At 47.4% G+C, this 72,089-nt stretch overlaps 1 protein-coding gene across 1 annotated transcript; it reads left to right on the top strand.

Annotated features, from left to right (window-relative positions):
* Positions 1–11,581: 11,581 nt before the first annotated feature.
* Positions 11,582–56,143, top strand: e2f4 (E2F transcription factor 4). Its single transcript, XM_078211133.1, has 10 exons — positions 11,582–12,009; positions 26,545–26,654; positions 29,083–29,244; positions 29,656–29,699; positions 30,144–30,208; positions 30,367–30,649; positions 35,453–35,656; positions 49,937–49,984; positions 54,158–54,202; positions 54,866–56,143. The coding sequence occupies exons 1-10, from the start codon at positions 11,893–11,895 to the stop codon at positions 54,979–54,981; spliced, it is 1,194 nt and encodes a 397-aa protein (XP_078067259.1). The 5' UTR covers positions 11,582–11,892; the 3' UTR covers positions 54,982–56,143.
* The last annotated feature ends 15,946 nt before the right edge of the window (positions 56,144–72,089 follow it).

Below are 72,089 nucleotides of genomic sequence, written 5' to 3'. Positions count from 1 at the left end.
AACCAAGGCTGTAATGAGGTCAGGAGCTGAGTGACCCTGGCGGAACCCAAACTGAGTGTCACTGAACAGACTATTGCTGAGTAAGTGCCACTTGATAGCGCTGTTGACAACACCTTCCATCACTTTACTGATGATCAAGAGTAGACTGATAGGGTTAGATTTGTCCTGCTTTTTGTGGGCAGGACATACCTAGGCAATTTTTCACATTGCTGGGTAGATATGAATGTTATAGCTGTTCTGGAACAACCTGGCTCGGTTCTGGAGCACAAGTCTTCAGTACAATTTCCAGAATATTATCAAGGCAAGAGCCTTTGCAATGTCCAGCGCTTTCAGCCTTTTCTTGATATCACGTGGAGTGAATCAAATTAGCTGAAGACTGGAATCTGTGATGCTGGGGACCTCTGGAGGAGGCCAAGATGTATCATCCACTCAGCACTTCTGACTGAAGATTTGTCCTGCTTTTTGTGTACAGGACATACCCGGGCAATTTTCCACATCGCTGGGTAGATGCCAGTGTTGTAGCTGTACTAGAACAGCTTGGCTAGGGGCGGGACTGATGAGCATAAGTCTTCCGTTCTACAGCCAGGATGATGTCAGGGTCCAAAGCCTTTGCTGTATCCAGTGCCTTCAGCTGTTTCTCGATATCACATGGAGTGAATCGAATTGACATCTGTGATGCTAGGGGGCCTCCGGAGGAGGCTGAGATGGATCATCCACTCGGCACTTCTGGCTGAAGATGTTTTGCAAATGCTTCGGCTTTGTATTTTACACTGGTGCGTGGGGCGATGTTGGTGGAGCCTCCTCCTGCAGTTAATTAATCTAGCACCACTATTCATGGCTAGTTGCAAAAGGACTGCAGAGCCTTGATCTGATCCATTAGTTGTGGAATCGCTTAGTTCTGTCTAAAGCATGCTATATCCTCTGTTTGACACCTCACTTTGAGGTCTGCCTGATGTTGCTCCTGACATGCCCTCCTGCACATTGCATTGAACCAGGGTTGATCCTCTGGTTTGGTGGTAATGGTAGAATGGGGGATATGCCGGGCTTGAGGTTACAGATTGTGGTTAAGTACAATTCTGCTCACAGCATCTCATGGATGCCCAGTCTTGAGTTGCTAGATCTGTTCTGAATGCATCGGTAAAAACAGTGTAAATTTATAAGGTGCCTTTAACACAATAAAATGTCCTAAGATGCTTCACAGAAACATTACAGACCAAACTTTGACACTGAATCACATAAGGAGATATTAAGGCAGGTGACTAAGAGCTTCCTCAAAGAGATAGATTTTATTGAGAATTTTAAAGAGGATAAAGGTTTAGAAGGAAATTCCAGGCAGCTGAAAATACCGCGACAAGTTGTTTATTTCATTTTTTCATGGGATGTGGACATCACTGGCTAGGCCAGCATTTATTGCCCATCCCTAATTGCCCTTGAGAAAGTGTTGGTGAGCCACCTTTTTGAACCACTGGAGTCCCTGTGACGTAGGCCCATCCATGCTGCTGTTAGGGAGTACCAGGATTTTGACCCACCGCCAATGAAGGAGTAGCGATATATTTCCAAGTCAGGTTGGTGTGTGACCAGGAGGAGAACGTGCAGGTGGTAGTGTCCCCATGTGTCTCCTGCCCTTGTCCTTCTCGGTGGTAGAGGTCACAGGTTTGGAAGATGCTGTTGAATGAACCTTGGTGATTGTGCAGTGCATCTTGCAGATGGCAGACATGGCTGCTACTGTACATTGGTGGTAGAGGGAGTGGATATTTAAGGTGATGGATGGGGTGCCAATCATGCTGGATGCTGTTGGCCTTCTTAAGTGTCATTATCCAGGCACGTAGAGAGTATTCCAACACACTCCTGTTTTGTGCCTTGAGGACAGGCTTTGGAGAGTCAGTAAGTGAGTTACTCACCACAGAATTCCCAGTCTTTGACCTGCGCTTGTAGCACAGCATTTGACTGGTCCAATTCAGTTTCTGGTCAAAGGTAACCCCCAGGATGTTGCTAGCGGGGGATTCAATGATGGTAGTGCCATTGTCACCGCAAGGGTAATGTCCTTGACCCAACCACATTCAACTGCTTCATCAATGACCTTGCTTTTATCATAAGGTCAGAAGTGGGGATGTTCGCTGATGACTGCACAATGTCCAGCACCAGTGACTACTCCTCAGATACTGTTCATGTAAATGCTACAAGACCTCCAAGCTTGGACTAACGTATGGCAAATAACATTCTTGCCACACAAGTGTCAAGCAATGACCATCTCCGACAACAAAGGATCTAATCATCACACCTTGACATTCAATGGCATTATCATTGCTGACTCTCCACTATTAACATCCTGGGATTACCGTTGACCAGAATGAACTGGAGTGGCCACGTAAATACTGTGGCTACCAGATCAGGTCAAAGGCTAGGAATCCTGTGGCGAGTAACTCGCATCCTGACTCCCAAAGCCTGTCCGCCATCTCCAAGGCAGAAGTCAGGAGTGTGATGGAATATTCTCCACTTGCCTGGATGGGTGTAGCTTCAACAACATTCAAGAAGCTTGACACCATCCAGGACAAAGCAGCACACTTGATAACTAACCCTTCCACAATCATCCAACCATCCATCAACAATGAACAGTAACAATGTGTACCATCTACAAGATGCACTGCAGGATCTCACTAAGGTTCATGAGCCAGATTTTCCAAACCCATGACCACTACCGTCTAGAAGGACAAGGATAGCAGATACCTGGGAACAGCACCACCTGGGGGTTCCCTTCCATGTCATTCACCATCCTGACATAGAAATATGTCCGCAATTCCTTCACTGTCGTTGGGTCAACATCAATGAGTCGAGCGCCATATCCTGTTCTTATGAGGGCATGCGGAACTTGGCTATCAGTCTCTGCTCAGCAACTCTGTGTTGTCGTGTGTCATGAAGGCCACCTTGGAGAACGCTTACCCGAAGATCAGAGGCTGAATGCCCGTGACCGCTGAAGTGCTCCCCAACAGGAAGAGAACACTCTTGCCTGGTGATTGTCGAGCAGTGTTCATTCATCCGTTGTCGTAGCGTCTGCATGGTCTCCCCAATGTACCATGCCTCGGGACATCCTTTCCTGCAGCGTATCAGATAGATAACGTTGGCCGAGTTGCAAGTGTATGTACCTTGTACATTAGAACAGGATATGGCCCTCATAAGAACAGGATATGGTGCTCGACTCATCGATCGACAGTTCCGACGCACCACAGTGAAAAACCGCACCGACATCCTCAGAAGACAAACACGGGACAGGGCGGACAGAGTACCCTTCGTTGTCCAGTACTTCCCCGGAGCGGAGAAGCTACGACATCTTCTCAGGAGCCTTCAACATGTCATTGATGAAGACGAACATCTCGCCAATGCCATCCCCACACCCTGACCTCTTGCCTTCAAACAACCACACAACCTCAAACAAACCATTGTCCGCAGCAAACTACCCAGCCTTCAGGAGAACAGTGACCACGACACCACACAACCCTGCCACAGCAACTTCTGCAAGACGTGCTGGATCATCGACATGGATGCCATCATCTCACGTGAGAACACCATCCACCAGGTACACGGTACATACTCTTGCAGCTCGGCCAACGTTGTCTACCTGATACGCTGCAGGAAAGGATGCCCTGAGGCATGGTACATTGGGGCGACCATGCAGACGCTATGACAATGGATGAATGAACACCGCTCAACAATCACCAGGCAAGAGTGTTCTCTTCCTGTTGGGGAGCACTTCAGCGGTCACGGGCATTCGGCCTCTGATCTTCGGGTAAGCGTTCTCCAAGGCGGCCTTCACGACACACGACAACGCAGAGTCGCTGAGCAGAGACTGAAAGCCAAGTTGCGCACACATGAGGACGGCCTCAACCGGGATCTTGGTTTCATGTCACACTATCTGTGACCCCTACGACTTGTCTGGGCTTGCAAAATCTCACTAATTGTCCCGGCTGGAGACAATACACATCTCTTTAACCTGTGCTTTACCCTCTCTCCACTCACATTGTCTGTACCTTTAAGACTTGATTACCTGTAAAGACTGGCATTCCAACCATTATTTTGTAAATTGAGTTTGTGTCTTTATATGCCCTGCTTGTGAACAGAACTCCCACTTACCTGATGAGGGGGCAGCGCTCCGAAAGCTAGTGGCTTGTGCTACCAAATAAACCTGTTGGACCTGGTGGACCTAGTGTTGTGAGACTTCTTACAATGTCAAGGTCAACAGGGATGAGAATTTTAAAATCGAGTTGCTGTTTAACCGTGTAGGTCAGTGAGCACGTGGATGGTGGGATATCAGGATTCGGTGCGAGTTTGGTCACAGGTAGAGTTTTTCGGGCAGGCTCTGGTAGACAGGGGGAGATGGTTCCCATAGCGGAAGGGTGAAGAACCAAAGTGATACTGATCAAAGGTGATTGGTAAACGAGCAAAAGGTGAAGCAAGAAAAAACTTTTTTAAGCATTGAGTGGTTAGGGTGTGAAATGCCCAGCCCGAGGGTGTGGTGGATCAGATCGAATCGAGTTTTTCAAACGGGAATTGGAGAATTATCTGAAGAGAAAAAAATTGCAAGGCTACGGGGCAAAGGCAGAAGAGTGGGACTGGGTGACTTATTCTTGCAGAGAGCCTGCATGAATACAGTGGGCTGAATGGCCTCTTTCTGCGCTGAACCCATTCTATGATTTTGCTTGATCTCTGCGATGGCACAAGACATACCCAGGGAACGGCAGTGAAGGAGTCTGACACATTGTCTGTCATGTATGATTCCGTGAGTATGACTATGCAAGACTGTTTCTTATGGCTCGTCTGTCAGGACAGTTCTCCCGAATTTGGCATAAGTCTCCAGATGTTAGTACGGAGGACTTTACAGTGTATTCTGTGCAAATGTACCAGCAAGTGCATGCTTGGCAATTACATTCTCAAGCTAATTGCCTTACTAAAGATGATGTGGAGTTGCCAGCGTTGGACTGGGGTAGGCACAGTAAGTGGTCTCACAACACCAGGTTAAAGTCCAACAGGTTTATTTGGTAGCACGAGCTTTCGGAGCGCTGCCCCTTCATCAGATGAGTGAAGAGTTCAGTTCACAAACAAGGCATATATAGACACAAACTCAATTACAAGATAATGGTTGGAATGCGAGTCTTAACAGATGCAGGCAATGTGAGTGGAGAAAGGGATAATCACAGGTTGAAGAGATGTGAATTGTCCCCAGCCAGGGCAGTTAGTGAGATTTTGCAAACCCAGGCAAGTTGTGGGGGTTACAGATAGTGTGACATGAACCCAAGATCCCAGTTGAGGCTGTCCTCATGTGTGCGGAACTTGGCTATCAGTTTCTGCTCAGCGATTCTGTGTTGTCATGTGTCGTGAAAGCCACCTTGGAGGACGCTTACCCGAAGATCAGAGGCTGAATGCCCTTGACTGCTGAAGTGTTCCCCGACAGGAAGGGAACACTCCTGCCTGGTGATTGTCGAGCAGTGTCCATTCATCCATTGTCATAGCATCTGCATGATCTCGCCAATGTACCATGCCTCGGGACATCCTTTCCTGCAGCGTATCAGGCAGACAATGTTGGCTGAGTCACAAGAGTATGTACCGTGTATCTGGTGGATGGTGTTTTCACGTGAGATGATGGCATCCGTGTCGATGATCCAGCATGTCTTGCAGAGGTTGCTGTGGCAGGGGGGTTTGTATGGTGTCGTGGTCACTGTTTTCCTGAAGGCTGGGTAGTTTGCTGCGTACAATGGTCTGTTTGAGGTTGCATGGTTGTTTGAACACAAATAGTGGGGGTTGTGGGGATGGCCTTGGCGAGATGTACGTCTTCATTGATGACATGTTGAAGATTCCAGAGAAGATGCCATAGCTTCTCTGCTCCGGGAAAGTACTGGACGGCAAAAGGTACTCTGTCCACTGTGTCCCATGTTTTTCTTCTGAGGAGGTCTGTGCAGTTTTTCACTGTGGCACGTCGGAGTTGTTGATCGATGAGTTGAGCTCTATATTCTGTTCTTATGAGGACGTCATTCAGCACCTGTAGGTGTCTGTTGTGTTCCTCCTCATCCGAGCAGATCCTGTGTATACGGAGGGCTTGTCCGTAGGGGATGGCTTCTTTACCGTGTTTAGGGTGGAAGCTGGAGAAGTGGAGCATCATGAGGTTATCCGTGGGCTTGCAATACAGTGAAGTGCTGAGGTGACCGTCCTCGATGGAGATGCGTGTGTCCAAGAATGTAACCGATTCTGGAGAGTAGTCCATGGTGAGTCTGATGGTGGGGTGGAACTTGTTGATGTCATCATGCAGTTGTTTCAGTGATTGTTCCCTCGTAAGGACAGGATATGGAGCTCAACTCATTGATCTATAGTTCCGACGCGCCACAGTGAAAAACCGCATAGTCCTCCTCAGAAGACAACACGGAACATGGCGGACAGAGTACCCTTTGTCATCCAATACTTCCCCGGAGCGGAGAAGCTCCGACATTTTCAAACAACCGCGCAACCTCAAACAGACCATTGTACGCAGCAAACTACCCAACCTTCAGAACAGTGACCACGATACTACACAACCCTGCCACAGCAACCTCTGCAAGACGTGCTGGATCATCAACACAGATGCCATCATCTCATGTGAGAACACCATCCACCAGGTACACGGTATATATTCTTGCGACTCGGCCAACGTTGTCTACCTGATACGCTGCAGGAAAGGATGTCCCGAGGCATGGTACATTGGCGAGACCATGCAGACGCTACGACAACGGATGAATGAACACCGCTTGACAATCACCAGGCAGGAGTGTTCCCTTCCTGTTGGGAAACACTTCAGCAGTCACGGGCATTCGGCCTCTGATCTTCAGGTAAGCGTTCTCCAAGATGGCCTTCACAACACACGACAACGCAGAATCGCTGAGCAGAAACTGATAGCCAAGTTCCGCACACATGAGGACAGCCTCATCCAGGATCTTGGGTTCATGTCACACTACCTGTAACCCCCACAACTTGCCTGGGCTTGCAAAAGCTCACTAACTGTACTGGCTGGAGACAATACACATCTCTTTAACCTGTGCTTAACCCTCTCTCCACTCACATTGTCTGCACCTGTAAAGACTTGATTACCTGTTAAAACTCGCATTCCAACCATTATCTTATAATTGAGTTTGTGTCTATATATGTTTGTGAACTGAACTCTTCACTCACCTGATGAAGGGGCAATGCTCCGAAAGCTCGTGCTACCAAATAAACTTGTTGGACTTTAACCTGGTGTTGTGAGACTACTTACTGTTACTAAAGATGATTATTGGCTGAATCTCCAAAAGAGTATAAATGGACACAGCTGGAACCGTTGGTATGGCAAACCCATAAGGAGTTGGTAAATTTACTGGACTGTGTGTAGAAAAAACTTGCTGAAGGTAAAAGACAAGCTGTATTATCCCTCCATCATATGCTAACATTTCACATTAACAAGCTGGGCAGTGTGCTTTGTGCCTGGTGCTTAGGACAACACCAGGTGATCCATCCAGTTTTATAACTATTCCTCTTTTTCAGAGTAGTTTTGATACGACTGAGTTGCTTGCTATTCTATTTCAGAGGGCAGTTTAAGAGTCAACCACATTGCTGTGGGTCTGGAATCACATATAGGCCAGACTGGGTAAGGACAGCAGATTTCCTTCCCTAAAGGACATTTGTGAACCAGATGGTTTTTACAACACTCTGGTAGTTTCACGGTCACATCAGTGAGGTGTGGATCAGCCACAGTGCAATTAAACTCACGTGTGCTTACCCATGTTGGTTGGGCGCATTGTCGGCTGCTTGATTTGCCCACTGGGACATGGAAGAATGTGTCACCAAGCAAATGCAGCCCTTTGCATCCCTGATCAGTTGATAAACCAGTATTAGAACCTGATCCGTTAATAGCTCTTGTAATGTTTCTTTTTTTTCTGACAATGAGCATGAATTTTTTTTCAGTGGCGGGGGGGCGGGGGGCAGTGGGAGGTTTGACTGGAATTTGGGGGTGTTGGTCACCTGTGCGTAGAACCACAGCAAATCCCTTTGATCTGCTGCCAAGAGAGGGCTCAAGTGAGGCTTGGAGTAAATGTTGACTTTTGGTGGATGTTCCTAAGCAGCTTACAGCAAACCACAATTCACACTGATAAATCCTGGACAAACTGGCTTTTCTGGATTTCACTTTTGCCTCCAAGTGAGCACAGAATGAGTCTTCTTTAGGCTAGGCTGTGAAGATCTTTCGTGGAACAAGAAAAAATATTGCCCCCTTCCATCGGTTTCCCATTGAGTTTCGTTCCACCAATCCATCCACAATTTACCACTTGATTGGCACAAACCTGACAATATTGCAAAAGTGGTGGGGAATTGGAGAAATGACCCATGGGCTCAATAGGGAGAACTGTACAGCTGAAACCACTGGGACAGAGTTTAACAGTTACATCCAACTGTACATTAGCATCAATGTGGCAATATACACTGGTGGGTCAGCCCCAGAAAATTACAGGATTGTTACGGTGTAGAAGGAGGCCATTTGGCCCACTGTGTCTGTACTGGCTCTCCAAATGTACATCATGACTTTATTCCTTTCCCCTGCTTTTTCCCTCTACTCCTGCTCATTGTTTCTATTCAAATAATCATCTTGAATGCCTCAACTGAACCTGCCTCCAGCTTACTTCCAGGCAGCTGGAGACGAACACACAGTTGACCAGGACTGGAACCTTAGCGTGGACAGTCGGTGTCGTAGGGTTGAAGGTGATTGCAGAGGTAGAGAGGATCAAAATCATGGCGGGATCTGAAGTTGGAAACAACACGTTTGACATTTGCAGTTAATAAGCTGAGAGGTGGGAAGCCAATAGGGATAACAGAAGGGGGATCAGTGAGTGAGATTCCTTTTTGCAATGTTAAGTTGCTGGTGGCAAAGTGTTAGATGAGTTAAGTGCTTATGGAGCTGGGAATTTTGGAGGCAGTGAAGCAAGGGTACCAGAGACAGTGGAAATGGAGGTGAGAAGGACATGAGCAAAGCTTTGGGCAGCAATGGGGAGGTAGGAGCAGAGATGAAGCATATTTTGAAGGTCGACATAATCAAGCTTGGATTAGATGTGGGATTTCTGGCTTGGTTGAGAATCAGCCAAGGACACCAAGTATACCATTGGGTTGAGTTTAAACCAATAATCTAATAGAAAATGGGATCAAGGATCTGGAACTGATGGTAGAATATGATGGTTTTGGGTTTTCCCAATACTAACCTCTAGAATTTCAGGCTCAACCATGACTTGATATCGGACCGATATTTGGACATCATGAGTGACAAGAAGTGGAACCAAGAATGATGATGGAGCAGGTTCATCAGCATAGATATGATGAAGAATAATGTGGCCAAGAGGCAGCATCTAAGTGAGGACTAAGGTGAAACCTTGGTTGGCTAAGTTAGGACTTGTGGCCGATGAGGAGCCAAGTGCCATCAAGTCGCACCACAGAAGAGAGGTAGCAGGAAAGCATGGTACAATCAGCCATGACATTTACCCCACATACAACCCAACCCGTTCTATGACAGGACTTGCAGCCACTGAGCACTTTGCCCCTCATGGCCCCAAGACCTACTCGTACTCACTTAGCATTTCCTGCGACAGCACATTAGCTTCATCTGTCGATATGTTCCAAGGTTCCAGCTTATTCCTCATCTAGATGCTGCCCTTGCCACTCCCAGTCACTGTTAACTGTAGAGAATAGATGCACACAACACTGATAGCCTTCACTTTGATGAGCAATCAGCAGCAGAAACTATTTTGGACTTTCGTGAAGGTTCATTTGGCTCATTGTGAAACAGACCAAGAGAGGCGGAGAAACACCCGAGTTCAATTCACCAATTTTCAGTGAGAGGGTGTTGCGTTGTAACAGGAAATGTTAAACCCAAGTCCCATGTTCCCTCTTAGGTGGGAATAAAGTACCTGAAGGCACCATCGAATACAAGCAGGGACGGCACCCTCTCTTTGTCCCTCAGTTATCATTTAAGAACAGATTATCTGTCCATTGTCACAGTGCTGTTTGTCGAAGCTTACTTTGTGAAAATTGGCTGCCACATCTTCAGAATTACAACACTGGCTACACCTCAAAAGTACTTCATAAAATGTAAGGTACTTTGGGGCCTACCTGGGTCACAAACTTGAGCAGCAGTCAATTGTTGAAGAGGCTGGGGGTTCATTCCCCAACAATTGGCTATAGCAGGGACAAGCAGGAGCAGATTTGTAAATGGTCCAAAAAGAGGAGGGAGGTGTTATTTTCTTCTGCTAGCACAGAAAAGGTTAAGTGGAGAATTAATAGAGGTGTTCCAAATGATGATGGGTTCCTAAAGAATAAATAAGGAAAAACTGTTTCCAGTCGCAAGAGGGTTGGTAAGCAGAGGGGACAGATTTAAGGTGATTGGCACAAGACGGAGGGTGGGGTAGATGAGCAGATATTTTCTTTTACACAATAAGTTGTTGGGATCTGGAATGTGCCGCCCAAAAGTTGGGATGGAAGCAGATTCAATAATAACTATCAAAAGAGAATAGAATAAATACTTGAGAAGGGCAGAGCTATGCAGAGCTGTGGTGTAAAACCAGGGGAGGGAGGTTGGCAGAGAGCCAGTACAAGCAGAACGGGCTGAATGGCCCTCCTCTGATCCTGCAAAAGACTCATGGATCACAGGGAAAAAGCTGTGGAGAGTACCTGAATAAAAAGAGAATGTGCGAAATATCTGGCGATACTCTGAAAAAGACATGAAGGTGGCTTTGGCCACTTTCAATCGTTGCCATTAGGTGCTATCCCTCTGTGACCCCAAGCTTCATACTTCACACATACAGAGGCTGTGCTAGATGTTAGTGTGAAAATTAATCAACACGCTTTCCCAACCTGTGCCCTCAAATTCCAATGAAACTTGGACTGAATTCACATGACTCTCATTAGCCACTGAGGTTGCAGCATGATGGGGGTTAGTGAAGAAAGACAGTCTGCCATGGTGTCCTCCTGTGTACTGACCTTAACCATGATTATTTGCGAATGATCCTGCCAGCTTTCTCAAGATATCAGTAGGATTCCCTAGCTGTTTGTCAGCTCCCTTCCATTTGTAATCTTGTTGTGTACCATTGTCTGGTAACGCTCCTGTACAGGGTGTTTAACTATGTTAAAAGATGTCACAGAAGTAGTTTTTTGTTGCATACCCTCCCCATCAAAAGAAACCTGTGCTTTCTGGATGGTTCCTAACCCTCATGCCTGCCTCATTACTCCATGTGCCTGTGCCCTCATTTATAAATGCTTCCAAAATGGTTTTCTCCAATATGCCAACATTGACAGATGCTCCCTAACCATCCTGCACTTCCTGGAACTTTCCTGTTTGTGATGCTCGCTGAGCCACACACATCTCCTAAAAACAGAAATTGCTGCAAATCTGCTGCATGTGGTTTGGGGGCAGCTCGGCATTCCAGCACATGCTTCCCTTTCCTTTATCTGTGGTGTGTTTTATTCAGTGTCATCCTTCCTGAGGGTTACATTTTTTTTTCGTTACAGTGTGGCCTCTTGGAGATGCTCCCTTAAAGTCGGTGCGTTTACTGCAGCGCCGCCTTTTAGCAGATGCTCCCTAAATCGGCCAGGCAAGTTTCCTGTTGGCTACGGGGTGAATTTCCCCCCTTTTGCAGACGCTCCCTAAGGCAGCAGCAGTGTACAGGAGAGAGATTGTGCGCCTTGTGTGGAACTGCCCTTTGCACACAGCCCCTTGGCCCGGCTCGGGCTGCTGTTTGCTCCCAGTTTCAAATCAGTCCCGGCGTGCTGCGCGCTGCTAACGGCTACGGACTGAGAGAGAGAAAGAGAAAATACAGATAGAGAGAGAGAATATACACAGAGAGAGAGAGAGGAGGAAAGATGGCCGAGTCTCTGCCGCAGACTCCAAGCAGACACGAGAAAAGCCTGGGGCTCCTCACCACCAAGTTCGTGTCCCTGCTGCAGGAGGCCAAGGACGGCGTGCTCGACCTGAAAGTGGTGAGAAATACACAAGGGGGAAGAAGAGGGGGCAAAAGAGGAGGAGGAGGAGGAGGGGGGGGAACAAAACTAGGGGCAGAGGAGGGGGGGGAACAAAACTAGGGGCAGAGGAGGGGGGGGAACAAAACTAGGGGCAGAGGAGGGGGTCAAATAGGGAGGAGAGAGATTGGGAAGGGGGGGTGTGGGGGGAGGTGTGGATTGAAGTCTCCACAGAGGAGGAGGAGGGGGGGTGGGGAGGCAGCGGAAAGGTGGCAGGAGTGAGGCAGAGACGGGCCGGCGTGGAGTTGCAGGAAGCACGAGGGAGGCGGTGGAACGCGGAGACACAAAAAGGATACAGTGGCCGCGTTCCAAACTGTCTCCGCGTTCCAAAGCTCTACCCCCGCCCCGCTGGGGGGGGAAAGAACTCGTGTCCCCCACCCCCTCCAGCAACTTCACTTCGTTCATCCAGATGAGCAGGATGAACTTACGCCCCCCTCCCCCCCGGCATGTGGCATGCCTGGGTTTTGAGCTACCTCCATGCATTCTGCCACCTCCATTCATTTTCTGTCTACTCTCTATCTCACTGAGCTAATGGAGTGGCTGTGACAGCCCAACATTTGGGGATGGGGTGCAGCTTGCTCCCTCCCTTCCCCAAATCAGGTGGGTTTGAACATTCATTCACCCATATATAAGATCCTGAGGGGTCTTGACAGGATGATGGGGGGGGGGGGGGGGGGTGCAGAGAGTGCTTTCTCTTGCCCTCGTACTGGGGGGCCACTGTTTTTTTTAAAAAAATAAGGGTTGCTCATTTAGCACAAGAGATGAGGTGAAACCTTTTCTCTGAGGGCAGTGAATTGCTGGAACTCTTCCTCAAAAGGCAGTGGAAGCAGAGTCTTTGAATATGTTTAAGGCAGAGCGAGATAGATTCTTGATTAACAAGGGGGTGAAAGGTTATCATGGTAGACGGGAGTGTGGAGTTGTTGATACAGTCAGATCAGTCATGATATTGAATGGCGGAACAGGCTCAAGGGGCCGAGTGGCCTACTCCTAATTCATATGCTTTTAACAAAAAAAATCTAAGGGTTATTAGGGCTGGCATGTTGAGCTTTAAGGGTTCCTTGTTCTCTTCTATACACCCCCCCCCCCCCCCCCCTCAAAAGCAGGAATTAAATATCCACATCTTCACTCGTCATGTCTGTTGGTTTTCCAATCAGCAAATGCTAAATATTTATGACACCTGTTGATTTTCAGGGCATTGTGGGCTGGCAGGAAGGAGAATTTTGGAAACTGAATCACCAGGAGAGGGTTTTGGGGAAAGTTAAAAGGTCCATTTGCAGTGGTGTCTGTCTCTTTACCTATAATTTGCGGGGGGGGGGGGGGGGGGGGGAGTGAATGTTATCTTTTACATGCGAGGACACTGGAGGAGAGAGGAACCTGACCCGCCAGTGTTAATCACGGTATAATTGTTTGTCACTGGATTCACTGCTGTCCCTCACATGGGGACATTGCTGAAATCCAGCAGGTCAGAACGGTTACTCACTCGGGCTAGGCAGGTAGTAGATCTTTACGTTGCTGCACAGTTTGACAGAGCCTGAAACAATCGCACACACTGTTACTCGGGTGGTGCGGTCGCTTGTTGCATTGTTCAGTGCCACACACAGTTTCCCAGAGGTCAGCGGTTCAAGCCTTGAGCTCTGCTGAGCCTACTGCATCTCAGACAAGACAGCAGTGTAGTCTCTGCTTCCATTACTGTTCCGGGTGTCCTGTGAGAAAGGGGACATGGATTTGGGGGGGAGCGGGGTTGGGTCCAGTTAAGACATCGTGCTTTAATGCGCTGCTCATGCAGTTGAATAGCTTGACTATTTTTCTGGGTCCCTGTGTAATGCTGCAGAGGGTAGCTTTCAGCCGGAGTTCAGGAGAAAGGTAGGAATTGTATCCTGCGTGGAACAGTCATTGTCTCTGCTGCATTCCCTTGCCAGCTATTTTGGGGATGTTAACCCATTAGGGCTTCATGATTGATTTAATCATCTGGATTTGACATTCTGATCTCGGTCCCACGTGCTCGTTAAGAAACTGTGACTGAGCCTGTCCAATGACATGCAGAAACTGTTGTCCTCTCCTTGGGGCCTGGTTGGTTGTTTTGCCTGTTTATAGGGGCGGCACGGTAGCACAGTGGTTAGCACTGCTGCTTCACAGCTCCAGGGACCTGGGTTCGATTCCTGGCTTGGGTCACTGTCTGTGTGGAGTTTGCACATTCTCATCGTGTCTGCGGGGGTTTCCTCCGGGTGCTCCAGTTTCCTCCCACAGTCCAAAGATGTGCGGATTAGTTTGATTAGCCATGCTAAAATTGCTCCTTAGTGTCCTAAGATGTGTAGGTTAGAGGGATTAGCGGGTAAATGTGTAGGGATATGGGGGTAGGGCCTGGGTGGGATTGTGGTCGGTGCAGACTCGATGGGCCGAATGGCCTGTTTCTGCACTGTAGGATTTCTATGATTTCTATAATATACAGCAGTATTTGAAAAGCTCCAATTCCCACACTGCTTATCCAGCTGAGGCAGCGGCCAGGGTGATGCTGTTAGCCTCACTACCCCAGGCTGAAGGGGATGAAGTAAGACATGAAGAATTATCCAGGCTTTCCCCTGCTAAGTTCCAGTATCGGCATTGAGCTATGCTGTGGTTTCCTCCCCTCCCAGTTCAATAGCCTGCCAGCGCTCCCTGCCCATTGGGGTTAATGGCTGGTGGAAGTCAGAATTGAGCAGGAGTTGGTGCAGCTCATGGTGTGATCTTTACGTAGCGGAGTGACAGTACGACATAGAGTGACACCACAATTCACGGCCAGAATGGAGCTGAATGGGTAATTCTCCTGTCAGTCACTCCTGGAGAACACACTGCTGTAAGTGACTGGGATTCATGTTACACACAATTACTCTTCTCCACTCACCGTATTCTGCTGGGTAAGATGCTCTTTCAAAGAGTCGGTGCAGACTCGATGGGCCGAATGGCCTCCTTCTGCTTTGTAAGGATTCTGTGTCTCCATCCTACTGGCTCAGTGGTGGCAGTAATCACTCTGAAACAATTGGGATCCCTTCTCTGGTTTCTGGGACAAAGCTCGAGTTGTTTGAAATGTCCAAAGTTTTCCTATTGCCCAGACGTGGCAAATGAGACTTCAGCTGTTATCTTGGGGTATTTTGTCATTGTGTGCTGGTTCTGGAGTGTCAGGGACAGTGCTAGTAGATGTGGCTCTGTGGTGCTTTCTGCTGAGTAGAGGGATGTTTACAGCGACATATCCCCAGCCTTCCGCAGTCCTGCCTCCCTGTCACCAGCGAGGGAGCTCTGTTCCATTCATGATGTCCCGTCAGGAAGTGAAAATGGCCCTGGCGGGTCAAAGGTGACGGAGTATTAAGGGGGTGTCATGGGTTCCTGGGGAGTGGAATAGCGAACTCTGTTCATGCCATCCTGTGCATTCCTTCACCTTTGACCCTCGGAACCCATTGTAACTCCTGTTAATGTTGTGAACACCCATAATTAAAGGTGAATTATCTGCCGTTTCGAATTTCTGTAATTGCTTCAGCACCAGCTTTCTTTCTACTTGCAGGGGTGGAATTTATTTGAATAAGCTGCTTACTGATGGCCAAGCTCCCTTGCGATATTCACTTCCATCCTGTGTGGCTCTCTGAGCCCTGAGCTGTGTACTGGGCAAAGGAGCACAGAAGTCTGGCCTGTTTCTCAGGCTTGTATCAGGGCAGCTCATTCTGCAATTGATAATTCCTTCAGTGTTTTCCTGATTTGGCCATTCTGCTCTGACTAATGTTTGGAATGAGGCTCAAAGTTTAAGAATAACATCCTCTGCCCCCACCCTTGACAGGAATGATGTGCGATTGCATGGCGGGGGAAGGGGGGGGGGGCGATGTGCGATTGCATGGCGGGGGAGGGGGGGGGCGGTATGCAGTCCAATTCTTCCAGAATTCTCCCCCCCACCTCAGATTGTTGATGAGACTTGCACAGACTCTTGTTATGTACTCCAGGCTGAGCCTGAGGCTCCCAGCCCTGTTTGAGAACACGGCCAGCTGGGTTAGTGTAGATGACTGGACACTGAGGCATGAGCCTGGACTGGTTTGATCAGCTTCCTTTCTCCTCTCCCAAGCCCGGGGTCACAACTATGTCCACAGCACCTTCCCCGTCCCTGATCAAACCGGCTGTGAGACTGATCGATTGTCAGTGATGCCCTCGAGGGAAGGAAAGCTGCCATGCTTACCCCTTCAAGCCTGAATGTGATACCAGTCCCATGGCAGATTACCCTCTGAAGTGACCATCAAAGCCGCACAGCCTTGCGATGTAAGCCTCTCCCCATGAGAACACTGTGGGACGGACTGCGACAGTTCAAGATGGTGGCTTTGCCTCCCCATTTGCAGGGCACCTCAGGGTGGCCAATAAGTGCCTGCCTGTGACACCCACGCCCTGAAAATGAACTGTAGAACGGTTACGGTACAGAGGCCATTCGGCCCATCACATCTGTGCCGGCTGGAAAAAAAGCTAGCCATCTCTTCCAATCCCAGCTTCCAGCACCTGGTCCGGAGCCCTGCAGGTTACAGTAGTGCAGGTGATGATCCAGGAACCTGTTAAATCAGTTGAGTATTTCAGCCTGCACCTCTAATCCAGGCAGCAAATTCCTAATCCCACCACCCTCCAGATTTCTCCTGTCCCCTCTAATCCTTCTAACAATCGTCTTGAATCTTTTTCCCCCGAGTAGCTGAGCTCTCCGCTAAGGGAAGGAAGTCTTTACTGTCTATCTGGGCCCCTAATTTAAATAGAATGAGCCAGGGGTTGGCAAACATTTGGCCTGGGAATATATTTTTTGTTGGTCATGTCATTGCCTGTTGCACGTTGTCCAGCCTGTGTTGGCTTTGGGCAGTCAGTTCATGGACAAGGCAGAGTGTAAGATGGCATTGAGGGGGCAGTGCAGAAGCCGTCAGCTGTTCCTGCATTTCACCATTTTGCGGGTTGATGTTCCCCTGCCAATTCTGAGCGCCTCGTTGGAGTACAGCTCACCCTGTCCTGCCAGACTTCCTCATCCCCCCCATCCCCGTTGGCTACACTTCACCCAGACACGCCGTTCATTCCGCGATCACTCACTGATGGGCCCGGGATTGGCTAACTCGGAGGGAGAAGTGTTGGGCTGCTCTCTGGCACAAGGCCTCAAGGAATTTGTCCAGTTTTAGTATTCATCAGGACACTGTGGCTCCCGCTGTCAGGAATGACTGAGATAGTCAGTGGGACCTATCTTCCTGTGCCTCCTGCCACTTTCAGCTTCCTACCCCAGAAAACTGCTCCCTGATTGACGCATTTAAACCAGCCAGGAAGTAACTTTTCCAATCCCCAGGGAGCCAATAAAGAACCATGTGCCGGGGCAAAGTGGGGTATTGGGGGTGCAGTGGATAACTGGCCAATGTTGGGTGCCACTGCTCCAGGGAATGCGCTGCTGAAGGATACATGCTGGCAGGATCCAGGATGGGCAGTGCTAAAGCTGCCTTGCTTTACCATACACAACCCAAACAGTCTGCCACACACTTGTTTGATTTCAGCTATCAGTTTAAAACACCATCATCTGACTATCCACCTAACTGAACCCATCTGAAGGAGCTCCCTGGGTTTTTGTGTGTTAGAGACTGGGGCCCCACTGTAACACAGCCCAAAGGGATGTCAGAACCAGTATCTCATACATTTCCGCCTTTCAGTCTGTGCAGCCCTCCAAAATAAATGAATAAACAGGTGCTGTCTAAAATCAACCAAAAAATGAAATGCTGTTATTCACTTTTGTTTTAAGTGGGGCAGCTGTGTAGTGTTTGTACAAATAATTTTTGGGGTCTAAGGTGGGCCCATGTTCTGCTGAGCTCTGTGTTCCAGTGGAGCATCTTCTAGCAGGGTATCAGCAGCAGAGTGCCTGTGACCTGCTCTCTGTCAAATAAACCAAACCCTGATGACTGTGTGACAGGACTTGGGTATGAACTGGACAAACCCTGGCCTTCAAAGCTTTGAGAATGTGACAGTGTTGTATTGGGCCCTGAGGTAGGGTAGGGTGGGGGGGGGGGGGGGGGGGGGGCGGTGGTAGTGGTAATGAGAGCCTTATAGGCAGGTTCCCTGGGCGGTAGAGGGGGGCTGGTGGCCAGGGGTTACGTGGTGAGGGTGGGGTTTGCTCGATAGGCAGATATCCTGGATTTGCAGGGCAAGTTGGATAGATAAGCAGGGACCCAGGAGGGCTGGGATGGGGAGAGTGAGGTAAGGTAAAGTCACCGTAGTCCCAGGGGACCCATAGGCTGCTCTCTCTCTCCCCTTTTGAGGGGGATAGCTGACTGGTGGTGATTTAACCTGAGGATCACCTCAGGCAAAGGGCAAGGTTGAGAATGCGGGGCCTTCATGAATATCCTCAGCCGGTACGGGAATTGAACCTGCGCTATTGGTGTCACTCTGCTCATGATCCAGCTGTCCAGCCAACTGAGCTAAACTGCTGGCAGGGCCGTAGTGAGTAACAGTGATCTAGTATTCAGATCTGGACAGTTCCTCAGACAACAGTGGCCAAATGGCCAGTACTGAGCCATGTCACTAGGGGGAATGGGAGTCAGGATAGTCTCTTGGTCTGTGCTGAGCAAGCTCATTGCAGATAGCTTCAGGATGGCCGTTGGGTGGGGGGAGTCCCATCCTGTCTTCCATATCCTGATAGTCCGATTGTTCACTGGCTGGTGCCTTGGTGGGTAAGGATGGAGGTGTGCAATGGGGTGAGGTTCCGAGGACAGAGAAGATGGACATTCCCCATTCTGACCTTTCATTGTCCTAGGTACCACCCCCTCCCCCAACAAGACAGGGTTTAAAATAACTCAGACCTGCCCATTTGTAATAGCCAATCAGTGACACCCCACACACTGCACGTTAGGCGAGGATTTGAGAGGGTGGTAATGCCTTGCATAGTCGCATAGCCTGGCTGCTCTTTGTTTGCGCGTGAATAGCCATTAGGCCCACAGTAGAGCTTTAGCTCGGCAGGAGCCAGCGCCACTGGGAATGGAGGGTCAGGGAGAGATGCAGACTGTCTGGGAGAAAGTGGGCGCTGGGGTGAGGGTGGGGCAGTAAGGTGATGTCCGCAGTACAGATTCACTGGATTTGGTAGAAATGTTACCTACGCAGGAGTGATATGGCCAACTTGCTTGGATGGTGCTGGGGAGGGCCCATGAATTCCGGACATTTGTATTCCAGTTGGGGGTGGAATCCACCCACCCCCTCCCCACAATGTGAACCCTCCCTGGACCTGGCACTGTGCTGTGTGGCCCTGTCAGCGTGTAGCTGGGTTTTTCATGCTGTAGTTGGTTCACTTGGGTGGAAGTCGGTGCAATATTTAGGTTCAGGGTTGGGAGGGGTCAGGTGTGCCAATTGAGGATTGTACCTGTGGCTGCAACAGCAAAACAAAGAAGCATCTCTGCCCACCTGGCACTGCCAGGCATCCAGTGAGGACTGGGATCCTGACTGAGGGAGTGCTTGGAGCTGTTGGCACTGAGGTCAACTGTTAGGACCCCTGATGCTCCCTCTGGGCGCGAATGTTGAGACTAACACATATCGAGTGGTTTCCTTCACTGGCATACACCAAACTTCCCGATGTCCGCAGAGAACACATCCGCCTCAAAAGCTGACAGCTAATGAAGCACCCACTGGCACAGGGCCTTCCTCCACCCTGCTGTCTGAAAAATATTAGAACACACTCCATACCCTGCACACTGCCGACAGCCCCACCTCTCGGTGGCATGCCCCCTGGTTGACTGCAAATGTCACCAACCGTAACCTGATAACCCCAGATTGGGCCAAGTCCCACAGCTTTCAACCTTCCATGGAAAATCTGAGCCATCCACAACCACTTGCAGACAGGTCAGGGAAGATGTGGCCAGCCTGGAACAGACCGTTACCCAAATACTGAACTACTGTCCTGAGCGATCGATTCCTGGTGGCACCACACTGGGCCAGCCTGAGCACTGAACTATAATAGCTTTCCTCGCCATTATATGCGTATTAGCCACACGCTTCCCCAGCCATTTTGAAACATGCGTATTAGCTATTTGCTCCACTGTTGCAGGCAGCTGCTGAAGCACATTATTGAAAAAAGGCTTTATTAAAACATGGAGTTCAAAAAGAAGGAAGCTAAGCGAGTGCTTTGTAGAACACCGGTCAGAGACTTCCAGCTGCAGTATTGTGGCCAGTTCTGGGTGCCACATGTTAGCAAGGATGTCAAGGCGTTGGCGAGGGTACAGAGGAGGAGGTTTACAGGAATGACACCAGGAATCGACTTCAACCCTGTGGAGAGACTGAAGTTGCTTTCCTTCAAGGAGGGAATCGTTCAAAATGATGAGGGGTTTTGAGGGAAAGACTGTTGCCACTGGCAGGAGGGTCAGGAACCAGAGAACACCAATTTAGGATAATTAATCGATAAACGAACCCGAGGAGAAATGAGAATTTTTATTTCCTTGCACTGAGTTACAATAGAAATGCGGACGCAGATTCAATGATAACTTGTGGAAGGGAACTGGATAATGTGTTTGAGGGGATTTGCAGGTCCAAGGGGAAAGAACGAGGCTAGCTTTGGAATGGGGCTGAATGGCCACCTTCAGCTGAAGGCTGACTCTGCAGCTTGGTCTGAAGCCGAAGCATGAGTGAGTAACAGTGGGGAATCCCAGTGACTCGGTGGTTGAGCTGGGAGTTTCTGTATGAAGTCGCGGGGGCAGGTTGTTATTGGAAATAGTGCTGTCTGCAGTGAGGAGAGGAAACCTTCTGAAGCCTGCCACACTTCTAAAAGTGAAGGAGGCAAGTGTTCCCTTTCTGGAGCAGAGAGTGGCTGCAGTATGTGGTACCGCATTGAACTGTGCAGAAGAATGATGGCCTTGCATTTATGTAGCACCCTTTATAGTCTCAAAGCACTTTACAGCCCATCTAGCACTTTTTGAGATATGGTCACTCAAGTGATACCAGGAACATGACAGCCAGTTAGTGCACAGCAAGCCCCCACGCAGAATCATAGATCCCTACAGTGCTGAAGGAGGCCGTTCGGCCCATCGAGTCTGCACTGACCACAATCCCACCCAAGCCCTATCCCCATAACCTCACGTAGTTACCCTAGCTAATCCCCCTAAACAGTTACTAAGGAGCAACTTATCATGGCCAATCCACCGAACCCGCACATCTTTGGACTGTGGGAGGAAACCGGAGCTCCCAGAGGAAACCCACACAGACACGGGGAGAATGTGCAAACTCCACACACTGACCAAGCCAGGAATCGAACCCAGGTCCCTGGTGCTGTGAGGAAGCAGTGCTAACCACTGTGCCACCGTGCCGCCCCACACACAGCAGGTGCGATTAAGGTGCTGTTTGCGGAATTAATATTGGCAAGGATCACTGGGCAATTTCCCCTACTCTTCGAAATAGACCCATGGGATCTTTCCCCAGCCACCCCAGAGGGCATCATGACCTCACTTTAAACCGTCAGCTAAAGCTTCTCCCTCTGACAGTGTAGCACTGCCTCAGCACTGGGCTGGAGTGCCAGTCTAGATTGAGGGTTCAAGTTCCCTCCTTAGAGCAGAGAAGGGAGGGGATTTTATAGCAGCATTCAAAATCATGAGAGGTCTGGACAGAGTAGACAGAGCAAAATTGTTTCTAGGGTTGAGAACCCGGGGTGGAGGGGGCACAGATTGATTGGTGACATGAGGAAACATTTTTTTACACAGTGAGTGTTAGGAATGTGGAATGCATCCGGTGTGATACAGGTAGATTCAATCCTGCCTTTCAGAAAAGAGTTGGATAAAATCCAGTTCCCCAGAGAGAAATACTAATACGGCTGTGGGAGAAAATGGCTGTGGTGCCACAGCAGACAGATTTGACTTGAGGAGGAAAGCAGAGATGGTCGTCTGGGGGATGCGGGGGACTGGGGTCGTCTGGGGGATGCGGGGGACCGGGGGTCATCTGGGGGATGCGGGGGTCGTCTGGGGGATGCGGGGGACCGGGGTCGTCTGGGGGATGCGGGGGACCGGGGTCGTCTGGGGGATGCGGGGGACCGGGGTCGTCTGGGGGATGCGGGGGACCGGGGTCGTCTGGGGGATGCGGGGGACCGGGGTCGTCTGGGAGATGCGGGGGACCGGGGTCGTCTGGGGGATGCGGGGGACCGGGGTCGTCTGGGGGATGCGGGGGACCGGGGTCGTCTGGGGGATGCGGGGGACCGGGGTCGTCTGGGGGATGCGGGGGACCGGGGTCGTCTGGGGGATGCGGGGGACCGGGGTCGTCTGGGGGATGCGGGGGACCGGGGTCGTCTGGGGGATGCGGGGGACCGGGGTCGTCTGGGGGATGCGGGGCACCGGGGTCGTCTGGGGGATGCGGGGCACCGGGGTCGTCTGGGGGATGCGGGGGACCGGGGGCGACGCGGGGGACCGGGGTCGTCTGGGGGAATTGGGATTGTCAGGGAGGTGTGGAGAATCAAGGCCAGGTTGCCCTGAGTTTTCCCACCTTCATCGCAGGGCCCACCCATCTCCGGATCTGATGGAGCTGCCCTGCCCCCCTCTCGAACTACCAGCTGTGCTGGCCTAGGCCTGCTGCCCTTTAGCCCCACATTGCCCTTTAGCCCCACATTGCCCTTTAGCCCCACATTGCCCTTTAGCCCCATATTGCCCTTTAGCCCCAGTCAGCCGGGGCCCACAGACACATCAGCTGAAGCTGGTGAAGGTGTCAGCCACTCATTGGACAATGACATTGAGCCGCCTCACAGTCATTTCAGTCCTTCAGTGTAGGACCCAGATGTGTCTGTCTAGGAGTTTCCCTAGTTGGGGGCAAGGCTGCCTGAACTGAGCAAGCTTTCTGCTTTTTATATCTGTGTTTTGCTTTTTCTGTCAGTTTTTAATACTTCTTTGAGCCTGTTTAATTTATTTTGGTGGGAGGGGGCAAGATTTGCGACAGGTATCCCCTTTCCACAGTATGACCCTATGGAACAGATAGAGCAAGGTAACAGTGTCCCAGTTGACTGGAGTGACTCTGTTTAGTCTGAGCTCACTGCCTCCCAGCACATGGTTCAGTTCAGGATGCACAAGTGTGACCTGACATCATTCCAAAAGATGTTTTCTGATTCAAGTCATGAAGTTTTACAGCACAAAAGGAGGCCCTTCAGCCCATCACATCTGTGCTGGCCACCGAAGAGTAGGGGAGATTTCCTGGAGACCCTCACCAATATTAATTCCCCAAACAACACCTCAGTCACACCTGTTGCGTGTGGGAGCTTGCTGTGCAGGAAATGGCTGCCATGTTGCCGGCATTCCTCAAGTGACCATATCTCAAAAAGTGCTAGATGGGTTGTAAAGTGCTTTGTGATATGCTGAGACCACAAAAGGCACTATATAAATGCAAGGCCATCATTCTTCTGCACCTGTCTGTTCTCATCCCATTTTCCCACAATTGATCCGAAGCCTTGCGTGCTCTGGCGTTTCAAATGTCGTGAGGGTTCCCGGCTCCACCCTTTCAGGCAGCGAATTCCAGATTCCCGCCGCTCTGGGTGGAAAAGCTTTTCCTCAACTCCCCTCGCAATCCATGCCTCCTGGTTATTGACCCCTGTACTAAGGGGAAAAGTTTCCCCTATCCGTAACCCTCATAATTTTGCATACCTCGATGAGGTGCCCGTTCAGCCTTCTCTACCCAGTTAGGGTCTTCATGCATAATTTGGGGAAAGGAATGCAGACATTCATACGACAACCTCCGGATATTCTGAAGTACCTCTCGGCCAATAAAACATAGAACCTAGAAGCAGGAAAAGGCCATTCGGTCCTTCACAAGCCTGTCTACAATTCATTATGATTATGGCTGATCACCAAATTCAGTATCTTGTTCCCCCTCTTCCTCCACCCACCCCATCTCTCCCCCTCCCCCCCCCCCCCCCCCCCATCCCTTGATCCCTTTAACCCCAAGAGCTACATCTAATTTCTTCTTAAAATCATAGAATCCCTACAGTGCAGAAGGAGACCATTCAGCCCATCAAATCTGCACCGACCACAATCCCACCTGGGCCCTATTCCCGTAACCCCACATATTTACCCTGCTAATTCCCCCTGACACTAGGGTCAATTTAGTCGAGCCATTCAACCTAACCCGCACATAATTGGACTGTGGGAGGAAACCAGAGCTCCCGGAGGAAACCCACAAAGCAGAAAACCAGAAATCAGACAACGTTTTGGCCTCAACTACTTTCTGTGGTAGTGAATTCCACACATTCCCACTCTCTGGGTGAAGAGATTTCTCCTCACCTCAGTTCCAAAAGGTTTATCCCTTACCCTCAAACTATGACCCCTAGTTCTGGACTCCCCCTACCATCAGGAACATTCTTTCTGAATCTACCCTGAAGGGTCATTGGAAAGTGTCCCAATCTCCCCAACACTGAACCTCCTTCACTTTGAGCACAGGGCAAAGGGGGTGAGCTGACCAAAGGTCAGGGGATGGGGAGGCGGGAGGGGCAAACAGCAGAATGGATCGCAAACCAGCCTGGAAATCCGAGTGCTTATTCAGTGTCCTGGGAAGTGGGAGGTAGTGTTCCACACGGATAACCGCTGCTCTTCAACTCTCCCGAAGTAACTTGGACTCTGGAATCGGCAGTACCTTTTCAAAGTTTGCTGGTGACACTAAATTGGAGGAGTGGGGTGTACTTAAAACAGAGAAGGACTGATAAAATAGAAGATGATTAAATATCTGCTGAATTTGCAAGAAAAAAAATGCGATATTGATAGGTGGCTCTTTTTTATTTATTCATGAGATGTGGGTGTTGCTGGCCGGGTCAGCATTTATTGCTAGTCCCTAATTGACCTTCAGTTTGTTGGGCCATTTTAGAGGGCATTTAAACGTCAACCACATTGCTGTGGCTCTGAGTCACTTCATAGAATCATAGAAACCCAACAGTACAGAAAGAGGCCATTCGGCCCATCGAGTCTGCACCGACCACAGTCCCACCCAGGCCCTACCCCCATATTCCTACATATTTTACCCGCTAATCCCTCTAACCTATGCATCTCAGGACACTAAGGGCAATTTCAGCATGGCCAATCAACCTAACCCGCACATCTTTGGACTGTGGGAGGAAACCGGAGCACCCGGAGGAAACCTACGCAGACACGAGGAGAATGTGCAAACTCCACACAGATAGTGACCCAAGCCGGGAATCGAACCCAGGTCCCTGGAGCTGTGAAGCAGCAGTGCTAACCACTGTGCTACCGTGCCGCCCAGACTTGTGGGCCAGACCAGATAAGAATGGCAGATTTCCTTCCCTGAACAACAGTAGTGAATCAGTTGGGCTTTTATGACAATCAATCGTGTTTTGTGGTCATTATTAGACTTTTAATTCCAGATTTCTTTTTTATTGAATTCAAATTTCACCATCTGCCATGGTGGGAATCGAACCCAGATCCCCAGAGCATCATCCTGGGTGTCTGGGTTACTAGTCCAGTGACAATACCACTACGCAACTGGTAGTAAGAATAGGAAAGCTGCATTCCTCTTGGAAAATGTGTCTGAATGGGGTAGGGGGACATTGGGAATCGGAGAGAATGTGCACACAAATCACTAAAAATAGCAAGACAGCTTAATCCAGTAAAAGGAATAAAGCACTGGAGTTCACTATTAGAGGGTCAGGCTGGAAAAGCTGAGACCTTATGTATACAACCTTGGTTCGGCCAAGGCATACCTGGAATCTCCTAATTTGAGTTAATGTAAAGGCACCGAAGAAAGTATGAAAGGAGATGTATTAGAACGATATCAGAATGGAGAGGATATACAGATCAGGAGACATTTAACAAACTGGGACTCTTTTCTCTGGAAAAAAGACGGAGGGCTGGGCCTATTCAAACTTGGTTTGTTAAGGTTGATATGGAGATTCATGGAGACCAGAATGAAGGGCTGCAATTGTAAGGTACTCGCTATAAATAATAATAAGGGGGAGCTTCTGGCCTAGTGGACATGGAGTCCAGAGTACTCGGTAACATGTATCCCAACCCAGCTGTGTTGGAAGGTAAATTTGATCTATAAATCTGGGATATCAAGTTAGTCACAGTAATAGTGGCCAGGACAACTATCATCGATTGTTATTAAAACCCATATGGTTCACTAATGCCCTTTGGAGAAAGAAATCTACTGTCCTTACCCAGTCTGGCCGACAAATGACTCCAGACCCACAGCAATGTGGTTGACTCTTAATTACCCAGAAATGGCCAAACAAGCCACTCAGTTCGAGGGCAGCGAGGAATGGGCAACCGTTGCCAGTGATACCCACGTTCCATAAAGAGAGAAAAAAGAAACCAGTAGGGAATTTGGGAAAAACTTCAGCGATTGGAATGTGGAACTTGATTGCTGAAGAAAATAGTATGGAGGGATAATGGAAAAGCTGATAAACGTGAGGGAGAGATGAATGGAGGGATTTGTTAACGGGCAAATGCCAGCATGGGGCAGTTGGGCTGAATGGCCTGTTTCTGTGCTGCACATTGGATGTAAATTCTGTTTTCTGTTCAGGCAGCAGATACTCTGGCTGTACGACAGAAGCGCCGGATTTATGACATCACCAATGTCCTGGAGGGAATCGGATTGATCGAGAAGAAATCGAAAAACAGCATTCAGTGGAAGTGAGTGCGTTTGAGAAACAGAGACAGAGCAAGCATTTAATAACACATCATTTCCTTGTCTTCCTCTTCCTCCCCAACCTTCTCCCACCCTCTCTCTCTCTCCTCCCCCTGCACTCCTTACCCCTCTGGCCTTGGGCCCTCTCCTTCCAGAGTGAGGCTCAGAGGCGATGAGGTGGGTGGAGCCCAGAGGAGGAAGGGTGGTGGAGCATATTGGGGGGGAGCAATGACGAGAGAGGGAGCGGGACCCGGGGAGCACAAGGGGAGCGGGGCCTCGGGTGGGAGAGAGTGGCACATATTTGTGTGGGCCCTGTTTATAGCAATGTGTGTGCGCAATCTTCATTCTCGTATTGAGATTGTTTATCTTGTGCTGAGTTAACATCTTGCAGTTTACACACAGCTGGGATTAGTGAGATGGGGTAGGGAAGGGGTTGGGGATTGAGCTGTGATTGTCGAGATCTGCTGCAGTGATTGTTCTGTTGTTTGATCTCCCAACCTTATCCCAGAGTGTGGTATCCCCGTTGCCAGGTTTAAAATGTAAGGGAGTCTTCCCAGGAGGGTGATCCACACGCGGTCAGCACAGGCCCTGGACTGCGCCACCCAGGCAGGTGCGGGAACTGAGGCCACCTCTGTCTAATCTGCACTCTGTTCATCTCCAGCATTGACATCCCCAATCAGCTGCTTTCCTCAGCAAGCCGGAATTTCAGGCTTTCCGAGCACAGCTTCCTATCAACATCTGAACCGTCAGGATAATTTGTCAGCTCAGTGTGGATTTCCTCTGGGATTAGCTGTGGAATGCTGGGTTTTATGGGGCTGCACTGCCCCCCCTGCTCCCCACCCTTTGATCCTCAGCCTCACTGCTCCCTTGGGTGTCTTACTCAATTTGGCATTGAACCGTGATTGTTTCCCCGGGACTGGAGCCACACTTTACTGCATAACTCTTAGTTTTTGTTCGGGAAGTAGGGGAAGGCGACTCTTCCAACAGCTGGCTGACTCCTCCAGCTGTTCAGGCAGAGCGAGGAGCACTCGACTCTCAACTTCTCCCTTTCTGGCATTTGGAGTGGGGGAAGATGTAGAGGTGACAGCCTTCACTCCAATTCAAAATCCTCAATTTCTGTCACAAACCAAGGGAACCCAGACCCTGTCAAGGATGAACTCTCTCTCTCCAACCCTCCATTTTCCTTTGGAGGTCCTCGACCATTTTAATTACCAATTTGTCACTAAACAGAATCTGAAAATGGAGGAATAATCCCCTGATAGGAACAGTAGGAGGCCATTTTGTCCCCATTCAGTGAGATCATGGCTGATCTAACCAGCTTTGCCCCCTTTTTATAAAATTTGCTCTTTCATAGGATGTGGGCTGGGCCAGCATTTGTTACCATCCCTAATTGCCCTCAAATTGAATGGCTTGGTCAACCTTTCAGAGGACAGTTAAGAGTCAACCACATTGCTGTGGGCCAGGAGTCATATGTAGGCCAGACCAGGTAAGGTCGGCAGATTTCCTTCACTAACTGACATTAGTGAACCAGATGAGTTTTTACGTCAATCAACAATGGCTTCATGGTCACCATTGCTGAGATCAGCTATATAATTCCAGATTTTATTCCATCAACTGCCGTGGTGGGATTTGAACCCACGTCTCCAGAGCCTGGGTCTATGGATTACTAGTCCAGTGACATTGCCGCTATACCACCACCTCCCCGTATATTCTTTGCTTTTTTAGATTAATAACAATCTTAACAATCTAAGATTAACTGACCTAGTATCAATTATGATTCATTGACGAGAATTTCAAACGTTGACCTGTGTGTGTGAAGCAATGTTTTGAAATTCACTCCTGGCAGGTCTGTTGCGAAAATTTACACCATGTCCCCTAATCTGAGACCAATGGAGACCATTTCTCTCCATCTATCACTTAATATTGTGACAAGGGAGCAGTGGCCAACTTTACCGGGATGGGGGGTGGCGGGGGGGCAGGTCACCACTCTCCATGGGTGCAATTAGATGGTGAATAGAAACATAGAAAACTACAGCACAAACCAGGCCCTTCAGCCCCACAAGTTGTGCCGAACATATCCCTACCTTTTAGGCCTACCTATAACCCTCCATCCTATTAAGTCCCATGTACTCATCCAGGAGTCTCTTGAGTACATGGGACTTAATAGAATGCTGACTGACTATTCGCCCTCAACGGGCATCACCATCGAGTTGGATTCTGGTCCTGTCGTTTAGATGCCCAGGCTCTGGTGGTTGATGGGATGCCATGATGGTGGCTGACTTTGTCAGGTTAAAATGATGCCCTCTCCCTTTGGGCCAAGCACAGAGGGAGTCCTCCATTATGTGTGTGTGTGTGCGCGTGAGCTCCGGTCTGTTTTGCAGGCTTGCACAGGCAGTAAATTGCACCTTTTTTTGTTTTTGTTATGGGTCACAGAGGAGTGGGGCCAGGATGTAACACGCGGGAGATTGCTGACAAGTTGATTGACCTGAAGGCAGAGATTGAGGATCTGGACCGACGGGAGCAGGAACTGGATCAGCAGAGAGTCTGGGTACAACAGAGCATTCAGAACGTGACAGACGATATTGAGAACAGCAGATATCCTTTGGCACTGCCTTCCTCCTCCCACTCCACCATCGCTCTTTGTCGTGACTAGGATGTATGGTCATCTTGAACTTCAGCATCCCATTGGACCAGCAGAGTCACTCAGTGACCGGAGTGCCTGAACCCAGTCTATTGGATCTGTTTGCTTTCATAGTGTGGACAGATTCAGTCAGAGTGGAGATGAGTTCTAGAAACTCAATATGCATATTCACAAAGCTGGACTATTGCCCTCCGAGTGCCCACTTGACTGACCGCGCTGCCACCACTGTCCATTCCCCCATTACCCCCTGCTGCCCACACCAACCCACTTTCTGCCCGCTCTGCTCCCCTCCCGCTGCTTGCTCATGCATGACTGAAGGGGCGGAAATGGGCTCTTGGTGTTGCCTCTCCTTAACTGTTCTTCACGTTAGCGTATGTGACGCACGAAGATATGTGTCGATGTTTTAAAGGTAAGGAATGCTTCTCCACATCTATTGGGAGTAATTCCCAGGATTGGATTGCAGGGGGGATTGGGATAGTCCTGGGCAGCAGGGAGAAAACTGGATATTAAATGGATACAACATGTGAGGGGGGGGGGGGGTATGAATGGGAGGGATAAGTCTGAACAGATGGTCACCGTGTGCAGTGCCCCCCAATAAGTCAGAGCCCCCACCCAGCCTGTGGCGCTGGCATTCTGCACGATGATGTGAGGCGCTGGGGGTCGGTGCTGCCAGTGGTTTCTGACTGCAGCTTCACACATCACAGGGCTGTCCAGGTCATGTGCCCTCGACGTCGGATCCTTCTGCTGTTCAACATAATTAACCCTTCTTGTTCCTTTCTGTCCTGCCCTCCCCCTCGCTCAGTAATGTCTCCATTTTCTCTTTCTCGTTATTGTCTTCTGTCCCGACGTGCAGGTGATACGCTGTTAGCGATCCAGGCTCCCTCGGGCACCCAGTTGGAGGTCCCTGTTCCAGAAGGGGTGAGTACTTGACAGGTTTCACACTCCTTCCTGGTTCCCTCCCCAGCCTCCTCTGCCCTTCTCTCCACTGTGCGTGTAATTTTTCCAAGTTTAAACATCCCCTCCCCACCACTCCCACCCTTTTCTGGCAGCATGCTCAGATACTCTTTGTGTTCTAGGGTCTAAATGGACAGAAGAAGTATCAGATTCACCTGAAAAGCACGACCGGCCCTATCAACGTTTTACTGGTAAACAAGGACACGTCATCCTCTTCCCCAGTGGTGGTGCCCGTGCCCCCACCCGAAGACCTGATCCAGTGCCCGCCCGCATTGCCCACTACCCCACAGAGGCCGGCGTTGGCCAGCCACCCGGAGGCCGAGCCCACGTCACCTGCCCAGTCAGCCTGTCCGTCCACTGCCTCACAGATACCTCCGCCCCAGCCCAGACCGACAACACCCACAGGTGAGAACTGCTCCGAGATGAACCCTCAACTTCAGGGTCAGGGGTCAAATGATAGAGGGGGAAAGGTGTGCCTTAATTCTGTGAACTGTGTGTGTGTGTGTGTGTCACACATGTACGTCCTCGTGTAGAACTGAATTAAGGACAATGAGTATCACCTGTGAACAAATGCAAAATATAGCAGCTGCTGGAAATCTGAACAAACATAGCGAGTCTCGCAGCATCTCAAACCAATATAGTATTTCACATCAGTGATCCTTCATTAGATGACACTCAAATCGAGTGTCCTGATTGTCCTGGATAGAGTATAAAAATAAGGAGGTATTGCTAAAAGTATACAAGACATTTCTTGGACCATATCTAGAATGCTGTGAACAGTTTCAGTCTCCTTATCTAAGGAAAGACATGCTGGCATTGGAGGCAGTCCAGAGAAGGTTCATTAGTTTGATCCCGATTTGGAGGGATTTTCTTATGGGGAGAGGTTGAGTAGGTTGGGCCTGTACTCATTGGAGTTTAGAAGAATGAGAGGTGACCTTATTGAGAGACACAGGATTCTCAGGGGGGTTTGACAGGGTAGATGCTGAGATGTTGTTTCCCCTTGTGGGAGAATCTAGGACCAGAGGGCATCATCTCAGAAAAAGAAGTCACCCGTTTAAAACAGAGATGAGGAGGAATTTTGAGGATAGTGAATCTGAAATTCTTTCCCACCGAGGGCTGTAGAAGCTGGGTCGCTAAGTACGTTCAAGGCTGAGATAGACAGATTTTTAATCAGTAAGGGAATCAAGGATTATGGGGATAAGGCGGGAAAGTGGAGTCGAGTATTATATCACATCAGATCAATCATGATCTCATTGAATGGCAGACCAGACTCAATGGGCCAAATGGCCTACTTTTGCTCCTACATCTTGTGGCCTTATGAATGGTGTCGAGCTCCTTGACTGTTGCTGGAGCTGCACTCATTCCATCACACTCCAGTCTTGTGGATGGTGGACAGGCTTTGGGGGGTTGGGAGGTGGGTTACTTGCCACACAATTCCTCAGCTCCTGAAGAAGAGTCATACAGACTCAAGACATTAACTCTGTTTCTCTCTTCACAGATGCTAGCAGACCTGCTGCAATTATCCAGCATTTTCTGTTTTTCTATCAGATTTCCAGCCTCCGCAGTATTTTGCTTTCATCCCAGCCTCTGACCTACTTTAGTGTTTCTGTCTGGAACTGCTCCACCTCTTCTCTCTCGCAAATAACCTTACATTTTGAGTGCTTTGATTTTTCATTTCACTTGGACTCATAAGAACAGGAGTAGGCCATTTGGCCCCTGAATCCTGCTGTTCCATTTAACAAGATTGTGGCTGATCTGATCTTGGTCTGAGCTCCACTTTCTTGCCTGCCCCAGGATTGACTCCCATCTAGTTCAAGAATCTGAGTAACTCGGCCTTGAAGACATTCAATGAGCCAGCCTCCACTGCTCGCTGGGGATTAACTACACTCGGAGAAGAAATTCCTCTTCAACTTCGTCTTAAATGACAGCCCCCCACCCCCCCCCATTTTCAAACTGCTCCCTAAAACTAGGTTCCCCCACAAGCAGAAACATCCTCTCAGCATCTACCCTGTCAAGCTCTCAAAATATTTGTTTCCTTAAGACCCTCTTTCATATCTTCTAAACCCAAGTGACTGGAGGAACAGCCTGCTCGATTTTCCCTTACAAGCCAACCCCTTCATCCCAGGAATCAGCCTCATGAACCTTCTCTGAATTACTTCCAATGCAAGTATCTTCTTCCTTAAGTAAGGAGATCAACATTGTACACAGTACTGCAGCCACCATATTGCCAATGGTCATGCAGTTGTGGCAAGCCTTCCCCAAATTCTACTTGCCTGCCTAATTACCTGCTGTACCTGCATGCTAACGTTTTGTGATTCGTGTACAAGGACACCCAGATCACTCTGTACCACAGCATTCTGCAATCTCTCTCCATTTAAATAATAATCTGCTTTTCTATTCTTCCTGCCCAAGTGGACAACCTCCTGTTTTCCCACACTTAACATATCTCTATCTCTTTGCAAACTCTTTGTATCCTCCTCGCGACTTGCTTCCCTACCTCTCCTTGTATCATTAGAAAATTAGCTACAGTAAACTCTGTTCCTTCATCCACGTCATTAATGTAGATTGTAAATAGTTGATGCCCCAGCACTGATCCCTGTGCTGAGAATGACTGCCTTACCTGTTAGTTCTCTATTCATATAAACATATTATCCCAATAACATGAGTTCTTGTGTCACAATCTTTTTGTGGCACATAATCACATGTGTTTTGGAAATCCAAATATACAGCATCTACCTGTTCTCCTTTACCCACCCTGCCAGTTACATCCTTAACAAAAATTCTGTTGTAAATTTGTCAAATACAATTTCCCTTGCACCAAGCCAATTTGAATCTGCCTGTATTATGATTTTCCCCAGACCTAGGATGCATCTAATTATGTCCAGGGAACTTGCCAGCCTCTAGTGCCATTAGTTTTCTATTATGATACTAATCGTTTGAAGTTCCTCGAATTTCTGCCATTCTTGTGATGATGCTCTTTGTGTCGTCTGTTGTGAAGACGGATACAAAAAATTAGTTCAAATCATCTGCCATTTTCTTGTTTCCCATTACGGATTCCCTAGTCACATCCCCTACAAGACCAACACTCACTTTAGCTGCGCTCTTCCTTTTTCTATACTTGTAAAAGCTCTTACTGTCTTTATTTTTCTTGCTATTTACTCTCCTAACTTCTCGTTCTTTATATTTTATTTAGTCATCCTTTCCTGGTTTCAAAAATTTCCCAATCTTCTGGCCCATCTTCACACATTGTACATCATTTCTTTCAATTTGATACCATCCTTTACTTCCTCAGTTAGCTATTGATGGTGTATGCTCCTTGTAGAGTTTTTCTTTCTCTGGAATATATCTTTGTTGAGAGCTTAAAATATTTCCTTAAATGTCTCCCACTGCATCTCTAACTGTTTTACCTTTTAGCCTATTTTCCCGGTCCACTGTAGCTAACTCTGTCTTCATACCTTTGTAATTGCCTTAAATTTACAACACTAGTTTCTCACCCTTGATCTGAATCTGAAATTCTACCATGCTATGATCACACTTGTCTACAGAATCATTTACTATAAGATCTTTAACTAATCTTGTCTCCTTGCATGTTACCCTGGTTGGTTCCAGAACGTGGTGTTCTAAGGAAATGTTTCAGCTATGAGTTGTGAACTCCTACTCAAGGACACCTCTTCAAATTTGACTCATCCAATCTAAAGGAAGATTAAAATCTCCCACAATTATTGCAGTCCCTTTCTTGCAAGTCCCCATTATTTCTCTTCTACTCTGTCCTACAGTTTAGCTACTGTCAGGGAGTCTATAAACCACTTTCACCAATGACTTATTTCCACTCAAACTGATTCAACATCTTGGTGTGCTGAGCCAAGATCCTTTCTCACTACTGATTTCATCCTTTATTAACAAAGCTGCCCCATCTCCTTTTCTTCCTATCTTTCTGGAATTTCAAATATTTTGTAATCGCTATCATTATCGTACTCATTCACTTCACTTTGTGGAATCAATGCATCTATCTTTTTCGGAAGGCTGCATACATTCAGATTAAGAGCCTTTATTTCTGTCTTTTTCCCAAAACTGGCGGAATTTGCTGGTGCCTGCTAATGCCTTTATGCTCTGCTCTTTCCTGTCACACTAGTTATCATGACTATTGACTTGTCCTTCTTGTTAGTTTACAAAATCTCTGCTCTGATTAATCCTACATGCCGCACCCCCTCCCCTCCTCCCCCCACAACTTTCCCACTATTGAGTTTAAAACCCTCTCTACAGCCCCAGTTATACAATTTGCAAGGACTTCAGTTCCAGCATGGTTCAGGTGAAGACAGCCCGCCAGGATACCACCTTTGCCCAGTACTAGTGCCAGTGCCTCTTGATTCGAAACCCATTTCACGATCACCAATCTGAGCTGTGCATTCACCTCTCTGATCTTATTTACTCTGAGCCAATTTGCCCATAGCTCAGGTAGTAATTCAGAGATTTTTACGTTTGTGGTTCTGCTTTCTAATTTAGTCCCCAACTGCCCAGACTCCATCAACATAGCCTCTTTATTAGTCCGACCTATGTCGTTGGTGCCCATCTGGACCACAACTAATGGATTCTTCCCCCTCCCTCCCACTCCCAGCATCCTCCCCAGTCCCGAGGAGAAGTCTTTATTTCGGTTTTGCCTTATTGCTTCCTCTTGTCATGTAGACTATCCAAAGTTGGTTCTCCCTTGTCCTCAGCCTGTTGATAGCTGGATTGTCCTTGGTCTAACTTGTGACCTCCTTGTGTCTCGCTCATGTACTCTTGCTTACATGCACCTGCTGCGTTTCAGGACCCTCGCCATTCTCCCCTCTCTGAATATCTGCAGAGGAGATAACCTGACTTCTGCACACCTCGTGCTGCCGCTGTTGTATACTCTTAACACATCAGCATTGTCACAGGAAGCACTGTGTACCATGTGCCACTGTGTCTTTGCTACTCAGGAAAGAACATTTTGAGAAAATAATTAAAATGTAAACCGAATAGGAGGCCGAGTTGTCAATGTTGTGTGTCAAATGAAGACAGGAGCTGACCTCCCTTTGAACACGTATGACCTATATTTAGCTGGTAGTTGGTTCTGTAACGGGAGGTTGGCTGTACGGAAGGCGCCTCGGGCAAGAACTGCTGTGCTTGGAAAGATTGGTTTGACACAACTTCTAATGCTGCTCATTTCTACCCTTTCCTCTTCCTCAGTGCCAAGTGCGTCAGTGCAAGACCCCCACAGCAACACCAGCAATGTCTTAAGCCTGGAGCCCCTCAACCTGGTGCCAACGCCCGCCAGTCAGTCGGTAACCATGGACACACAGCCGCTGGAATCCTCGGCCTCATTGGACAGCAGCACGTCTTTGTCCAACCCCACTACCTCCTTTGTACCAATCAAATCCGAACCTTCAGTTGGTGAGTAGATTTTCCTGCTATCTGGGCATGTCTAGTTTATGAACCATGAAAATGTTACAAAGATGATACGAAGATAGATGGATGGGGAGGTTGTGATGAGGATATTGTGATTCTGCAGCGAGATATAAATCAATTGGGTGACTGGGCAAAATCCTGACAAATGGAGTTTAATGTGGGGAAGTGTGAGGTCATGCACTTTGATAGCAAGAATCAAAAGGCAGATTATCTAGATGGAGAGAGACTGCAGGTGAGTGAAGTACAGAGGGATCTAGGTGTTCTAGTGCATGAATCACAAAAAGCTAGCAGGTAAGTCCAATAAGTAGTTAAAAGGCAAACAGCATTTTGGCCTTTGTTGCAAAGGGGTTGTAGTTTAAAAATAGGGACATTTTGTTGCAATTGTACAGGGTGTTAGTGAGGCCTCAGCTGAAATACTATGTACAGTTTTTGTCCCCTTACCTTAAAAAGGATATGGTAACATTGGAGGCAGTCCAAAGGAGATTTACCAGGCTAATTCCTGGGATGAGATGTTTATCCTATCAAGAGAGACTAAATAGTCCGGGTCTGGATTCTTTGGAGTTTAGAAGAGTGAGAGGGTGACCTTATTCAAACATGTAAGATCCTGAGGGGGCTTGACAGGGTGGATGGTGAGATGTTTTCACTAGTGGGAGAGTTTCGAACAAGGGGACATAGCTACAAGATAAAAGGCTGGTCATTTAAAACTGAGGTGCGTAAAAATTTCTTCTCGCAGAGGCTGGTGAATCCCTGGAATTCTCTGCCCCAAAGGGTGGAGACTGGATCATTAGAAATATTTATAGTGGGACTGGATAAATACTTGATAGATCGCGGAATAGAGGGCTATGGGGAAATGGCCCAGAAAAGGAGCTGAGGCTGGCATCAATCAGCCATGGTCGTACTGAATGGTGGGGCAGGTTTGAAGGGCCTGGTGATCCACTCCTGCTTCTATTTCTTGTGTTACGGTGCACAACACCATAAAAAAAAAATTCCCATTCACAAAACATCCATCAACTCTTAGCCTTTGTTTCCTGCTGCTGAGCCAATTGATGACCCAACCTGCCACCTCTCCCTGTATCCCATGAGATCTCACTTTTCAGACCAATCTGCCATGTGGGACCTTGTCAAATGCCAAACTGAAATCCATGTGGACAACATCCACTACACTACCCTCATCAATCCTCCTTGTTATTCGTGAAGGGCAAGTCGTGCCTCACAAATTTGATAGAATTTTTTGAGGAGGTAACTAAGTGTGTTGATGAAGGTAGGGCAGTTGATGTCATATACATGGATTTTAGTAAGGCGTTTGATAAGGTCCCCCATGGTCGGCTTATGATGAAAGTGAGGAGGTGTGGGATAGAGGGAAAGTTGGCCGATTGGATAGGTAACTGGCTGTCTGACCGAAGACAGAGGGTGGTGGTCGATGGAAAATTTTCGGATTGGAGGCAGGTTGCTAGCGGTGTGCCGCAGGGATCAGTGCTTGGTCCTCTGCTCTTTGTGATTTTTATTAATGACTTAGAGGAGGGGGCTGAAGGGTGGATCAGTAAATTTGCTGATGACACCAAGATTGGTGGAGTAGTGGATGAGGTGGAGGGGTGTTGTAGGCTGCAAAGAGACATAGATAGGATGCAAAGCTGGGCTGAAAAATGGCAAATGGAGTTTAACCCTGATAAATGTGAGGTGATTCATTTTGGTAGGACAAATTTAAATGTGGATTACAGGGTCAAAGGTAGGGTTCTGAAGACTGTGGAGGAACAGAGAGATCTTGGGGTCCATATCCACAGATCTCTAAAGGTTGCCAGTCAAGTGGATAGAGCTGTGAAGAAGGCCTATAGTGTGTTAGCTTTTATTAACAGGGGGTTGGAGTTTAAGAGCCGTGGGGTTATGCTGCAACTGTACAGGACCTTGGTGAGACCACATTTGGAATATTGTGTGCAGTTCTGGTCACCTCACTATAAGAAGGATGTGGAAGCGCTGGAAAGAGTGCAGAGGAGATTTACCAGGATGCTGCCTGGTTTGGAGGGTAGGTCATATGAGGAAAGGTTGAGGGAGCTAGGGCTGTTCTCTCTGGAGCGGAGGAGGCTGAGGGGAGACTTAATAGAGGTGTATAAAATGATGAAGGGGATAGATAGAGTGAACGTTCAAAGACTATTTCCTCGGGTGGATGGAGCTATTACAAGGGGGCATAACTATAGGGTTCGTGGTGGGAGATACAGGACGGATATCAGAGGTAGGTTCTTTACGCAGAGAGTGGTTGGGGTGTGGAATGGACTGCCTGCAGTGATAGTGGAGTCAGACACTTTAGAAACATTTAAGCGGTTATTGGATAGGCACATGGAGCACACCAGGATGATAGGGAGTGGGATAACTTGATCTTGGTTTCAGATAAAGCTCGGCACAACATCGTGGGCCGAAGGGCCTGTTCTGTGCTGTACTGTTCTATGTTCTATGTTATTCCTCGCAAAATTCTATTCAGTTAGTTTGACACGATCTTCCTGTAACAAAACCATGCTGGCTATCCCTGATCAATCCGTGCCTTTCTAAGTGAAAGTTCATCCTGTCTCAAAATTGTTTCCAATTATTTGCCCACCATCAAATTCAAACTGACCAAACTACAGTTTTCTGGTCTGTCCCTCACACTCTCTTTAGAACTTATGCGTTTGAGGTAAGTTAGAATTGGGGTTAATGGTGTTGTCACCTCGCATCTGTGGCTATCTTTACCACAATTCCACAAGTTTCTGCCCCTCCCATGGTACCAGAACATAGAACATTACAGCGCAGTACAGGCCATTCGGCCCTCGATGTTGCGCCGACCTGTGAAACCAATCTAAAGCCTATCTAACCTACACTATTCCAATATCATCCATATGTTTATCCAATGACCATTTAAATGCCCTTAATGTTGGCGAGTCCACTACTGCTGCAGGCAGGGCATTCCATGCCCTTACTACTCTGAGTAAAGACCCTACCTCTGACATCTGTCCTATATCTATCACCCCTCAATTTAAAGCTATGTCCCCTCGTGCTAGCCATCACCATCCGAGGAAAAAGGCTCTCACTGTCCACCCTATCTAATCCTCTGATCATCTTATATGCCTCTATTAAGTCACCTCTTAACCTTCTTCTCTCTAACGAAAACAGCCTCAAGTTCCTCAGCCTTTCCTCATAAGACCTTCCCACCATACCAGGCAACATCCTGGTAAATCTCCTCTGCACCCTTTCCAATGCTTCCACATCCTTCCTATAATGAGGTGACCAGAACTGTACGCAATACTCCAAGTGCGGCCGCACCAGAGTTTTGTACAGCTGCAACATGACCTCATGGCTCCGAAACTCATTCCCTCTACCAATAAAAGCTAACATACCGTACGCCTTCTTAACAACCCTATCAACCTGGGTGCCAACTTTCAGGGATCTATGCACATGGACACCCAGATCTCTCTGCTCATCCACACTACCAAGTATCTTACCATTAGCCCAGTACTCTGTATTCCTTTTACTTCTTCCAAAGTGAATCACCTCACACTTTTCCGCATTAAACTCCATTTGCCACCTCTCAGCCCAGCTCTGCAGCTTATCTATGTCCCTCTGTAACCTGCAACATCCTTCCGCACGATCCACAACTCCACCGACTTTAGTGTGATCCGCAAATTTACTAACCCATCCTTCTACGCCCTCATCCAGGTCATTTATAAAAATGACAAACAGCAGTGGCCATGTACACAGCTCTTGAAGTTACAAATAACATACTGTGTGACTGACAAAGGGAAACTTTCCCTTGTCCTTCATGACCTTTGACACGGTAACCAGATCATCCTCCTCCAGTCTGTCTGTACTGTTGTCCAGCTGGGTCGGACTGCTCTCACTTGGTTCCACTGTTATCTCTCAGGTGGGTTTTCACAGTAACTTCATTGCAGTGTTAATGTAACCTTACTTGTGACACTAATAAATAAACGTTAAACTTGCAGTGGTTCCTCTTCCTGCTCCTGCACCCTTTCCTCTGGAGTTCCCCAGGGATCTGTCCTTGGAGATGGGGCAGGGCAGCTGCTGTTTTTCATCTGCATCCTACGCCATGGCAACATTGTCTACCTTGACGACAGCAGCACCTGTCTCGAATCCTCCACTGTCTCAAGGTTGTCAGGTTCCTTTGACACCCAGACTGGATGAACAGAAACTTCCTCCCAACTAAACAGTGGGAAGGCCACAGCCACTTTTCTCAGTTCTCAACATATATCCTTCTCTTATTCCATCCCTTTCTACAGTCACATTGTCTGTCTCACCTTGTACAACACTCGACTCCTGCAATATCTAGTCTCCAGTATCCCAACTCAGTTCTACCTTCCCATCTTCCACCCTCCATAAAGCTTGTCCAAATTTCTGCCACCCATATCCCAACTCACCAACCCCATACATCCATCACTCCTGGGCTCACTGAACTACATGGACTCCCAGCCAGGCAATTTTACAACTTCTCATCCCTTCAATTCATTCACATCTCTCTTCTTTTCTCTCCCCTCCTCCCCCATCCCCAAATTGGTCACCATGCCTTCTACTGCCTGACCCTAAGCTCTGAAGTACCTTCCCTGCACCTCTCTCTACTTCTCTATCTCGTTTTCCTTCTTTCTTAAGACACTCCTTAAAATTAACCAAGCCTTTAGTCATCTGACCTGACAACTTGGTTGATAAGCAGCAAGTAACATTTGTGCGACACAAGTGCCGGCAATGACCATCTCCAACAACAGAGTCTAGTCATCTCCCTTTGAAATTCAAAGGCATTATCATCACTGAATTCACCCACTATCCACATCCTAGTGTTACCATTGACCAGAAACTGAACTGGACCAGCCACATAAATACTGTGGCTACAAGAGCAGGTCAGAGGCTAGAAATTGTGCAACGAGTGACTCCTGACTCTCCACTTGCCTGGATGAGTGCAGCTGCAACAACACTTAAGAAGCTCAACACCATCCAGGACAAAGTAGTCCACTTGATTGGCAACCCATCCACAAACATTCAATCCCTCCACTACCAATGCATAGTAGTAGCAGTGTGTACCATCTACAAGATGCACTGTTGCAACTCAGCATGAGTCCTTTGAAAGTACTTTCCAAACCCACAACCTTTAACCATCTAGGACAAGACCAGCAGACACAAGGGAACATCACAACCTGGGGGTTCCCACCAGGTCACTTATCATCCTGACTTGGAAATATCCAAATTTCTTCATTGTCACTGGGTCAAAATCCTGGAACCCCCCCACCCATTAGCAGCTCCATGGGTGAACCTACACCACAGGCATTTCAGTGGTTCAAGGATTCAGCTCACCACCACCTTCATAAGGGAAATTAGGGATGGGCAGTAAATGCCCCGCCAGCGATGCCCACATCCCATGAAATAATTTTAAAAGTACCTCCTTGCATGGCTCAATGCAAAAGTCTTGTTACTCATAATACTCCGTGAAACCCATGGGATGTTTCACGATGTTAAAAGTGCTATATGAATGCGAGTTGTTGTTGTTGTTGTTGAATACACGTAGGAATTGGGCAGATTGGTGGCAAATGAAATTACTTCCAGTCGGGATGAATGTAAACACAGTAAGAAGTCTCACAACACCAGGTTAAAGTCCAACAGGTTTATTTGGTAGCACAAGCCATTAGCTTTCGGAGCGCTGCCCCTTCATCACCTGATGAGGGACCACTAACTTAAAGGGATGGAAAATAATGTGTGCAAGAGATGTAGGGGACTTGGTGAAGCAAAGCAAATGTTGAGATGCATTAACAGGTGAATATTGAACCCAAAATAAGGAGTGAATATGTAAATTGTCTGTGTTCCTAGTGGGAAAGAGAATGTTGAGGTGATGTGACTGCGGGTTTTAGAATTCTTTTAGAGGGTTAAAAGGGTGAAATAGTGTTGGCCTTTACCTGCTTTTTGACCTTGTCCTTGAGCAGTGGTAGGCCCAAAAGGCAGCCTATGCCTGAAGGGAAGTAAATTTGGGGCTATTGTGCAATATTTCCCTGAGTGAGTGGTTAACGTATGGAGCTGACTGCCGAGTGTGATGGTGAAAATGGATTAATTTATTCAAAAGCAAATTAGTTAGATGTCTTTAGACTGCACCGCATGATGTGTCGTTAGAGGCCTTCTGTGTGGATGGTGCAACATATCCGGGTGATTTTTAACCAGTGGATTATACCACTAGGGTTTTCCTCCTCTGATGTTGTTGTATGAGGCATCTTGGGGATGGGAGAAGGTGGACAAGATGGAGTTGGTCTTTTCTTGCCGAACCATTCCCATGTTCGATCTGAGAATGTTGACCGACCAGTTTGAACAAATGAGACTCTCGGGTCTCGCCCAGGTGTTGGTTTTGTTTCTCCTTTCCTTTATTTGTTCGTTCTCCTAGTACCCACAGCAGTCCAGTGGCTTCACTGGCCCCAGACGTTGCCCCTTTGCACTCACAACAACTTAAACCAGATTGGCAGAGGGTGGGAACCTGAGGGTAAATTCAGAGCAGGGAATGGGAGATGGAGAATGAATGAGTGACTGAAAGACAAGCAGCATAGGTTTAAAAAGTGTATAGCATTGGAATTTAGCAGTGTTAGAGGGTATTTATTATTATTGTCACAAGTAGGCTTACATTAACACCGCAAAGAAGTTACTGTGAAAATCCCTTAGTCGCCACACTCCGGTGCCTGTTCGGGTACACTGAGGGAGAATTTAGCATGGCCAATGCACCTGATCAGCACATCTTTCCGACTGTGGGAGGAAACCCACGCAGACACAAGGAGAACGTGCAGACTCCGCACGGACAGTGACCCAAGCGGGGAATTGAACCCGGGTCCCTGGTGCATGAGGCAGCAGTGTTAACCACTGTGCTGCCCTTGTGTGTAGGTATTATGGGTATGTAGATAAATGCAAGAAACATAGTAAAGCCGTTGGGCTGAGAGCACAGAAAGACCCGAGGCAGCATGATATCATTGCCAGAATGGAAACTTTGTTTAGGGAGAGGTAAAAATGATAGCTCAACATCCCTGGATATAGAGTTTCCAGACAGGGTTAGGAGGGGAATGATAAAGGTGGAGGTGTTGTATTATTCATTAAAGCGATGAGGAGGGGTGATACATAAAATGAAGCATCAAATGAGGCCATATGATTGAGCTCAGAAATAACAAACAGAGACAGCAACACTGCTAGGACTGTACTCTCGACTCCCAAATAGTGGAAGGGAGTTAGAAGAGGAAATATGTAGGCATATTTCTGTGTGCAAAAACAATAGGACACTAATTGTTGAGGACTCCAACTACGAACAGTGTGAAGGGCTCAAAATTCTTGAACTGCTTTCAAGAGAACTTTTTTAGCCAACACGGAACCAGCCCAACAAGAGATTTCTAGGGAGCAATTCTAGGTTTCTGTCAGGAAATGAAGCTGGGCAAGTGGATGAAATAGCAGTGGGGGCCATTTTGGAAATGGTGACCATAATATAGTTAAATTTAGCATCGTTACGAAAAAGGGCAAATTGTGGGGGAGACAGATTTTACAAAGCTGAGAGGCGAACTGGTGAAAATTGACGAGGTTCAGCTGCCAGAAAGGAAAAGAATATCATATCTGTGGGAGGCATTCAAAAGCGAGATTCCATTGCAGGTGTGTCCACGCAAATACTGCCAAATCCATGGGCGGCACGGTGCCTCACAGCACTAGGGACCCTGGGTTCGATTCCCGGTTCGGGTCACTGTCTGTATGGAGTTTGCATGTTCTCCCCGTGTCTGTGTGGGTTTCCTCCGGATGCTCTGGTTTCCTCCCACATTCTGAAAGACGTGCTAGTTAGGTGCATTGACCCAAACAGGCGCCGGAGTGTGGCGACGAGGGGAATTTCACAGTAACTTCATTGCAGTGTTAATGTAAGCCTTACTTGTGACTAATAAATAAATGTTTTAAAACTCTAGAGCCCCTGGTTATCCAGAAAGACAGTAAGAGTTTTAACAACACCAGGTTAAAGTCCAACAGGTTTATTTGGTAGCAAATACCATTAGCCTTCGGAGCGCTGCTCCTTCGTCAGATGGAGTGGAAATCCACTCCATCTAATGAAGGGGCAGCGCTCCGAAAGCTAATGGTATTTGCTACCAAATAAACCTGTTGGACTTTAACATGGTGTTGTTAAACTTCTTACTGTGTTTACCCCAGTCCAACACCGGCATCTCCACATCATGACTATCCAGAAACATACAGAATAAGATAAAGCAGAAAAAGACAGTTTATGACAGTACAAAGTGCTTAATACTGCAGAAAGCCTAGAGCAGTATAGAATGTGCAGAGGTGAAGTAAAAAGGAAATTAGGAAAGCAGAGAGAGGATTTGAAAAAACATTTCAAGTAAAATCAAAGATGTTTTACCAGTACATTAAGAGCAAGAGAATAACTAAGGAAAAGGGTATGGCCTATCAGAGATACAGTAAGACATCTCTCAGCACCAGGTTTATTTGGTAGCACAAGCCACTAGCTTTTGGAGCGCTGCTCCTTCATCGGGTAAGTAGGAGTTCTGTTCACAAACAGGGCATATAAAGACACAAACTCAATTTACAAAATAATGGTTGGAATGCGAGTCTTTACAGGTAATCAAGTCTTAAAGGTACAGACAATGTGAGCGGAGAGAGGGTTAAGCACAGGTTAAAGAGATGTGTATTGTCTCCAGCCAGGACGGTTAGTGAGATTTTGCAAGCCCAGGCACGTCGTGGGGGTTACAGATAGTGTGACATGAACCCAAGATCCCGGTTGAGGCCGTCCTCATGTATGCGCAACTTGGCTATCAGTCTCTGCTCAGCGACTCTGCGCTGTCGTGTGTCGTGAAAGCCACCTTGGAGAACGCTTACCCGAAGATCAGAGGCCAAATGCCAGTGACCGCTGAAGTGTTCCCCAACAGGAAGAGAACACTCCTGCCTGGTGATTGTCGAGCAGTGTTCATTCATCCGTTGTCGTAGCGTCTGCATGGTCTCCCCAATGTACCATGCCTCGGGACATCCTTTCCTGCAGCGTATCAGGTAGACAACGTTGGCCGAGTTGCAAGAGTATGTACCGTGTATCTGGTGGATGGTGTTCTCACGTGAGATGATGGCATCCGTTTCGATGATCCGGCACGTCTTGCAGAGGTTGCTGTGACAGGGTTGTGTGGTGTCGTGGTCACTGTTCCCCTGAAGGCTGGGTAGTTTGCTGCGGACAATGGTCCATTTTGAGGTTGTGCGGTTGTTTGAAGGCAAGAAGTGGGGATGGCCTTGGCGAGATGTTCGTCTTCATCAATGACATGTTGAAGGCTCCGGAGAAGATGTCGTAGTTTCTCCGCTCCGGGGAAGTACTGGACGATGAAGGATACTCTGTCCGCCGTGTCCCGTGTTTGTCTTCTGAGGAGGTCGGTGCAGATTTTCGCTGTGGAGCGTCGGAACGGTCGATCGATGAGTCTAGCGCTATATCCTGTTCTTATGAGGGCATCTTTCAACATCTGGGGGTATCTGTTGCGATCCTCCTCATCTGAGCAGACCCTGTGTATATGGAGGGCTTGTCCATAGGGGATGGCTTCTTTAATGTGTTTAGGGTGAAAGCTGGAGAAGTGGAGCATCGTGAGGTTATCCATGAGCTTGTGGTACAGTGAAGTGCTGAGGTGACCATCCTCGATGGAGATGCGTGTGTCCAACAATGCACCCGATTCCGGAGAGTAGTCCGTGGTGAGTCTGATGGTGGGATGGAACTTGTTGAAGAACTGGTTGTTGAAGGTGAAGACATTGTGGTCCAGGGTGAAGCAGATGAGTTGTAAAATTGCATCTGGAGATTGGCAGTTGTCGGCGTTGAGTACTGCGGCAGTTGCAGCAATGCCATCATCGTGGAGGATGCTGGTGTAGAGTGCCAAGACATCCATTGTGACGAGGAGTGCTCCTGGTTCAACTGCTCCATGTGTGCTGAGTTTCTGTCAGAAGTCCGTAGTGTTGCGACAAAAGCTGGGGGTTCTCTGTAAAATGGGTTTCAGGATGCCCTCGACATAGCCGGAGAGGTTCTCGCACAGGGTCCCATTGCCCGATACTGTTCTTCATCCAGACTCACGGAACAGCCATAGGGACCAAATTCGCACCTCAATATGCCAACATCTTCATGCACAGGTTCAAACAAGATCTCTTCACCACACAGGACCTTCAACCGATGCTATACACTACATACATCGATGACATTTTCTTCCTTTGGATTCATGGTGAACAATCACTGAAACAACTCTATGATGACATCAACAACTTCCATCCCACCATCAGACTCACCATGGACTACTCTCCGGAATCGGTTGCATTCTTGGACACGCGCATCTCCATTAAGGACGGTCACCTCAGCACTTCACTGTACCGCAAGCCCACGGATAACCTCACGATGCTCCACTTCTCCAGATTCCACCCTAAACGCATTAAAGAAGCCATCCCCTACGGACAAGCCCTCCGTATACACAGGATCTGCTCAGATGAGGAGGATCGCAACAGACACCTCCAGATGCTGAAAGATGCCCTCATAAGAACAGGATATGGCGCTCGACTCATCGATCAACAGTTCCGACGCGCCACAGCGAAAAACCGCACCGACTCAGAAGACAAACACGGGACACGGCGGACAGAGTACCCTTCGTCGTCCAGTACTTCCCCGGAGCGGTTGATTCAGAAGATGTGGGTGGGGCTCTTAATGAGTACTTTGTCTCTGTCTTCAAGGAGAGAAATGATTCAGATATTCTAGTTAAAGAGGAGGAGTGTGAAACATTAGATACAGTAAGCACAACGAAAGAGGAAGTACTGGAGAGACTAACATCCTTGAAGGTAGATCTATCACCAGGGCCTGATGGATTGTATCCCAGATTGGGGAAGGAAGCGAGGGAGGAAATAGCGAATGCTCTGAGGGTAGTGCAGTGGATGTTGTCTACATGGATTTCAGGTCGGCATTTGACAAGGTCCCACATGGCAGACTAGTCTGAAAAGTGAGATCTCATGGGAAACATGGAAAAGTTGCAGCCTGGATCCAAAATTGGCTCAGTGCCAGGAAACAAAGGGTAATAGTTAATGGATGTTTTGTGAATGGGATATGGTTTCTAGTGGTGTTCCACAGGGTTTAGTTTTGGGGCCCTTGTTACTTGTTGTATATATTAATGATTTGGAATTAAATGTGGGAGATGTGATTGGGAAATTTGCAGTTGACACAAAAATTGGCCGTGTAGCTGATAGTGAAGAGGATAGCTGTCGACTCCAGAATGAGAGCAATGGTTTGGCTGAATGAGTGGAGAGGTGTCAAATGGGATTCAATCTATAAAAGTGTGAGAGAATGCATTTGGGAAGGGCAAACAAAGCAAGAGACTACTCAACAAATGAAAAGATATTGAGAGGAGTTGAAGAGGTGAGAGACCTTGGAGTGCATTTCCACAAGCCCTTGAAGGTAGCAGGACAGGTGGACAAGGTGATAAAGAGAGCGCATGGAATGCTTTCCTTTATTGGGTGACATAATGAATACAAAAACAGGAATGTAATGATGGAAATGTATTAAATGCTGATTAGACCAGAGCTGGAACTTTGTGTACAGTTCTGGGCACCACATTACAGGAAGAACATCATTGTCCTTGAGAGAGTGCAGAGGAGATTTACAAGAATGTTGCCAGGACTCGAAAATTGCAGCTATGAAGAGAGATTAGGTAGACTCGGATTGTTTCCCTTAAAACAGAGGAGGCAAAGGGGTGACCTAACTGAGGTGTACAAAATTTATGAGGGGCCGAGACAGGAAAGATTAGTTTCCCCTAGCTGACTGGATAGTTACCAAGGGGCATAGGTTTCAGGATTTGGTGGAAGGATTAGAGAGGACGTAGAATAGAATCCTACAGTGCAAAAGGAGGTCATTCAACCCATCGAGTTTGCACCAACCACAATCCCACTCAGGCCCTATTCCCATAACCCCACAGATTTACCCTGCTAATCCCCCTGACACTAAGGGGCAATTTAGCATGGCCAATTAACCTAACCCGCACGCACATCTTTGGACTGTGGGAGGAAACCGGAGCACCCGGAGGAAACCCACGCAGACACGAGGAGAATGTGCAAACTCCACACAGACAGTGACCCCAGGCCGGAATTGAATCTGGGTCCCTGGCGTTGTGAGGCAGCAACACTAAACACTGTGCCACCCATGAGGAGCATGAGGAAAAACCTTTCATCCAGAGGCTAGAATTCACTGCCTAAGCTGGTGGTCGAAGCTGCAACACTCAATTCATTTAAATTGTGCCTGGATCTGCATCTGAAGTTCTGTAACCTGCAAGGCTATGGGCCAGGTGCTGAAAAATGGGATTAAAATGAGCAGCTAGTTTCTTTTTTCACTTTTTTTGGTCAGTGCTGAATGGCCTCTTTCTGTGCTGTAACCTTTTGATGGTTCTAATTGCCATGTTAACTGGTCCTCTCCCTGTTGCTGTGGGTGTCGTTTACTGTCCTCTGGCTGGTTGGCTGCGGAGAACTCCTTGGTTTTTCTGTTGGTGTCACGTGAGGGGGGGGCAATCCCCTTGGCGGACTATATGGGGCATCATTCAGGATATGTTGGTAGACCAACCTGGTATGGAGGGGAGATGGGATAGCACAGCGGAGGCCTTACTAGCTGGCAGTGCCTGGGTCGAAGGTCACAGTGTGGTAGGCTAACTCGGACTGTATTCCTATGCAGTCCGTCTTGATCCCTGTGTTGGACTGTTTGCTTGGCTCCCCTGTCCAAGTGGGTGGGTTGGGCCTTGTTGCTGAGGCTTATCATAGCTTGACAGAGCATCAGCAGTCCACACCTTAGAGAGGCCTAGATTGGGTTTCTGAGGAAGTAAGCCTCCTTGTTTCTCAGTAATGGTGATTATCTGAGGGCTCCCAGGAGAACTGCAACCAACACTATTTATCACTGCTTCTCAGGATGTAGATATTGTTGGCAAAGCTGGCATTTGTTGCCCATCCCTAATTACCCTTGAACCGAGTGGCTTGCTTGACAAGTTCAGAGGGCAGTTAAGAGTCAATCACATGTGTCTGGAGTCACATGTAGGCCAGACTGGGTAAGGACGGCAGATTTCCTTCCCTAAAGCACATTACTGAACCAGATGGGTTTTTAACATCAATCGATAGTTTCATGTTAGTTGATATTAGAAACATGGTAGTTTCAACATTACTGAGATTAGTTTTCAGTTCCAGGTTCTTTTATTAATTGAATTTAAATTCCAGCAGCTGCCATGGGGAGTTACTGTGATGTGTCTTGAATCTGTATCCTCGGAGCCTGGATTACTATCGTAGTGATATTACCACTACGCCACCATGCTCCCAACGTAGTTTTGGAAGCAGGAGTGTGTGTTATCCTGATTGGAGTGTCATTGAGCAGCAGGGCTATTTACCCTCGAGTAACCTGTACAGATGGCCTGTCACAGAACTGCTAGACCTCCCATTCAAGAGCTCGGCAGATCTGCCGAGAGCTACGAAGGAGAGGGATCGATCTTCCCCTCTGGGGATTGCTAGATTATTGAGCTGCATTCACCCTGTCAGCTTTCTGCTGCTTTGGCCTGGCCTGGTGTGAGTGAAGTGAGAGGGTGCTGGCCCCCTCACCATGTTCCACAGTGTGTGTGTGAGGGAATCTTTCTGGATTTGATTTATTATTGTCTCACATATTGGGTGGGATACAGTGAAAAGTATTGTTTCCTGCGTGCTATACAGACAAAGCACACTGTACATAGAGAAGGAAAGGAGAAGGTGCAGAATGTAGTGTTTCAGTCATAACTAAGGTGTAAAGATCAACTTAATGCAAGGTAGGTCCATTCAAAAGTCTGATGGGAGCAGAAACGAAGCTGTTCTTGAGTCGGTTCATTCTTAGGACTTGAACTCTGAGCAGCATGGCCGACTAAATCACACACAGGAAGGAGTCATCGCATTTAAACATGGATGGGGAGTTGAGATGGGGAAGAAACTACGCAAGGGTATTGTTTAAATTGGTGACCTTTTCCCCAGTCTCCTCCAGTGCTCTGGCCGTCAGACCCACATATCAACCAAAGCTGCAGGAGAAAAATCCCCCCTCCCCGAGCACTGGCCCTCACCAATTCCCCCCCCCACCCCACCGCTTCACCCTGGTTCCCGCCGCCTCTTACCTGCCACCCCCCCCCCCCCCAGCCTCTCCCTCGATATTTTCCCTCCTTGGTCTCTCTCACCCTCCCCTTGCTCTCTCGCACCTTCCCCTTGCTCTCTCTCACTGTTGTGGTTTTCCATTCACAGATTTGCAATTCCCGAAGGAGCTGACAGAGATGTTTGATCCCACGAAAGGTAGGTGTGACTGAATGGCAGCTTATCCTCTGAGTGAGGCTTCACCTTTTCTGCACTGATCAGGATGCGATCAACCCTGCTGCTCCGGGGAATGCTCCTGAAGGCGTTTATTCCTCGCTGGGGCAATGTTTCCTGAGCACAAGATGCCCCTCGCCTGAGCGCCCATTCATTACCTCTGTCTCAGAGTGATTGGGGTATGTGGGAGATTGGTCCATGTTAGGTTAGTGACGCGCGCAGCAGGGACTGAGGCACAATGAGTGGGGTTAACTACCAAAAAACTGATGAGGGCATTTAAATTCCAGAGAACAGCTTCTTCAGCACAGACAGGGCACTGTCGCCATGGGGAGGGTCTCGCTCTGTACAGCATTGATTTAAAACCCCTTTTGTCCAACCTCCCATCATCTTTCTTTCTCTCTCTCAGCCTCAAGAGATTTCAGTGAGTTGTCGCCCTCTGCTGCTCGGCTACACAACTGCGACTTGAGCAGTGTGACCCATGAACCTTGGCTCTGTTGAGTGGGGAAATCTTGTAGGCCTTTCGAAGTCATGCAGCCAGAAAATTAACCCCACCACCTCATCTCTTGACTGTCTCTTCAGCTCTCTTCAGTTGGTCTCTTCCCAACCCCACTTTGCGAAGGACTATTTCCAAGCCACTATTCAGAACTCAAGCTGTCTGGCCCAGACTTTCTGCCCCTCCTGGCCTGTTGACCATTTCCACCTGAAAGCCTGGCTGTGGTTGAATTCTATTCCAGTCGGTATTCCTGTTCCAAGGAGAAGTGTCCATAGGACCCTAGCACCAGAGGCCTCTGGGAGAACTAGAACAAAACATGGTGTCTGCAATCATGTGACCAGTCGCAATAGAACATAGAAAAGCTACAGCACAAACAGGCCTTTCGGCCCACAAGCTGCGCCAAACAATTTCCTTACCTCCTAGGCTCATCTATAACCCTCTATCTTACTAACCTCCATGAACCTATCCAAAAGTCTCTTAAAAGACTCAATCGAATCCGCTTCCACCACCACTACCGGCAGCCGATTCCACGCACCCACCACCCTCTGAGTGAAAAACTTACCCCTAACATCTCCTCTACACCTACTCCCCAGCACCCTAAACCTGTGGCCTCTTGTGACAACCATTTCAGCCCTGGGTAAAAGCCTCTGAGAATCCACTCTATCAATACCTCTCAACGTCTTATACACCTCTATCAAGTCACCTCTCATCCTTCGCCTCTCCAAGGAGAATAGACCTAGCTCTCTCAACCTATCGTCATAAGGCATACCACTTAATCCCAGCAACATCCTCGTAAATCTCCTCTGCACCCGTTCTATGGCTTCCACATCCTTTCTGTAATGACATGCTCCGTCTTCTCAGTCCACTGCAAGTCTGCACTGCAACTACCAAGATCCTTTTCCATTGTGAATACTGAAGCAAAAGTATTCAGTGCATTATCGTGAGATCCAAGTCGGGAATAAATTGGGCACTCGCATCAAGCATGTTGTCTTCCTACAGTTGGCCTTCACCCTGGAGTGTTCTCTAAATCTGGGGAATGGATCCACTGCCTCTGAGGGGGGCCTATTCATTCTTGCCCCACTGAGCCACATGAAACTCAGCATTGCAGAGTCCCAGCACACTGGAACATGGAGTCATTGCCAATACTTGGGGGCACTTCAGAACACATCTCATTCTCAGCCAGAGGTTATACTCTTTCTTTCTTCGATGTCGTCTTTCTTGTCAATGGTTGCCTAGTTACCTTGTTTGTGGGATCTTGCTGTGTACACATTGGCTCTTGTGTTTCCTGCGCCGCAGCGGTGACTGTGCTTCCAGAGTAGTTGCATTAGCTTATGAAGTGGGTTAGGGTGATCTGAGGTTATGGAAGATACTATATAAATGCAGAGCCTTCCATTACCCTGGTGAGTTAACAACTTGCAGTACAACATTCCTAACTGCCACTCGAGGGAACCTTCCTCGACGCCAAGGGAACAAGCTTCAAGTTTTTGTCATCTTCACGCCCTCCCAGAGATTGATGTGATTGCTCTATGATCGCCAGCCAGGCACAACTCTGACCCCATCTCCTCCATCGGACTCTCTGTGCACTGTCCCTCAAGATAGTAGTGGGCGGCTGCATTAGTGTCGCAGTTCCCTGGGTTGGAGTCAGCCATCTTGGATTAACGGTTCATCCAAGAAACAAAATTTTAAAAACACAACTGGTTCTGGTTATCATCAAAACTTGTATTCTCCCCCACCCCCCCCCCCCCCCCCCCAACTCTCAATGGACTGGATCAATGGAGTCTCAGTGTCTCCTTCCATTGGCTGTCAGCATATGACCTCATCAAGTGGAAGAATCCATTTTGAGATAATGGGAAGGTGAGGGGGCAACATAAAACTTGGTCAGATTTAAGATGAGCGGAGTGGTTTTTTGCTGACCACATAATTGAGGGATTTTGTGGCACAGGGTTGGGTTTCAGGAGCAGTGGGTTGAGTGGATTCTTTGCTGCCGTCGAGTGTTGCTATACCGGATATAATCTGGAGTGAAAGCTGGGCGAAACCTCCTGCACCGTTGTGACCCTCCTATTTGCCATGCCAGCCATTCCCACGGCCTCTTGAAGTGAAAATTGATGAGTTTAAGTCACGTATAGCCTGGGATTCTTGTATAACCGTATTAACCCCATCAGTAAGAGGTGGAACAGGTGAGCCCTTCACCAGGCATGTCTGGGCTGGCTGCAAGTAGGGGTGAAAGGTCACTGGATAAGCCAGCTCTTCCCCAATCAGAAAATCTCTGGCTGTCCATCTAACTGCTGTTTTCTTTGAAGGTTCACGCTCTCCAGCTGTTGTGTTTCGCCTCATGGCTCCTGCTTTGTTTTCTTTCTTGGTCTGGTAACGCGCCTTTGCATGCAGTGGGTTTAGTAACTGCCAAGTCGAAGCTGGAAAGTCCCCACAGCTAAACTGGGATTGAGTTTGGGTGTGTGTTTTTTCCTGTCCTGTCTTTAACCTGCTGCTGCTCAGTCTCTGGGGCTTCCAGCTGCCCCATTTCAAACTGGCCCCTCTCCTTTCCATTGTTCGTGCATGTCTCGAACTCCCCCAACGCACCCTCGGCCTTTCCTGTTGCCTTCAAACCTTTGAGGTGCGCGGGGATTTCGGTTGAATGATTGCAACGCTGCTTATTTGTCTAAAACACCTCTCACGGTCTTGGGACCTGTGCAAACATTTTGCAGTCAATGTGATACTTCTGAAGTGAAGTCACTGTTGCAATGAAAGAAATGTGACAACTAGTTTCCACACAGGAAGCTTCCACCAACAGTAATATGATGACCAGATCATCTGCTGAGGGATGACTATTAGCCTTTAAAATGACGCTAGGGGATCTTTTACGGGCCACCATGCAGGGCAGATGGGGCCTTGTTTTAATATCTCATCTGACAGTGCAGTCTTCCCTCAGCACTGAGTGCAAGGGCCAGTCTTGAACATATGCATATGTCTCTGGAGTGGACTTGAACCCACAACCTCCTGACACAGATGTCTTAGCGACTGAGACCAGGTTGCCCTTCAAGGAGTCGATGTCCTTTGGGAGTGGGGAAGAATCTTTACACTCTAGTTCAGAGGAAAAGAGCTGACTGTGACTATCGCAGCAAGAATTTGATATAGAAATGCTTGGAAAACCTTTTCTCGTCATTCATTTGTGGGCCGAACTGAGTGGTTTGCTCGGCCATTTTAGGTGGTAGTTAAGAGTGAACCACATTGCTGGGAGTCTGGAGTCACATCTAGGCCAAACAGGGTAAGAATGGCAGATTTCTTTCCCTAGAGGACATTAGTGAACCTGATGGGTTTTTACAGCAATCGATAATGGTTTTGTGGTCACTGAGACTGACTTTTAATCACAAGTTGTTTTTTTTTAATTAATTTAAATGCCACCGGCTGCCATGGTGGAATTTGAACCTGTGCCTCCCAGCCCCAGAGAATTGACCTGGGCCTCTGCGTGTCCATGCCCGTGCCCCTCTTTTCTCCCCTCACCCCTCCGCCGATGAGCTCCATCTCACACTGTAGATGCAGGAGCAGCTTGAGCTCTGGAATAAATGTAGTAGGAATCTGACATTGGATCTGGGGAGATGTGTTTTGGTGAATAAATGGAATTGGAACTCCTGAAAAGCGATAGCACATTCCTTGTTTCTGTTTTTCAGAATGTATGGATTCTGACCTTATCAATGAACTGATGTCTTCAGAAGGTGAGTCTGTCACTGAGGTGGGAAGGAGGGTGGGGAGATTTATTGTCTGAATTTATTCATTCATGGGAATGTGGGCTTCACCGGCAAGGTCATTTGCCATCCCTAATTGCCCTGATTATCTTGCTTCAGGAGGTAGTTGAATCAACCACATTGCTTATGGGGTCTGGGATCACATGTAGGCCAGACTCGGTAAGGATGGCAGGTTTCTTTCCCTTGAGAGCATTAGTAAACCAGGTGGGATTTTAGCCATGGTCACCAGGCTAGCTTCCAATTCCAGATTTTAGGAATCGAATTTCCTGTCGTGATGGGATTTGAACCCGTGTATCCTCTGGATTATAAGCCTATAACATTGGCAGTATGCCATTGTCTCCCCTGGATTCCTCTCTGGAGGTAAAGTCCAGGAGGGATGGTTGAATTGGAACATTTTGGAGGGAGGTGAAGATACCCTATGAAGGAAGGTTGGTTTGGGCTATTTTGGAGAGCGGGGAGGGGAATATCCTCTGAGGGAAGGTTGGATCAGACCATTGTGTGGGGCAGCTGGACAGACCTGTCTACATGCCCCACCCTTCCTGAGAGTCATTATCAGTGAGGCCTGACCTTGGGTATCACTTTGGCAACCATGTCCTTTGGTATTCATTCGTCTCTCTCCCGTTTCCCTTACAGTTTTCGCTCCTCTGCTACGGCTGTCTCCGCCACCAGGAGACCACGATTATTACTTCAACCTCGATGACAGCGAAGGCGTTTGTGACCTGTTTGATGTGCCCATACTTAACCTTTGACCTCTCACCGGACTTTGCCACCTGGCAGCTGTGTATCGAACTTTCAAAAACTTTTTTTTTAGCAAAACTGAAAAAGAAAAAAATAATTTTTTTAAAACAAAAAAGGAAATGACGTCTTTTGCAAATTCTAAGTGAATCTCCCTGGAGTGAGATGAACTCTTGACGTGACTGAGACAGAATAGGTGAAGAAATTAATGGAAGACGATGGTTGTCAATGGAAGGAACCGGAATGATGGGCGGTTTCTGAGTTGCTGTTGTTTTTTTTTTAAGTTTGCTTACTCCGAGAGGTTGATGGGAGTTCTCTTCAATCAACGGTCAAGCACAACTCTGGCTCCATCTCCTTCATCGGACCACCTGAAAATGATGGCAGGCAGCCGCACTGGTGTTCCAGTTGCCTGGGTTGAAGTCAGCCATTTTGGATGAATAGTTCATCCAAGAAGTCACATGCACAAATTTTTAAAACCCCCCAAAACTGCCTTCCATTTATTATCAAGACTTGTGTTTCACTATCCCCTCCACTCTCAATGGATTGTGCCACTGACCTCAGCAATTGCATCTCGATATCTCCTCCATTGGCTATTCAACTTATGACCTCATCAAATGGAGTAGTCCATTTTTTGGCAGTGGGCATTATGAAACTTGGTCAATTTTAACGTTGCGATGAGGATTTTTTCCTTTGCTTTCCATATTTTTTTTAAAAATCCAGATTTCAACACTTTCTCTCCAACTGGTTATTTTAAAAACTGATTTCCTCCTAAACGTTGACAGCCGCCCTTGGATTTATGATACTTTTGGGTGTGTGCTTCTTTCCTTGTTGTTTGGGGACTGTTCTCAGTCTGATTTCCCCATAGCTTCTCCTCGTCCAACACAGCAGCGCAAAGTCAAACCCTGCTCTGGTTACCTGAGCAGCACGTATAAAAATGGTGAAGAATAACACACTCAAACCTGGAATGGTTGATGGGCCAAATGGCCACCCCCTGTCTGGTAACCATTTGATGATTTGCTTCCTCTGCCTGCTGCTCTGTAAAAATCTATGCTCTTTCAAGTGGTGTGGGGGGTTTGGAAATCCCATCTGCACAGACCCAAAAGCTCTCCATTGCAAAGGGCACAATCTTTTCGTGTGGATCTTGGGATTCCATTGTCATTAAAGAGTTTGTTTGCTAGTTTTTTCTTTAAGAAGTTTTCTCCTGGTTCACTGCACACCACGGGAGAACGTTTCCCCACTATTTGAGTGACCTTCGCATCTTGAATGTGAGCTTGTGGCACTGTTTTAAGTGTTTCTAACTCATTCCCCCTCTTTCCCCCCCCCCCCCCCCCCCCCATTTGCTCATTGCCATGTCTCCTGTTGGGTGACTCTTGCTGTATAATACTCCCACAAAACAGGACATAGAGTCAAAGGTCGCACCCATGATTGGTTGACATGGCAGTCTGCTTTCCCTAGTTGATGTCTTCCAATTTGCTCATTGGTGGGGGAGGGGAGCTGTAAAAAAAATAACGGCCCAAGTCACTGGGGTGAGGCCTACAAAGCAAACAATGTTAAAATGGCTCCTCGTAAACACAAACACTGGGTTCCCACACTGCACACGTTAAGTCAAGAGCTAAAGTTCAAACTCTATAGTTTAAAAGAAAATACTTCTGAGTCTCAACCATTGATCTGTTGCATTTGTCTTGGAGTTGCCAATGTTCTGTAACTCCATAGAGATTTGCATCAGGGGTTAGAGAGAAGCTTTTGAGGAAAGGAAGGTGGAGGTCGAGCTGGTGACCATGGAGGCTTTTACTGGGGCCTACCTCATGACGGGCCTGGGGAGGCAAACAGCGACTCTTCGAACCTAGCTGGCTGCCATTGTTAAGACGTGTTTCACCACAAAGATAGCACACTTAACAGATCCTAGCACACTCATAGCTGCATGTACAGAGGAGTTGAGGGAATTGGAAAAAATCAATTGTGTCTGTAATGTTACATGGTGGGATATTTAAACAGCTTTTCACTGCCCAGCCTGTGGGATGTTGTTCCCCTCACCCACATTATACTTTTTTTTTTTGCTTTTCCTTCCTCGATGAGATTTAATCGAAATGTTGATCAAGCTGCAGTGTTGACAGCTTTTTGTATGTTTTCCCAGGATGTGGGCGTCGCTGACTACGCAAGCATTTATTGCCCATTCTTAATTGCCCTTGAGAAGGTGGTAGTGAGCTGCCTCTTTGAACCACTGCAGTCTGTGTGATGTAGGTACACCCACAGTGCTGTTAGGGAAGGAATGCCAGGGAATTGACCCAGTGCCATAAGAAACAGCGATGTAGTTCTAAGTCAGGATGGTGAGTGACTTGGAGGGGAACTTCCAGCTGATGGTGTTCCCGCGTGCCCTGCTGTCCTTGTCCTTCTAGATGGTAGCGGTCGTGGGTTTGGAAGGTGCTGTTGAAGGAGCCTTGACTAGTCACTGCAGTGTATCTTGTAGATGGTGTACACAGCTGCCACTGCGTCACTGGTGGAGGGAGTGGATGTTTGACGTTGACCCCAGTCACACTGCACTTGTAAATAACAATTGTTGCCTTAAAGGGAAATGCACCCTCAGAAACAGGATTTAGCTGCAGACAGAGTTGAAGGGCCATGCCCTTGGTTCATTTGGTCAGATCATCTGTTGCTATGGTGCATGGGTCACGACTGGGGTTTGTTGTGTTTGACAGGTCCAGCTCCTTGCACTCGGTGCCTGGTTACCCTCAGCGTCCAACGTCATTGACTTCTTTACCCATCAGTGGCAGTCAGTGTCCAATTGGGTAGATGTTTGGCTAAGGGAGTTAGTTTGATGGAAGGATGCTTGCTCATGTGTTTTCTCTGCCTTTGTATCTTCCTCTCTGTCTCACCATCTCTCTGTCTCTCTTGGTAGCATTTTCTCTCTCTCTCTCTCCCACCCCATCCCCCCATCAGAATCACAGCTCCTTCAATGAACCACTTGTTTCTCTGGTCACAAACCATCTGTACATGATGTTTGTGCTTTAATCAAGCATATTGATCTAGTTAGCATCAGTGGCTTGTAGTTTGTGTTCAAGTCTCAGCCTGGAATCTTGTTGGTGATGAAGAGTCACTTTGGGCCCTCCATTCGCCTCATGTTCCTCCCGTGCCCCTTTTGTCCTTTCGGAAGGAGGCCACTTGGCCCATCATCCCTGAACTAAATCTTCGCACGATCCAATAAATGAGTTCCATTCCCCTGGACTTATGGCCCCAGAATGGTTCCCTTTCGAGTATATCTCCGGTTCCCTTTTGATTGAATCTGCTTCCACCATCCGCGCAAGCAGTCTTCCAGATCACAATTGAATAAAAAATAAATCCCCTTCACCTCCTTGGTCCATTATGTTAAATCTGGGCCCTCAAGTTGCCAGCGCTCCTGCACATTTTTCTCTCTCATCTATCAAAATCTCTCCTCGTTTTGAATACTTAATGCAACCTCCCTTACCCTCCCCTCTATAGTTATTGTTTTCTCCACATAATTGGAGTCTCTCATCCCTGGTATCAGTCTAATAAATCTGTGCACCCTCTCCTAATCTTGACCTCTACTGGAACTTGGACACGATACCCCAACCTGGGGCCCTAATCCACTCGCTCGGCATTAGTTGGACATTGCACATCACCTCGACTGGTTTTTAAGCTCCTTCCCGGAGACACTCACCTTCTCCCCCCCCCCACTGCTGATAACTGACATCCACCCAAGTTGTGAATGCTCCTTGGATGTGGAGCGACTCTTTGAACCTGTCCCTGGCATCCCTGGGTGAGACCATGAGACTAATCTCCATGTCTCTTGTCACAGCCTAGCTTCCTCTCTGCACCCTCGCTGTGAAAAATCTTGCCGCACACACTCCTGCAGTTCCCTCTTTCCCAATTATTGGGCAGCTTACTCCTCTCAATAAATCCTTCCTCTTCCTCCGAACTAATCATTACCTTCATCTACCTCGGTCCTTGCAATATTTAGAATCTTGCTGCTTCCCTGTGCCTGGGGCTTGTCCTACCCCCTTGGTTAGGTTTTATTTTACGTGTTGTCGAGGTGCAATGGTATTATTGTCCAGTTTATTCCCTGTGATTAACTCTCTAATCTGAAGTTTGAACTAAGCATAGATCAATCCTGTCGACAATCTGCAATGATTCCAAGCGGCTCCCCAGATGTCACACCTGGATGTCTGCTTGTTTTAAAAATAGATCTTTCAAGTATCACATCATGGAGACTGCACTGCCAGGGTGGGGGGATGACTACAAATCAGAATAGTAACCCAAGACTCGGTTTGAGGAAATGCTGTTTATATCTGGAATGCTGTTGAATCCAGGCTGACTGTTCAGAATTGTTGCTGTTATATTGGTTGGGAAAGGGGTGCCTACTACTTATAGTCCCTCCTCCCACTCATCCTATTTCTAATCCGCCTTTCAGGGCAAGAGGATAATGAGCCTCATAGTGTGTGAGATTTGTGTTAGTTTTAATTTAATGATGTTTTCAAAGGGATGGAGGGGGCGGGGGGTGAATCCTGCTTCATTTGTGGGACTGTTAGAGACCTAACAGTGAAGACCTCAAAGGGAGGTTGATTTGACAGATGGCTGCATTGCATTTGTGAATGTAAAAGGCTTTGCGTTGTGTCATTCCAGCCCAGAGGACATCCTGGAAAGGGTGAGGACTTAACAGAGTCCAAGAGAGGGAAGTGTCCAAATGGGCCCAGAGTTCAGGCCCACTTAAGGCCTCTGTGACCTTGACATATCACAGGCCCCTGGTATGTTATTTGAACTAAGCACCGAGGTAGGTGTGTGTGTATAAATAAAATGAAGCTGCTTCCTCAGAAGGAAGGGCATTCCGCTGAAAATTAAGGGGAGTGAGTAAGATTGTCACCATCTTTTGGCATTGTGAGAATTAGGGTCCTACAAGGGTGGGGAAGAGAGGGAGAGAGAAAAATCCTCTCTCCATGCCCACCATCTCCAGAAGCACGTCCAGTTCTGCCTGGTGTCCACTTCATACATTCAAACCTACTGCCTGACCATTATTGAGTTTCCTGCGAATGCTATTGCGTGCTCCCCCTTTAATATTTTTAGCTATAAAGACAGTCAGATTGTTTTAACAATAACAGAAAATGCTGGAAATACTCAGAAGGTCAGGCAGCTCCGCCTCTCCCTGTGGAGCGAGATGAGCAGAATTGATGTTTCAGGTCGATGACCTTTGTCTGAACTGGGTGTGGGGTGAGATGCTATCTCTGTTTCTCTCTCTTTCCACAGCTGCCACCTGACCACCTGAGTCTTTCCAGAATCCTCGGTTTGTTGCTTTTGAATTGTTCTCATGGTTACTTCGGGTAGTTAGGGTTTTATGGGTGGCATTCTGCGATGGCAGGATGTAAGATAACACTTTTTATTTGGTTCTCAGAATAAAAATTATTTTTGTACTTTTTGTGTGCGGGAGAAGTTTGAACTCGGAACTTGCCAGTTATTGTACAATTTATAATACAACCTTTCATAAATTGACATTCATCTCAACATAGCACTTTAGAGAAATCAGATGTTTATATTGTATCATAAGACAAAAGATGGTCATTTCATTGTAGACAGTGGCTTTGCAAAGGAAGAATTTATATATTATTTTCCTTCTTATATTTTAAGTGTCCGTGTCCGTTGAGGAAAATCACTTTGCGTTTCATCACAACTTTATTCTCACATGTTTGCATAGTGTTTCCTCAGCTTAATAAATTGTAACTGCTTTTTATTTCCCCTTTTTTTTAAAGAATTTTTGTTTTTACGAGCTGTTTTTTACTTTGTTGGTTGAGCATTCTACTACGTTTGATTGCTTTTGTTGCCAATGTATGTATATCCTCGCCAATCCCCCTCCTGTGGCAGCTCTTCCTTGTATTGTCACTGTGTTAACTGCAGTGCATTTTGGGAATTGTACAGTATCTTAATAAAATTCCATTTTCTTTTTCCAAAGTAATTGTTTCCTGCCACTTGTGTATGGGTTTTGAAAAGCAGAGCTTTTGGATGTTTTGGTGATGAAACATCTCTTGGGGGCCCAGAGCAGGAACAGACATTTTGTTTTTGAGCGGGTTGTTGGGCCTGTGCGAACATATGAACATACAAAGTGGGAGTAAGCTATTCGGTCCCTCGAGCTTATCCCGCCATAGATCGTGGCTTATCTGTTTGTGTTTCTAATTCCACATTCACATCTAGCCCCGATAATCTTAGATTCTTGTTAGGCAAGGGAATCAATCCACCTCCACCCTTAAAATATTCAGTGATGCCGTCTCCACTGCCTTCTGAGGCAGAGTTCCAAAGTCACACAACCCTCAGAGGAAAAAAAACTCTCATTTCTGTCCTAAAAGGGCGACCCCTAATTATAAAATAGTACCCCCTGGTTCTGGACTCACCCACAAGAGGAAACATCCTTCCAACATCCCACCTTGTCAAGGCCATTCAGGATCTTGTAGCTAAAGTCGCCATAGTCCCAGATGACTGTTATCCCCTTCTGTGGGGAAGAGCTGACTGATGGTGATTTACCATCTCAGGCGAGGGGCAAGGCTGAGAAGGCCTTCATGAATAACCTCAGCCAGTAAGGGAATTGAACCTGTGTTGCTGGCATTGCTCTGCATCACGAACCAGCCATCCAGCCAGCTGAGCTAAAGTGAAACAAGCGCAGTCTGTCTAACCTTTCCTCACAAAACAAACATCACGTTCCAGATCTCAATCTAATGAACCCTCTACATCCTTCCTTAAATAAGGAACCCAGAACTGTGCACAATGGGATCATTTCTGCTGGGTCTTTCTGAGTGGGACTTGTTTCCTGCATGCACACAGGCACTCTCTCATCTCAATCTAGTATCTGCTCACTGCACTTCCCTGAATGTAGGTGGATGAACCCAACTACCAAGCTAAAGGCTGCTCCAAACACCACGGGCCCTCATTGTAAACTTTCAGCTCATTTATCCTGGCACTAATGCGACAATAACACTTGGCTCAAAGGTCAGCAGTGGGTTCATTCCTGTGCAACAAATGTTTTTAACAATCCAGCTTATTCTGTCTTCGTTCTCCGCCCTGTGTTCTCATCTTCTTTGTATTTGACTGGATTTCCAACTAGAATTCAATCATTTCTCTTTGGCTGGTTCAGCCTTGCCTTGCTCTTTATCTCCCAGGGATCCAGCTGTCAACATTCAAAGCTTGCTGCTTTCAGAATGGAGGTCTGGCTCGAGGGCCATCAGCAGCTCAGGGTGGGTCAGACATTCCTCTTGTTGATCGGGTGGGATGAAGTGGCGCCTTGACCATAACATTCTTTGTGGAATCAGGAGAACAAGATGCTTTGACAGTGCAAAATACCAGGTTTGCTGACAATATCACTCAGCTTGTTTTGACCCAATGTGTCGAGTGATGAGGTGTGGGGAGAGGGACTGGCGAATCCATTCAATTCAAATTCCAAGATCTTGTGGTTTTGTGTGCGTGTGTGTGTGTGTGTCTCTCTCTGTGACGGTGTTTTGTGTGTGTGTGTGTGTCTCTGTGACAGTGTTTTGTGTGTGTGTGTGTATATATATATATATAAAATAAATATATGTGTGTGTTTGAGGGATACTTTTGCAGTTTGAGATGCTGTTAAATGTGTTTCCACCTGAAACATTAACTCTGTTTCTTTCTGCTCAAGACCCACTGAGTATTTCCAGCATTGTATTCATCTATTTTAGTGATATTGGTTGGAAGATAAATATCGGTTTTGTCTGCAAAGTAAGTCTTATTCTCATTGACAGGATACATGAGGACGCTACATCCCCAGTGTGTTCTCTGCAATGTGTAAACTGATCCAGTCACTGTCAAGCTGTTTCTAAAGTTCAGTGAACATGTAGACTCACATTCCTGTGTTCACTCAATGCTCATCCTTGGTTTCTTTATCCTTTCATCGTGCTGTTTCTCCCCCTCACTGTAATCTCCAGGTGGAACACCACCATCTGGATGTTCCCCTTCGAGTCACTCACCATCCTGGTTTGGAAATCTATCGCTGTTCCTTCACTGTTGCTGGATCCAACTCCTGGAACTCTCTCCCTAACAGCACTGTGGGTGTACCTACACTTCAGGGACAACAGCGGTTCAAGGAGGCAGCTCACTACCACCTGCTCAAGGGCAATGAGGGATGGGCAATGAATGCTAGCCTAGCCAGTGACACCATATCCCATCAATGAAGCATAATTTTAAACCTATCTCCAGCCCCACAACCCAGCAGTATCTCTCTCTATTCCTCTAACTCTGGCCTCATGAACATCCTGATTTTAATTGCTTCACTGTTGGTGGTTGTCTCTTCATTTGCTGAGGCCTTAAACCCTGGAATTCTCTCCCTGCCCATCTCTGCCTCTCCACTTATCCCCTGTAAAATGCTCCTTAAAACCTGCGTCTCTGACCTTTTCCCATCTGACCTGATATTTCCCATGTGGCTTTGTGTCAAACGTTTTTACAAAGCTCTCGTGGAGCCTCTTGGGATGTTTTATGATGTTACAGGCGCTATATAGATGGAAGTGGAGTTGTATGAACCTTGCTGAATGCCTTCTGGAGCTCCGTGTGAATAATAGCCAGAGACTTCTTTATCTACTGTGTTGGATACTTCAAAAATGTCCATGTGACACCGTTATCCCTGCTGCCTCTTTTGGATCTACTCCAATTCATTAGATAACTGCCCCTATAAAACGGTCCTCAGAACGTCCCCACAATTGATGTTAGACTAATCGGCCTGTGAATTCCTGGTTTACCTCCTACCACTTGAGTAGTGGTGGAACACATGTCCACTCCACCACCACCTCGAGGGCAGTTAGAGGTGAATAGCCAGTGCTGACCGTGCCTGCAATGCCCAGGTCCCTATGAAGAAAAACGCAATCGGCACCCTGAGGGAAGAGAGTCTTTTACTGACGACAAGTGACAGTAATGTATCTGTATCAGGCACCATTTTATTTATAATCAAGAGATCTGGGTCTGAGAGGATGGGGAGAGGTATGTGATCTGCGTCCAAGGGGAATGGAGAACATGATCCAGGTGTAATGGGAGGGATGGGGGATAGAATTTGTCTCCATTTCTGAATCATGTTGACCCCCCACCAACACCTCAAAGGGCAGCTGGCCTCTGCCTGCAACCTCAACCTGTTGTGTTAGATGTCACCATATCCTCTCTCTCACCCACTCTCCTCAGGTACAGGCAGATTCTCTAGGTCTCCTACTTTTGAATACAATCTAACACAACACCCCCTCCTCCCCCAGAGGCCCTGTGTCCCAGGTACAAGGTAAGCTCAGCGTTTGGAGTGTGATGTCTTTGTAGTTGAATATCCCCACAACACCTTATTGCCCAAACTTGTAGCAGAGAAATGGCCCCTGATTTGGGAATACCAGAGGTTGTTGGCGATGGAGAGAGAGGAGAGAGCCATCAGAAAATCGTCAATAAAAGGAGAAAATCCGGTTTGAATAAACGTTCTCCATGAACACAAGAACCGAGATGATGAATGATTGATTGCGAGGATGTTAATGATGGGGTTCGATGTGTTTTTCTGAGACAGGTATGAATGACAAATGTTTGTGTTTGGAGCCTTTGAAGTGAGTCACTCAATTCATAATCTGGCCACCAAGTGGTGGTGGTCATCGAGCAATTCCCCTTTGTGGCCTGTAGCCACCGTATGTAGTGTACAACTCCCGTATCATAGAATCATACAGCACAGAAGAGGCCCTTCGGCCCATCAAATGTGCCAACACATTAGAAACACCTGAACTCCCAGCTAATCCCATCTGCCCATAGCCCTGAATGTTATGACGTGCCAAGTGCTCATCCAGGTACTTAAAGGATGTGAGGCAACCCACCTCTACCATCCTCCCCGGCAGCACATTCCAGACCATCACCACCCTCTGGGGAAAATAAATTTCCACACATCCCCCCCTAAACCTCCTTCCCCCTCATCTTGAACCTATGTCCCTTTGTGAAAGACCCTTCAATGAATGGGAACAGCTGCTCTTTATCCACACTGTCCTTGTCCCTCATAATCTTGTACACCTTGATCAGGTCACCCCTCAGTCTTCTCTGCTCCAAAGAAAACAATGATGTGGAGATGCCGGTGTTGGACTGGGGTAAGCACAGTAAGAAGTCTCACAACACCAGGTTAAAGTCCAACAGGTTTATTTGGTCGCACAAGCTTTCAGATTGTGCGAGCAAATTGGTAGCACAAGCTCCGAAAGCTTGTGTTACCAAACAAAGAAAACAACCCAAGCCTATCCAACTTCTCTTCATAACTTAAATGTTCCACCCCAGGCAGCATCCTGGTGAATCTCCTCTCCAGTGTAACCACATCCTCCCTATAATGTGGTGAGCAGAACTGCACACAGTATTCTAGCTGTGGCCTACGTCTCGATTGATAAAGGTCAGTGTCCCAAATGCCTTTTTCACCTCCCTACTAACATGTCCTTTTGCTTTCAGAGATCTATGGGCAAACACACCAAAGTCCCTTCATTCCACAGAACTTCCTAGTGTCTTACCATTCATCGAGTACTTCCTTCTCAAATTATTCCTTTCAAAGTGTATCACCTCACACTTTTCAGGGTTAAATTCCATTTGCCACTTATCTGCCCGTTTGACCATTCTGTCTATATCTTCTTGTAGCCCAAGACACTCAACCTCGCTGTTAACCACCGTCAATCTTTGTGTCCTCTGCAAACTTACTGATTTTACCCCTCCACATAGTTGTATATGTAATTTAAATAAATGATGAATAACAGGGGCCCTACACAGATCCCTGTGGTACACCACTGGACACTGGTTTCCAGTCACTAAAGCAGCCTTCTGCCATCACCCTCTGTCTTCTACAACTGAGCTAATTTTGAATCCACTTTATCAAATTACCCTGTATCCCATGTGCATTTATCATTGACATGTCTCGCATGTAGGACCTTGTTAAAGGTTTGCTGAAATCCATATAAACCGCATCAACAGCACTACCCATGTATACACACCTGGTCACTTCAGAACATTCGATCAAATTTGTTTGACATGACCTCCCTCCGACGAACCAGGCTGACTATCCCTGATCAACCTTTGCCTCTCCAAATGGAGACAGATGCTCTCCTTCAGAAGTTTCTCTAATAGTTTCCCTACTACTGACATGAGACTCACTGGTCTGTAGTTACCTGGTTTATCTCTTATCCCTTCTTAAATAGCGGAACTGTATTAGCTGTTCTCCAGTCCTCTGGCACCTCCCCAGTAAGAAGTTTAACAACACCAGGTTAAAGTCCAACAAGTTTATTTGGTAGCAAAAGCCACACAAGCTTTCGGAGCTGCAAGCCCCTTCTTCAGGTGAGTGGGAATTCTGTTCACAAACAGGGCATATAAAGACACAGACTCAATTTACATGAATAATGGTTGGAATGCGAATAATTACAACTAATCCAGTCTTTAAGAAACAAAACAATGTGAGTGGAGAGAGCATCAAGACAGGCTAAAAAGATGTGTATTGTCTCCAGACAAGACAGCCAGTGAAACTCTGTGGGGGTTACAAATAGTGGGACATGAACCCAATATCCCGGTTGAGGCCGTCCTCGTGTGTGCGGAACTTGGCTATCAGTTTCTGCTCAGCGACTCTGCGCCGTCGTGTGTCGCGAAGGCCGTCTTGGAGAACGCTTACCCGAATATCAGAGGCCGAATGCCCGTGACCGCTGAAGTGCTCCCCAACAGGAAGAGAACAGTCTTGCCTGGTGATTGTCGAGCGGTGTTCATTCATCCGTTGTCGCAGCGTCTGCATAGTTTCCCCAATGTACCATGCCTCGGGACATTCGGCCTCTGATATTCGGGTAAGCGTTCTCCAAGGCGGCCTTCGCGACACACGACGGCGCAGAGTCGCTGAGCAGAAACTGATAGCCAAGTTCTGCACACACGAGGACACCCTCAACCGGGATATTGGGTTCATGTCCCACTATTTGTAACCCCCACAGAGTTTCACTGGCTGTCTTGTCTGGAGACAATACACATCTTTTTAGCCTGTCTTGATGCTCTCTCCACTCACATTGTTTTGTTTCTTAAAGACTTGATTAGTTGTAAGTATTCGCATTCCAACCATTATTCATGTAAATTGAGTCTGTGTCTTTATATGCCCTGTTTGTGAACAGAATTCCCACTCACCTGAAGAAGGGGCTTGCAGCTCCGAAAGCTTGTGTGGCTTTTGCTACCAAATAAACCTGTTGGACTTTAACCTGGTGTTGTTAAACTTATTACTGTGTTTACCCCAGTCCAACGCCGGCATCTCCACATCATGACCTCCCCTGTGGCCAGAGAGGAACTTAAAATTTGGATCAGAGCTCCTGCAATTTCTTTCCCCTGCCTCCCACAGGAGCCTAGGGCACAATTCATCTGGACCTGGAGATTTATCCACTTTTAAGGCTGCCAACACTCCCAATACCTTGTCCTTCCCTATATTGATTTTCTCAAGAACTTCGCAGTGTCTCTCCCTGAATTCCACACTATAGTCCTCATTCTCTTAGGTGAAGATGGATGTGAAGTTTTCATTCAACGCACTACCAATGTCCTCTGGTTCCACCCACAGCTTGCCCCTTAGTCCCTAATGGGCTCTACTCTTTCCCTGCTAATCCCCTTCCCATTAATATATTCATAGAATATCTTGGGATTTTCCCTACTTTTACCAGCCAGAGCTTTCTCATATCCCTTCTTTGCTTTACTAATTGCTTTCTTAAGCTCCACCCTGCACTTTCTATACCTCACTAATGCTCCACTGATTTTCTCCCCTTGTACTTTTTAAAAGCCTTTCTTTTCCTTCTCATTGTATTCTGAGTAGGCAGTGTGCAGCTCCGTAGGAGAAATAATGATAGGAAACAAAGAAATGGCAGAGGAACTGAATAGTTACTTTGCATCAGTCTTCACGGTGGATGACACACCACTGGGATGCCAGAACTTCAAGAGAATCAGGGGGCATAGGTGAGTGTAGTGGCGATCACTAAAGGGAAGGTTCTGGAGAAACTGAAAGGCCTGAAGGTGGCTAAATCACCTGGACCAGATGGATTACACCCCAGGGTTCTAAAAGAGATAGCTGAGGAAATTGTGGAGGCATTGGTGGTGATCTTTCAGGAATCACTGGAGGCAGGGAGGGTACCAGAGGACTGGAAAGTAGTGAATATAATACTGCTGTTTAAGAAGGGAGGGAGGCAGCAGATGGGAAATTATAGGCCAGTTAGCCTGACTTCAGTCATTGGCAAGATTTTAGAGACAATTATTAAAGATGAGATCGTGGAGTACTTGGAAGTGCATGATAAAATAGGATGGAGTCAGCACGGCTTCGTCAAGGGGAGGTCATGCCTGACAAATCTGTTAAGAGTTCTTTGAGGAGGTAACAAGAAAGTTAGATAAAGGAGAGCCAGTGGACGTGATTTATTTAGATTTCCAGAAAGCCTTTGACAAGGTGCGGCATAGGAGACTGTTAAATAAGTTAAGAGCCCATGGTGTTAAGGGTAAGATCCTGGCCTGGATAGAGGATTGGCTGACTGGCAGAAGGCAGTGGGGATAAAGGAGTCTTTTTCAGGATGGCAGCCGGTGACTAGTGGTGTGCCTCAGGGGTCGGTGCTGGGACCACAACGTTTCACAATATACATTAATGATTTGGAAGAAGGAACTGAAGGCACTGCTGCTAAGTTTGCAGATGGTACAAAGATATAGAGTCATAGAGGTTTACAGCATGGAAACGGGCCCTTTGGCCCAACTTGTCCATGCCGCACTTTTTTAAAACCCCAAAGCTAATCCCAATTGCCCGCATTTGGCCCATATCCCTCTATACCCATCTTACCCATGTAACTATCTAAATGCTTTTTAAAAGACAAAATTGTACCCGCCTCTACTGCTACTTCTGGCAGCTTGTTCCAGACACTCACCACCCTCTGTGTGAAAAAATTGCCCCTCCGGACACTTTTGTATCTCTCCCCTCTCACCTTAAACCTATGCCCTCTAGTTTTAGACTCCCCTACTTTTGGGGAAAAAAGGTAGGGGAGTCTATGTAGAGGGACAGGTAGTTTGAGGAAGCAGGGGGACTGCAGAAGGACTTGGACAGGTTAGGAGAGTGGGCAAAGAAGTGGCAGATGGAATACAATGTGGAAAAGTGTGGGGTTATGCACTTTGGAAGGAGGAATGGAGGCATAGACAATTTTCGAAATGGGGAACTACTTAGGAAATCAGAAGCACAAAGGGATTTGGGAGTCATTGTTCAAGATTCTCTTAAGGTTAACGTGCAGGTTCAGTCGGCAGTTAGGAAAGCAAATGCAATGTTAGCATTCATGTCGAGAGGGCTAGAATACAAATGCAGGAATGTACTTCTGAGGCTGTATAAGGCTCTGGTCAGACCCCATTTGGAGCACTGTGAGCAGTTTTGGACCCCGTATCGAAGGAAGGATGTGCTGCCTTGGAAAGGGTCCAGAGGAGGTTCACAAGAATGATCCCTGGAATGAAGAGCTTGTTGTATGAGGGATGTTTGAGGACTTTGTGTCTGTACTTGTTGGAGTTTAGAAGGATGAGGGAGGGATCTTATTGAAACTTACAGGATACTGCGAGGCCTGGTTAGAGTGAACATGGAGAGGATGTTTCCACTAGTAGGAAAACTACTACCAGAGGGCACAACCTCAGGCTAAAGGGACGATCCTTTAAAACAGAGATGAGGAGGAATTTCTTCAGCCAGAGAGTGGTAAATCTGTGGAACTCTTTGCCGCAGAAGGTTGTGGAGGCCAGGTCATTGAGTGTCTTTAAGACAGAGATAGATAGATTCTTGATTAATAAGGGGATCAGAGGTTATGGGGAAAAGACAGGAGAATGGGGATGAGAAAATAAATCAGCCATGATTGAATGACGGAGCGGATTCGATGGGCTGAGTGGCCTAATTCTGCTCCCATGTCTTATGGTCTTATGATGTGGAGATGCCGGCGTTGGACTGGGGTAAACACAGTAAGGGTTTTAACAACACCAGGTTAAAGTCCAGATTTAACAACACCAGGTTAAAGTCCAACAGGTTTATTTGGTAGCAAATACCATTAGCATTTGCTACCAAATAAACCTGTTGGACTTTAACCTGGTGTTGTTAAATCTGGACTTTAACCTGGTGTTGTTAAAACTCTTATTATGGTCTTATGGCAGGCAGTGTGTGGCCCCCCCGCAGGCAGTGTGCAGCCATTCAGTCTGTTTGAGGACCAGGATCCTGCTGGAAGCAGTGTGACAGAGACTGGGTGGTGTGGTCTTACAGCATCTGATGATTCCTGTACATTTTACAAGAAAGTGATAACTTGTGTTTATGTAACTTTAATGAGGTACTCTTGAAGTCAATGTTGTAATATGGAAACCACAGCTGCCAATTTGTGCACAGCAAGCTCCCACAAACACCATTGCAACAATGAATAGACAGTCTGATTGTTAGCTGGAGGATGAATATTGGGCAAGGTGCCAGGGAGAACTCTGTCTGTCTTTGAGATAAGTTACATGGGATATTTTACATCTCTTGTGAGAGAGCAGACACGGCCTCCATTTAACACCTCACCTAATCAACAGCAGAGACATTAAACAGCACCTCTGAGACTCCTTCTGCTCTGCACTGCACTGCACTGTCAGCCCCGGTACGTAATCAAGCCTCCAGTAGTTAGGCTTCAACACACACCTGCTGATTCAGAAATGAGTGCAACCCTCCAAACCAATGAGGAGCAGGAGTAGGCCATTCAGCCCCTCGAGCCTGCTCCACCATTCAGTAAGATCAACTCCACATTCCTACCTACTCCTGATGACCTTTCACCCTCTTGTTAATCAAGAATCTATCTAGCTCTGCCTTGAAAATATTCAAAGACTCTGCTTCCATTGCCTTTTGAGGAAGAGAGTTCCAAAAGCCCATAACCCTCTGAGAGATAAATATTCTCCTCATCTCTGTCTTAAATGAGTGACCCCTTACTTTTGAATAGTGACCCCCTAATTCTCAAAAGGAAACATCCTTTCCACATCCACCTTGTCAAGTTCCCTCAAGATATTTTATGTTTCAATCAAGCCGCCACTTACTCTTCTAAACTCCAGCAGATACAAGGCCAGCCTCTCCATACTTTCCTCATAAGATAACCCACCCATTCCAGGTAATATAGTCAACTTTCTCTGAACTGCTTCCAACGCATTTACATCCTTCCTTAAAAAAGGTGACCAATAGAATGATAGAATCCCTACAGTACAGAAGGAGGCCAATCGGCCCATCGAGCCTCCACCAATAATGACCTCACCCAGGCCCTATCACTGTAACCCCACATACTTCCCCTGCTAATCGCCTTGACACTAAGGGACAATTTAGCATGGCCAGTCCACCTAACCTGCACATCTTTGAACTGTGGGAGGAAACCGGAACACCCAGAGGAAACCCACGCAGACTCTGGGAGAACGTGCAAACTCCATACAGACAGTGACCCAAGCCGGGAATCGAACCTGGGTCCCTGGCGCTGTGAGGCAGCAGTGCTAATCACTATGCCACCGTGTCGCCCTGATACTATACACAGATGTGTTCTCACCAATGCTCTGTATAACGGAAGCATAATCTCCCTAATTTTGTATTCCATTCCCCTCATAATAAACAGTAACATTCTACTAACTTTCCTAATTATTTGCTGTACCTGTATACTAACCTAATTAATGCATTAGGACCTCTGAATCTCAGAGCTCTACAGTCTCTCACCATTTAGATAAGCTTTTTTATTCTTTCTGCTAAAGTGGAGAATTTCACATTTTCCCACATTGTCAACGGCAAATTTAGCATCCATACCATTGGTCCCTTCATCCAAATTATTTATATAAATTATAAAAGTTTGAAGGCCAGCACTGATCCCTGTGGCACATCACTTATCCTGCCAAATGACCCATTTAGGCCAACTGTTTCCTGTTAGCTAACCAATCTTCAATCTATGCCAATACGTTACCCCCTACACCATGAGCTTTTACTTTTCACAATAACCTTTGATGTGGCACCTTAGCAAATGCCTTCTGGAAATCTAAGTTCAGCACATCCACTGGTTCCCCTTTAACCACAACACCTGTTCCTTCCTCAAAGAACTGCAATAAATTGGTTAAACGTGATTTCCGTTTCACA

The sequence above is a fragment of the Mustelus asterias genome, chromosome 4 (assembly GCF_964213995.1).
Source record: "Mustelus asterias chromosome 4, sMusAst1.hap1.1, whole genome shotgun sequence".
Lineage (NCBI taxonomy): Eukaryota > Metazoa > Chordata > Chondrichthyes > Carcharhiniformes > Triakidae > Mustelus > Mustelus asterias.
Note: the sequence above shows the minus strand (reverse complement) of the source record. Positions and strands in the feature narration are given on the sequence as shown.

Excerpts from the sequence above, each read along its gene's own strand:
- e2f4 (XM_078211133.1), top strand. The coding sequence starts at position 11,893 with ATGGCCGAGTCTCTGCCGCAGACTCCAAGCAGACACGAGAAAAGCCTG. Across the intron at positions 29,245-29,655 it reads GACGATATTGAGAACAGCAG|GTTAGCGTATGTGACGCACG; the intron begins ATATCCTTTGGC and ends ACTGTTCTTCAC. Across the intron at positions 54,203-54,865 it reads TGAACTGATGTCTTCAGAAG|TTTTCGCTCCTCTGCTACGG; the intron begins GTGAGTCTGTCA and ends TTTCCCTTACAG.